Below are 60,948 nucleotides of genomic sequence, written 5' to 3'. Positions count from 1 at the left end.
ATTAATACACACATGCAGACACAGTTTTAAAAAGGGTTCAATAATTTCCTAAAATAGCTGGGCATTGTAGTTTTTATCACATGAGTTAGTAATTGTTGGGGACTATTTTCAGCAGCGGATTAATACACATTTGGTATTCTTGTGAGTATTTACAGCAGCAGGATGATGAAGCTCTATGGCACAAAGGATTAAGCTATTTCAGGGGTTTGGCTACATAGACAGTCCTTGTGTTAGTAGGATCAGTTTGGTCTTTTCATGGAACTTGATTGATTGATCTTTAATTTATTCACCTATAATTTTGCTGTTATAATTTAGGGAAAACACCAAGAAGAACACAATCACTTTTTCAGTTCTCCATCTTCCTCACATTCAATTAGTTTGTCATCACATAACTCACAGTTAAATGCTTTATACTGCAGATTTTTTAAACTCCTGAGGTCAAGAATGTGCTTTCAAATTTGAGATTTCTTTTTATTTAATTACTTTTTACATTAAAATGTCAAATATATACAAGTTATATTATACTGCACCAGATAACAAGGTCAAAAAGACAGTTTTCATTTTGTTCTGAATGACTTTACCTTGATTTTATTCAATGCTTGAGGTTCCTTATGGAAAATAGTTTTGTTATGTTAATTAATGAATATTGATAAATGAAGCTCTTGTTGTCTTCTCCACATGTCTGAGTGGGCACCATGAAACATCATGAAGGAACAGTTTGTGACTGATTCGACTCTCTCTGTTCCCTGACAGTGGTCCAGCCTGTGCCTCACCCCTTCTTGCTCCCGTGCTGCCTCCCTAAGCCCATCCCAACGCCCCGGGCTCTCCACGGCCCCTTCCCCTTCATCTCTGCCCCTGCACGTCCAGGGGCCAACCTGAGGGAGCTGAGAGAGTCGGGCCTCCCACCTCTCACCTCGGCCCTCCATGGCAGCGCTAACGGCTGGCCGCAAAAGAGCCCCGCAGGGTGGGATCTGAGCCACATCAGTCGAAGCCTGTTCGGTGGAGTGAAGCAGACTGAAATTCAAGGAGAGGCGAGGAGAACGGGGAGTGACGCACACATGGGGGAAAGAGAGTGAAGAAGAGGAACAAACTACAACAGATGGACTGCTTTCCCTCCTCAAATCTCTCAAATACACACTCTCTTTGTGTCTTTTTGAGCTCATTGTAGAGTAGTTCATTATTCACTGCTGTGTGATTTATAATACAGACTTTGTATTTATTGAGTTGGACAATGTTGTGTGTTTTTTTTAATAGACATGTTGAGAAACCCGGCTTTTCTTCTGTCAGTACTTCAAGCCTCAGTGGGGGAATTGCACTTGTAAACAATTAACATCATGGCACTTGTGTTTGAGTAAATAAAGAAGTGCACTCAAGTTACATTATTCAGCTGTTTGTCTTGCATTTCATGACTTCATGAAAATAATAAGAGCTGCATAAATGATGCATTCAAGCAGACACTGTGAAATTTTCATGAAGGGAGCCATCATAATCTTCTCTGCAGCATCAGGACCAGCCGTCGGCGTCTGCGGGTAGCACTCCGACACGGCAGGGGGCAGTAGCACCTTTGACATCCCACAAACTTTTCACGGCACCGCTTTTCCCGGGAGAGAAGGAGCGCTGAGATGTGCAAAAAAATAAAGAGGTGCCACTCTGACAAGTTTTTGGGTACCATCAGCCTCAGCTTACTTGGGAAGCTGTAAAAATGTGATTTACTAATACAAGTATTTACTTTTGAGGCATTTTCTTTCATAGCTATACACCATATTATCACACTTCACTTTCATTTTCTGTGTCCATAAGAATGATACAATACACAAACAATATAGTTTTGGCAATATTATTTTTCAGTATAATATAACAATAGCCTATATCAGATCACCTAGCATAATGTAAGGATAGTTTTTCTACGGGTTTTATGTGTTTTTATGGTTTTTCAGTTATTTGGATAATATGTTTGCCATTTTCACCATATTGCTTTGTATTCGTTTCTTATTATGTGCCAAGCCAGCTGTACTAGGATAGCCAAAACCTGTCCAAGAAAAAAATATGAGGGAATCCTAGTGGCTAAATTTGCAGGCCAAAAACGGAGCCCGATTTTAGCTCACGAGTGAACCTTCTTGTCCTTCGACAATCTTTGGCTGAGGTGTAATTTTGGCGCCGAATATTCCAACTATTTTGTCATTCTGCAGCGCGGGACTTTGAGTTATCGTTCGTGGATGTTGGACCTGTGCTATATATTAACCATTAGTCTTAATTCATTGTCAGGTGAAGGAAGAGTTTAAAGACAACATGCAGCGCAGCATCGCGTAAGTAAAGTAACGACAGCCGGTAACGGTTTCTGTTTATCTTACGAGAACGTAGCATTAGCTTTGTGACGTTTGGACTTGCATTAGCATTAACTGACTAAGTTCAGTATGCTAGGCGTCTTTAAAGCGCCTACAGAGGGTGTTAGCCTCTAAAGTGTCGCTGAGTTTTAGTGTTAGCTACATTACCTGTAAGTTAGCGTTAGCATACGTTGGTCTACAGCATCTGTTTTGGTGATAGGACTCAGTTTTTATCCAACAGTGCAGAGTGACCCAACTATTATCAAATTAAAGTCCAGGCGGAGAAAACCTTACTGTATCGGTTTACTGTGTCTGTGGGCGTAACCCTATTTGTTTTGGCACAAATGTAAAGGTTTCAGAATAACTTTGTGATCCTGTGATCATCTAGCATAACCCTCTGTAATGCGCATGAGGCTTGTTTTGTTACCAAACTATGATTCAAAGCTAGCTGCTCATTTTCAGTTACCACCACTGCTTTGAATTAGTTAAACACAGCTCGGCTGTGTTGTAATTTGCCAGCTGAGTCCAGTTTATTAAAGTGGAAATTCATTTTTTTGACTCTCAATCCTGCTAACACTCAGCTGTCTGTATCTGTTTGTCCTCTTCCATCAGCTCCTTCTTCCAGCCCAAGAGCAGAGACAAGGATATTCAGAAGAAAACTGCAGATGAACCAGTGATAAAGTAAGATCATCTTACTTTTTAATCACTCAGAATTTGAGGTTATTGCTGTATGAAAGGGTTTATTATACCAGTCGGAAGGAGAGATGCACAGAAATCCATCAACTCCAGAAAATCAGGTCCATTTATAGTGAAATTTGTCGCTCGTGTCACACACAAGTTAGAAAAACTCTGACACAGATGACTGAACTCACTGATTACAGGATATTACTGCTACTTATTACAGCTGTCAGATTAGTTAAAAATGAATGCATCATTGTCTATACAAATACTTAAAAATACCTGCATTTAATCCACAGACAGAAATATTATTTGAGATTGGCTGATATAGCTGGGGAGATACTGACTGTAAGCTCAGAAGTCAGTAAACATCATCAATGCATGAGCTAATTTTCAAACACATTTTTGCACTGAGACCTCACTGACAGTTTGAGTGTGTGCAATTATCTTTGAATCACTCTGAATCTGAGATATCTGTTGCTTAATAAAAGTTTTTTGTGTCCAGTAGTTATTATCAAAAGTGATGATGAAAAGGGATAACTTCAGTTTCTCATCTTGAAGCTGCTTTGATGATAACTTGCTCATTATCTCTCCTCTGTATCATCTTTAAAGTATGTCTTAAAACTCACTTTAATACACTTGTCTTTGTGTAATGATCTTTTCTTCATTGCTTTTTGGTCTCTCTTTTATGACTCCTCCCTTGATTTTATGTCACAGTTGTTTTTTTTATTGCTTTTTCTAAAGACTTTTATCCTTTTTTTGAATTCCATATTGTAGAACCTTGTGGTCGTGTATATGAGGCTTATGGCTCTATTTATTTGAATTGCATGATGTTTTAACAGAGTGTCTGTGTTCATCCCCAGACCTGTCAAGAGTCCTCTCAAGGTGCAGAATGGTGCCGTTGAAACTGATTCACCCATCAAGAAGGTTGCCAAGCGCAGCCGTCAAATCCTGGACAGCGACGACGACGAGGCACCAATAGTTAAAGAGCAAGTTGCCACCAAAGGACAAGGAGACAAAGAAACCTCCAGTAAAAAAGAAAAGGTAAAAAAAAAAAAGTTCATCAGTTTGGACTTGGTGCAAAAACAAATTGACATTTTGAAGGGATTTTGAGTCAAAGAAACAAAGCAGAAATTCTTAATATAACGAATGCCTGATGTTATAATTGTAAAAGATGAAATAACAGTAGACTTCCGTTTTTCTTGCACAATGTCAAAGTTATTCAAACAACAGGTAACCACTGCAACATGCACAAGCAGGATATAATAAGACTGTTAGAGCTCCTGTAGGCAGATCTGTGCATATTGTTTATTCAATGGAGGGTAAATACAGGTCATACAGAGGTACAGTAATTGTATGGTGACTCACAATGTTGAATGCATTCGTTAATAACCCACATAATGAAAAGACCTGATTATCAGCTTTGGCTGTCGCTGAGCCACCTGTTGTTGTTTGATAAACACTTCTCTTTACCGCCCTGATCATTTTGTTTTGTAATATGTCAGTCATGTTTCATTATTTGTTCATTGAGGGAAGAGATTGTTACAGATGCATGATGTTTGTCACCATGACCCAACCTCCAAAACAATGATTACAATGATTTGAGCCTTTTTCATGACTCCGGCCAAAGAGCAGCTCCACTGGAGATAAGTGCAGGGCAGGAACTAATGGTTATTTTCATCATTAATTGTTATTTTATTTTTTATTATTCATAAAATGTAAAACAACTGTGAAAAATGCCCACCAATAGTCAAGGCCTGGATGGGTTCAAACTTTTCCACATCTGGTCACAGTTATTACAAACTGAGGGAACTTGGAAGAGCTTAACACAAGTTTACAAACAGCAGCACAAGCCGCATTAGAGAACGCTTTTCTGATGCAAGTTCACTTACTTTGAGGGTGGTCAAAACAAAAATGGTCCCAACTACACTTAAAAAAAAAAAAAAAAAAAAAAATCAGATAAGCTCAAATACACCTTCATTGATGCCACCTGTCATGTTTCATATGCTGATCCATAAATAGCTTTAGATTTTTTTATTTCAGTATATTTCAGTTTTTCATTTATACAACTAGCGACTAAAGTGGCAGAAGCTGGACGTTTTATCTATGACTGTATCTAATGATTAATATTGGTTAATCTGCTGCTTATTTTTCAATTAAATGATTTTGTCGACAACATGATAGGAAATAGAGAAAAATGACATGAAATTATAATTTCCTACAGACCAAGGTTAGGGCTTCAAATGTCTTGTTTAATCCAACAGTCCAAAGATATTCAGTTTACTGCTAAAAGTGGCAAAGAAAAGCATCATATCCTCATACAAAGAATGACAAAACCATTGACTTTGATGTTTATCTTTCTAAGTAGTTTTCTCTCAGTGGCAACACATGATGTTAAGGTGTTAGAACTGGCTCAGGTTGGTGGGAGACATGTACGGCGCTGTACGCCTATTTTAATAATAATAATAATACATTTTATTTAAAGGCGCCTTTCTTGGCACTCAAGGACACCGTACACAGTTACACAAATTGAGATTAAAACACATTAAGAATTAATTAATTAATTAACAACAATAAAAATGAAATATAAAAATAAAAACAATACAAAAGTGACAGAGCAATTGGCATCAGATGGAAAAGGCAGTTTTAAACAGATGTGTTTTGAGTTGTGATTTGAAATGGGGGAATGAATCGATATTTCTGAGTTGGGGTGGTAGTAGGTTCCAGAGATGGGGAGCAGAGCGGCTGAATGCTCTACTCCCCATGGTGGTGAGACGGGCGGAGGGGACAGAAGGATTTTGATGAGTGCTGTTTCAGTGCTGTGGAGTGGACGGAAACCGGACTGGAACTGTTCATACTGGTTATTGTGGGATAGGTGAGAATGGAGTTGGGAAGCAACTGTTTTTTCGAGGATTTTGGAGTTGAAGGGTAGATTGGAGATAGGACGGAAGTTGTTGAAGTTGTTTTATTTTAGAGGGTAGTTTATTTGTTATTGAGACGATAAATATACTGAAGATGAGAATCAGCACAGAATCAACAGTTTGAATCAAATGTGTGCTTTATTTCCCTCCTAAACACAAAAGTGAGGATATATACTTTTACCAAATCTTCATTTTTATTTTGTTCAAATTATCTGAGCTACTAAGTCTTTGAACGTACCCAGTCTTTCCTCTACTCGATAATCAGTGCGATGAATAGCAGCTTTATTGTAAGACCAGTGTGTTTCTGTGTGTGTTCTTCATCTGGGGAGTTTTATCTCTTTGAGCACAGGCTACGTGACCAACGTTTTAACAGTTACTATTAATAGTTTATAAAAGGGATAATGGAGAAATAACAACTCTGCTACATGGTTTAATTGGTTTATTGGAGGATGGCGTATTGAGACATTTCATGTATAGGGTCTAATACTTGCTTTTAGAAATTGTTGCCAGCCTGCCTACAGTTCTCTCTAGCAGGCCTCACTAAACGATGCGCTTCATTGAGCAACAAACTTGTTTCCCCACTGATGGAGGTTTGTGTTGTTCAGGGTTTGCAGTGTCCAACGCTGTGTAAAATGCTGAGATATTTTGCCTCACAGACTTTGTTTACGTTCCTGCCTTTCTTTCATTTGCTTTCAGCTGTCCCATGTGGACAGCTCAGTGTTTGTCCATAAATGAATGAATTCTCCTTTTTTAAATATAATTTGCAACTAATTTAAAAGTGAATATTCTCACTTGCCTTGGCAGAAGATGCCACATTGAGGATATGAAATACAAACAGACCACAGTGGTCCAAATCACAGTGTTCTGGACAGCTGGACAACTTCTACTGTCATTTCCTGCATTTTCAATATCGGTTGTACATGCAAATAGATCACTTATACTTCTGCTTGTCTTTTTCAGAAGGATGATGTGTTTAAGGCAGTTCCCACCCCCATGTCTCCACCACCAGCTCCAGCCACCCCTGTAACACCGGCCACTCCAGCCACCCCGGCCTCCTCAGCCTCACCAGGGACTCCCAGCACCCCTAACTCCATCTCCCCGACTGGGGCCATTAAACGCAAGACTGGTCAGTATCTGATCAGATTTAATTTACTGTGTCTTTCTTGAATTTTTTTTTTTAACCAAAGACTTAAACCAGATTTGTGGTTCTTGACTTTTCCTCCAAAGTTCCAGTGTTTTTGAACTTTGACACTAGCTGAGGATTGATAGTTTTTGCGCCTGGAGCTATTTTACTTGATTACTTGTTAGCAGGAGCCTAATGGCTCCAAATACTCATTATTTCACAATGAGGGAAAACAAAACATTTATCACAAACTGAATGCGCGAGAAGTTTTTTCACCAGAAACAGCTAAGTACACTTTCCACCCCGTTGTTCGATTTTTCTTGTGATTCTCTGGAGGGGTCTCAACCTTTCAGATTGACAACCACTAGGCTAGATGGTGCTGCACTCTTTGTCATTTATCTCATCTACTGAACCACACAAGTACCCTCTCTCTCTCTCTCTCTCGAGCCCATATCATTATTTTCCTGAGTGTATTTGCATTGTGATAATAATATTACTGATACATTGTCTTGAGGTGTACTCCACTGACTGTTAATGGAACCAGCAGAGCAAGTCGTCTTATTATCGAGGCTGATAGTCAGTGTTTATTTGGCTCAGTTTTGGTTTACAGGCTTTGGTAACTAAAAATAAAGAAAGCTCGTACATATGTAGCCATTATTATTTTATAGCTGCAGCTTGTACATGACAGCTCGAACATTTCAGACATGCTGGATACCAGTGAAAGAGAGCTGCTGCTGCTGCTTGCTGCGGTTTTCCTGTCATACATGTTCATTATCTGTAAATTCTAAATGAGATCTATGAGTAACTATCTACAGTTAACATAAATAGAATGGCCAAGGGAATTTAAGTGAGGCTCTACTTCTTTCTTTTTTTAATGTCACAGCACAAATGTAGGATTTTGAATTGAGAATTTAAGCTACTTGGAGCTGCACAGTTTTCTAGAATTGCAGATTTGTTTTGATTTGGGAAGCACCTCCTTTCTCACTTTGTTTCCTTCATCCTACTTTTGCAGTAAGGAAAGCAGCTCATTCTCTTTTCATCATCCCGTTCTCTTTGTGTCTGATGAGAGCAGCGTTTGCTTTCAGCAGCGGTTGCGTTGCCACAATAAGAGCCCTGCCACCATCACCACTGAAGAAAACACCACATTAAAGTAACGCTCTAATTTGACCAGAAATTGCATTCCTAATGTCCTGGTTTAATGCTTTCATTATAATATCTAAAAAGAAAAATAGTAGTACTACCTGTGCTGGAACCTTAACAAGGACCAGCAAAGAAGCGGATGCTGAACCTAAACCAAAATTACCCTCGAGCACAACTGCTGCATAAAATTACGGAGGAAATTACACTGGAACCATAAGCTGCTGTGCTGCATAATATGTTTCAGGATGGAATTAGTGTTTTCATTAGCAAAGTACGTATCTATGATTCTCTTTTTTTTCTTCGTTGCCCTACATCTGCAGTAAGAGAGCAGACTCGTCCTGTTTTCATCTCCACATTCTTTCTGTTTGATCATGGCATGATTTCAGTTGGGATGCCTCTCACTTCTTTTTTTTCTTTTTTTCTCCCACCCTCCCTCCCTTCTTTTAATTTAATGCCTGTCCTGACGTATGCAGCGAGGAAGATGTTCCCCAAGAGGAAGCTTGATGAGAGCAGGAGCGGCAGTGAGAGTCAGAGAGAGGAGGCCGAGGCCAAAGAGGAGCAGGGTCAGCAAAATAAACGACCCCGTGTGGAGACCAGTGCCAGCAGTGCAGGTATGCCTTCATGTCTGGTATGAGTCAGATAACAGAGTACAGCTCCTACAGGGGTCTGGAAAGTCTTTGTGTGAAAGGAAAATTACCTGGAGCCTGTCAGGGTGTTGGGAAGTTCACTAACACCTTGGATACATGGTGAAAAGGGTTAAAAAAAAAAAAAACCCAAAACAAACAAACAACTTATCAAGTATTTTATTATTACTGGTTATTGTAGTCTTTATGATATTGGAAATATCTCCACATTACCATCTAGTATTTTATTATTTCCAAAATAAAATAAAAACAATAAAAATGTCAAATATCTGTAAAATTCTTGCCAGTATTAAAGCATTCTACAATATCACATCAACATGCCTCTTATAGTCCTGTAACACTGACACTCTCAAGTGTTAAATACTGATATTTGCTGTATGTCCAAGCTCTATGGTTATAGTGTTGTATGGTGGACAAAGATCCCTGGACTGTCTGTCAGCAGCACTAAAGTAAAGCTAGGAACAGTTGCAGTAAAATTAAGCAGTCATTAACATTTTGTTGGACACATAACGTTTCCTTTTAAATTCACATAGGACAGGATTGTATAACGCTCTGTTCATAATCAAAACCAACATCATATGCACTCTCTCCACAGATTGACATGTCCTGGCTCCTATAGCCTGACCTCTTTTGTACATATGATGCAGCAGTGTGTGCTATGGATATCAGATGATGCTAAAATAATTTGTGGATTAATTAAGAGAAAATTAGTCTAGAAGAATTCAAGAATCAAGTTTTAAAGTAAAAATGTCATATTCTTTTGTTCTAGCTTCTTATACATGAGGATTTGCTACTTTTCTCTCTGTTAGTTGCGAATTGATTTTTAGTGTTGGTTGGACGAAACAAGCAATTTGTCGTCACTGATAAATTGTATTTTTCTTTATTCTCAGGCATGTTTTGATGATGAAAAAAATAATGAGTAGATTCTAGGACTGAATGATGTGCAAAAAAATCATGTTCCAAAATTATTTTGGCAGATATTGCAATTTTCATGAGTTACAATTTCAATCTGAATGATTGTTTTTGCATTTCATTTTCACTGAAAAAAACAAACAAAAAATATTTCTTTCATTTTACCTTTATCAAAGGATCTGCAGTTCTTGTGATTTCTTTTTTTTTTTTTTGCAGCTCCAAAATATCATCTAAATTATAACACGGCCAGGTGCAATATCCAAATTGCAGGAGCTGAAATTTTTTTTGATAAAGGTCAAATGTGTCACAACATATTATAAATAAACATTGTGATGCTACAGAGATGCTCCGGCCTACAAATCATATTCTCCAGACGTAAGTGAACATCCTTGTTTGGTACAAACTCCAACAAAAATCGCATCATCATCATTTTTAGATTTTTTTCAGTGAAAATCAAATGTAAAAATTACCATTCCACCTGAAATCGTAACTTATGACGATGACAATATCTGCCACAATAATCGCAATATGACTTCTTTTTTTTCTTTCTTTTTTTTTTCTTCTTTTTTTTGTGTGTCGTTCAGCCCTCTTCTAGTTGAAGCCCTGACGTCAAATGCTGCGGTTGATGTGTGTTATCCAAAGCTACTTTGGCTTTGTCGGATTTGTTTGTTCAAGTTTTGACATGATGTCTTATTCGTGAAGAAATTATAGTAATGTGTGTACAAAAGCAGGCAGCACCATTTCTTTTCAGCAAACTTACTGAGTTTTCCCACAGTCAGCACCTTTTTAAACCTGGTGTTTGTCAAGCGGCAAGTGTATCCACAGTAGCGCCGCAGGCAGGGAAATGGCCCCTGTCTCTTTTCTAAAATTGTTTGGTAAAATGGCAAAAGTGACTGCTGGATTCACCAGTCCAATCCACTTGTCATTTTAACTTATGGATGAGAAAATTAAAGTTTCATGTCTGGCTCCTCACCCAGTCGGTATCATGACCCCTGTTCTGTCTGCAGGGACTCGGTGCTACAAGTTTGTCAATAGTAATTTCTCTCTTACCTGACTCTCTTGGGTGAAAGGGAAACCTCAAAAATATAACCTGCGGCATTTATTGAAGAAGGCTGTTATGTTCAAAAATCATCTTCAAACGTTGGCTCACAAAAAAAAAAACTGGGTCGCCCTCAGGAAACTTGCTGGCATTTATCTCTTCAATGACTCCACTCCCTTTCTGTCTCACCCTGTGTAGGGAACACCAGTGAACCCATGGAGGAGGGAGCAAAGGAAGAAGAAGTTGAAAAGGCAGTGACCGAGGCTAACAGCCCAGATGAGGAGGTGGAGAACAAGAAGAAAGAAGAAGGAGAGAAGGCCATGGAGGAGGAGCAGGTGGAGAATAAGAGCTCTGATGAGAAAGAAAAGAAAGCTGAGGGGGCGGAAAAGAAAAATGAAGCAAAGGAGAAGACAGATGATGAGAAAGGGCTTGCCGTTGCCAAGAAGGAGGTGGTTGAAAAGGACACGCGAGAGGGAGAAGAGAGCCCAAAAAGTCAAACAGCGAAAAAACAGAAAGAAGCAAAAGAGCAGAAAGATAAGGAGCCAGCCAAGAAATCCCCCATCAGCAGTTTCTTTGGTGAGGAAGAATTTGCATAGCTCTGTGCTTGCACAAAAAAAAGAAAACATGTCTGTAAATGTTTTATGCTTTTATCAGTTAGGAAAGATGGCAAAATATTGCTCTGCCCCAACCCCTGCTCCACCCTCACCTTTCTTTTTTTATTTTTATTTTTTTAACAGCTCCCAGGAAAGCTGCAGTGAAGACGGAGAAACCAGAGAAGAATGAAGGGGAGAAAAAGACAAGTGCGGAGAGGAAGAGTTCAGCGGAGGAGAGTAAAGACACAAAAGGGTAAGGAAAAACTACAACTGGGTCAGGGTTGGTCACAGACTCCTGATATTGTTTTCTGGTCTGGCTGAATCTGAATGTCCGAGCTTTACCGCACTCGCAGACCGGCAGACTTAACCAGCGTGTTCTCGGAAAGTCCGTGAGTGCTGAGGGTTGTCCAAATCCACAAAGGGCCTCAAGTGGACTCTCTGTGGAGAGGGTCTGCTGTGGTTGCAGGCTTCACAGTACTTTGCTCTGAAGTATATCGATATGGATCTCCAAGAAAAGTTGAATCGAGGGCAACTGGAGTTGGTTTTAGACACTTGAAGATGTTTCACCTCTCATCTGAGAGGCTTCCTCAGTTCTGACCACTCGGCCAGGAGACCCAGGTACAGTACTTGGCCTATGGAGGGTCGTTAGCAAGGCCATGTCAGTTGATTGGTTAGTGCTCCTGGTTGTTGTAACTGCAGTTATTAGAGTTGTTAGAGACGTTGATTCAGCTTTTCTTGGATAATCATGATCTGGTTAGTAGGGTTTCATATTCCATATACAGAATATGAATAATAATTAGGATTTGTTATAATCTGCAAAACTAGATGGGAGAAAGTTTGTTGTCTGTGCTGTGCACATCCTCAGTTTAGGGTTTCACGTTGATAGAAGTTGGTGCTTGTCAGCTCATGTAAAGGGAAAAGTTTACTGTGCAATGTGAAAGTAACTGTTATTGCTACTATGTAATAAATGCAGCCTTGCAAATATCATGCACAGGTTGCCAACACCAATACCTTCAGTTCGATACAATAAGATCTGTTACATGGTCAGAGATGGCAATTTATCTCCATGGAAACACACAAGGTCTTTAAGTCCTGTCTCATAGCACAGTCAACATGTCACTGTACGTATGACAAAAGTCTAAGACATTTGGATTCAGCCTTTGTGTTTTGTTTCTCGTCTATGTACCTGGTGGTTACATACGGTTGTTTAGCAGGTATGTTGTTCATTCTCAGTGGCAGCATCTGATACACTTAACTCATCCTCATAGTGCACTGTTCAGCTGACCTTGACCTCTGACCCCTCATGTTGTGTGCATGCACTGCTTGTCAGGAAGGAACATGAGAAGAAACGGATTTGAAACTGATATTGAAGTAGGGCTATCACTAATGATTATATCCATCATTATTCCCATGTTTTTACTTGGTCACATTGATTAATTACCTCCATCAAGGAAGCTATAGTTTTAGTCAAATTCTTTGTTAGTTATCAGGGTTTTTCAAAAGACTTTTGAGATGATCACAAGTGAATCACATGAGTCACAAATTCTTGTTGAGAGTTGGCTAAGAGACAATGCAGACCAATTAGCACTTTTTTAAATGTCTTGTGTGATGAACACACTGGATCGTTAAGTCGATAGCAGTGTTTCCTCTACATTCATTTAGCAGTGGGGGCCCGCCACTGCTAAATTATAGCCGCCACGCCTTCAAATTTCGTTCTTTTTTTTTTTTATTGTCGCAAATGCACCACCGCCACATCTCTCCACCTTCACAGCACAGCCTGTGTGATGATGAGCGCAACAGCGGGGGGAGGGGAGGAGAGGGGAGGGAGGGAGTGGGGTGGCTGGGGGATCCTATTGGAGTTAATTACTCGCGAGAGCGCGGCCTTGAAAGTGACGTCACGTCAGGCACCAGGTCAGAGTCAGAGAAGTGTAGTCGTGAGGAATAAGGCAGCGAACTACCGGAGAAAAGGTAGACTTATTAGCCAACTCAGTGACGCTAACTTGGGTAAACTAATTGATAGCATTAAGCTAATATCTACACGTCATTATGTATTAACTGCTGACTGCATTTTCAGATGAGCTTGTTCAGATACTTCTCTAAGAAGAGAAAGACAACAGATGAAGAAGACGCTAGTCAGGTAGCCTATCATAAGCCTTTTACTGACTCGTAAATGATGATGGTTAGGTAAAAAATAATATTTTAATGTTCACACTTGTAATCAGATGTGATGTGAGTGTAAACTATATAACGCTGAAAATCAAGTGCTCTGAGCCTGGGTGCAAACTTTGCCACTGACTCTACAGCCCCATCTAGCTGATCTTTATATGTTTATTTATTAATTTTATTTATTTAATGTTATTGTTTTTTTTATTTTTTACTTTTTACATTTTCAACTGGTTAGAGTTGAAGTAACATTTATTTTTCACAAACCAAAGGTATTTATTTTTCTTGACATTGTATATGGCTGAGATATATATTGTAAAAGTTCAATGGTAGCGATAAAAGCATTTTCAACTGGCCAGCCAATAAATAGGTTTTGAAAGTAAAATCTGCTGTCAACTGCTCATTTGGTCATTTGTGTATGCCCCCCACCCCCCACCACCCCCCGGAGAGCATGCCCCCCACTGCTGAAAAAATCCTAGAGGAAACACTGGATAGGGATGGACTTTACTGTTCTACTTGACAACAACAATGTATGTTTGCAGACATAACCAGCGTTTAATGAACAAAAGTCAACCTTGAACCATTCAACCTCACTCTGCGATGACCATAGGTGTGATTTTTTAACTTAGTTTACCGCTCCTGACCTGAGGATGATGGTTGTATTGATACAGATTCCTTAATGAAATAAACCACACTTCACCATGTTTACAGTTGCTCACAAAGGCCAATCTGTGCTCTTGTGGGCCAACATCACAAAACATGTTGTAATTGTCAAACTTGGCAAAAGGCAAGAATTCCAGTTTTTTTTTGTCAGGACCTTGTGAGGTGTCCCAGATGCTGCATCGGTTGTCTTCTCCTGTGACACACTACACGGAGTAAATCGAGCAACTGTTGTGCCAGATGCTCAATTTGGTTTCCAGTGCCCAATGCTGTCGGGTCGGGCCATTATTGGAGTAAATATCAAAGTTATCATAAAATAAGAAAAAAAAAATCTAGTTTGAATTCAGCATTAATAGAATTTCCTTAAATTTTGCGAGAGGTTAAGATTATGGGCCAAGGAAGAAGTGATCTTTTTCTGGTACAGATTGTACAATAGGATATTTTTAAACCCCTTTGTCTCATTTTAAATATTTTCACCTGATTTTTGCCACATAAAGTATATCCAGTGATTCCTTCAGGTTGAAAAATACTTTTGGTCGTGAGTGATGAGGGAAAGTGAAACCCAGGTTATTTTCTGTAGTTACAATTTGCAGGTGTCCCCTAAACGCCTCATATGCAGGACACATCGAAATTGCGTCCACATCAGTAGACACTTGTTAAGTAGCTGCACACAGAAGTGCCAGTACATCACATGATTGTGTGTATGTGGATGTAGATCAAAAGGTTTGTTATTAAAAAAGTGCAGTCTCTGCAGAGTCTCTCTGTATGTATTCTATAAGTGCTTTAAGGCAATCAATTTTTGTATGTATGAATCATTAGTATTACCATAATGCTTATGGTGTGCACAGTGCTTTCATTACACGTGAATAAACCAGCAGCAGCTGCAGTAGTATATTACTGCTTTGTCATTTTGAGGTCATGTTAACTATTCCATCCACAAGCTATTTTTAGCTCTAGAAGAGAGGAAATGCATTTTTCATCCTCCTAACTATTTATTTTTTTATCACTGCCTCGTGTGCGACAGTGTAGGAGTGATAGGCATCGCATGAAAAGGAAAGTTCACAGCTCCCTGTAATGAATTCAGGCAATGATATTTTGTTTGACTCTGGTTTTCTGCGCCCTGCATGAGGCAAAGAAACACTTAACATATTGTGCATGTTACATATATACTATACATATTACAAGAATAAATTACTTTATAACATTGGTCTTGTGGGAATTTCACCTCTATTAAATATGCTGAACTTTTCTTAATAAGAAGTGGTATTCCTCTTTTCAGACGAACTTTGCCGTAGTTCAACTACAACTTTTAAAATATCTTCAGAAACACTCATTACATTTCAGACTATCTCATTGTTATGATAATAGTGTGCACGACTTTCTGTCTACAAAGAATTCTGAGTCAGCTTCAGTGAGTGTAACAGCTGTCACCATTGTTCAGTTTGAGACTAATTTGCTCTCTTTCTCGGTGTGTTCTTCCTCAGCGAGCCAACTTCAGGACAAACAGACTACAATCCGTCCCGGCCAGGATATCATCCCGTGGACCACGCCTGCTGGAAGAAGGGCCAAAAGTAAGTCAAGCCTACTCTTTACGCGCCCTACTCACCACACAGAATATGTGGGGATGTCAGAAGGTGGTCACTTTAAAGAAATCTTTCAAATTAATTTCTTTTACTTATGAAAAAAATAAGTAAGGAAACACTTCTTGGATCTGACAACATTGTGACACAAAACAGGTGCTCTTGTTGCGCAGGAACTCAGTGTTCACAAAAGAGTCAAGGCACAGTCAAGATGCAGAATTTAAAAATCTTGTGGCTGCATGATTAAAAACAAGACTGACATATCTTGACCGCATACCTATCTTCCTCAGGGACATTTTTTAAAACTTACTTTACATGTCGCTACTGCTGTCAAAATGTCTCCAAAATAAAAGCTTTTCTTTTTACAAACATTAAAACAAAAAGCATGCAGATAACACCATCTACCACCAAATCCAACCTCTCGAACATGAGAGAATAACGAAAATGGAGAACTGGAGAAAGGAGAAACAGAAAAAAGAGGGGGGGAGAAAGTGTTTTATTTGCTCCAGAAGAGGCCAGAGTGTGTAAAATGTTTGTAGATAGCCCTTAGCATTGTATATAATAAGCTCAAGCTTGATGCAGGTCAGTGCTCCCTTGATCCAGCCTTCAAATTGAGGGGGTGAAAACATGTTTCTATCTCAGGGTGATAAGGTGTCGAGCCAGTAAAGTAGTGAAAGCCAAGACCTTTGTAATATGACAGAGAGGTCACTGTCATAGGAAACAAAATGGCTCTATATAGGGAGTGCTAAATTACCTTATTTATTGGCTTAAATGTAAGTCCTGTAGAGGAGAATAAGACCCTGAAGTAAATACATACATCACAGCTCGTCTGTGCGCCATAGACCTTTGTTTTGACAGAATGTCATCTGATTGATCATAATGGATTATGACAATTCCGGTAATTACAAAGCTAAAGATGCCGGTGTGGACAGGGACTATTGCGGTATGTAATTCCAGTCTTTCTTCTCTGCCAGTGTTTGTTTTCACCCCTTGTGTCTGACTGTCAAATAAAGATAAAAAGGCCCAAAGCTAATCTAGCCACCAAACAGCCAAGATTTGAGATGCAACAGTGGTGACAAGTCGCCATTGTATTAGTGGTGTTTTGTTTTTCCCACTGAGCCAAACTGATGTGAAAACCATCCTGATTTTTCTCTGAGCAGCCTTCTTGAGTTAAACATCAAGACACTCTGAAGAAATAAAAATTTCACCTCAGGGAAGTGCTCTGACTTAGAAATGGAAAGTCATGAAAAAATTGTGGAATTTTACATCAAGGCCATGGTGCAAATCATACTGCTTAAACCAGGCTTAGACTTGAGTCAGCTACTGTCCTGTGTACAGTTATGTGTGGTTTGTTTTTAACCTGCTTTGAATAGCAGATGAAGTTTACTGCATCTAAACAGTGTGACGACAACATGTCTGTCACAGAAAAGTCACTGAGTTGACTTTCAAATACTTTTTTTTTTAATAATTAAATAAATATTCTGGCTCCCAACTCTATACAAAACATCTGCTACTCCAAAGACAAATAAGAAACAAATGTTGATAGTTATTTAATATTTTATATAGACTTAAGTTTTCATAATATAAAAAAAAGCATTTAAATCTCATGGTTCATCTGAACAAAGCGCTGCAGTTCTCTTTTGGAGGCTTTTGTTCTAAAAAAAAAAAAAAGACAAACTCTCCACCATATGGAGCATAATAGATTTTTTTTTTTTTTTTACATATCAAAAGTCACTGTAAGGACACAGTTTTCCCACCGTGGCAGCTCTGACCTTTGTTCTCCTCGCTGGTGCTTTCATGGAGTTTTGATAACCCAGAATCAAAGCTCGCTCTACTTGCACTAATTGTTAGATGTTCTGAGTTCAGCTAAACGCAGTGAATGTAAAAATCTGTCAGTGTGGACGCTTCTCCTGCTAACTACATGCTCATCACTCTCCAGAGTGCCGTACTTGGCGGTGGCTCGCACCTTTGAGAAGATTGAAGAGGACTCTGGCAGGTAAGAGCTCCATATGGAGAGAAAAGGTGTTTAATCGCAGGCTGAGGTAAATGCCATTTGGGAGAAAGCGATCGCTAAATATGCAAAGGATATACATATACCAAAGCATTTTTTACAACGTTAGCACTCAGGCTTTCTGCTGGGAATATCTGGAGTGTAATTAGAGAAGTGTGTTCCAGCCAGGGAAACTAAGGTAATTGGATTAATTTTCTGGAGGGGGCAGGGAACAGGAAGAAATTTTTACAAATAGGTCAGTTTCTAGGAATGTTGAAGAATGTATTTTAACACATTTTTACACATTTTTGTTCTCTGCAATTGTTTTGGAAACCTGGATGATGAATTGTTTTACAACTTGAGCTAAACAAGAGGAGAAGCTAAAGAGGAATACAGATTTTGGTGAAGGAAACGTATCTGATTCTTAGCTTCAGGAATCTAGATACATACATTTTAAAGGATGATTTGATACTGAAAGCTCTTGCCAAGGAATTGAGAACACATTTTTCAGACAGTGTTTTTATCTTTTGAGGATATTAAATGACAAACGTCCTGGTAATGACTTGTATTTTTCCCACCCACTGCAATTGATGTATAGCGTTTCATAAATGAACTGCTCGTCTGCCTCCTGAACGTCCATTTCCGATTAAAACCTCCAGACAGATCTCATTTCCTGCCTCCCAGTATTTACAGAATGGCTTTAAAATTCGTTTAACTCGTCTTCCTTGTCTCAAAGCAATCCCAATGTCATTTCCTAGGCTGAGAAACATTGAGACGCTGTCGAACCTGCTTCGCTCTGTGCTGCTGCTCTCTCCAGGTAAATGGTGTTTTATCTCTCCCATAATGCATGCTGATGTAGCTACACAGGCATCTGGCTGCCAGCCACTCTATCAAGGAGATGATGATGAAGCCAGGTTGCACATAAAAGTGGGAGGATGAGTCAGTTCATTGATGTGTGTGTGTGTGTGTTTGTTGGTGGGTGTGCGTGCGTGCGTGTGTATGAGCATGTACCTGTGGGATTCCGATGATGTATTTGTGTTGATGTGTTGCTCTGTGTCTATGTGTGTGTCTTTTGTGTCTGTGTGTCTGAGCTTCTGTTTTTGTGTCTGTTGTTGTCTGAGTGTATGTGGCCATGTTTGTATCTATCCATTGTGTGTGTGTGGTGGTGTCTTGAGAGTGTGTTTCCTTCTCTGTGTGTGTGTGTGTGTGTGTGTGTGTGTGTGCGTGCGTGTGCGTGCGTGTGCATGTGCGTGCATGTGCGTGTGTGCATGTTTGGTTGTGTCTTGAGTGTTTGTCAGTATGTGTGTGTCACAACTGAAAGTGTGTTCTGTGTGGAGTCTGTTTTTATTTGCGTGTCTGTGCTTCTCTTTGTATTTGTGCATGCTTATGTATTTTGTGTAATAAAGTGTGTGTGTGTACCTTTTTATTTATGTTCTTTTTCCAGACGACCTGCTGTGCTGTGTGTACCTGTGTTTGAACCAGCTGGGTCCTGCGTACCTCGGGATGGAGCTTGGCGTTGGAGAAACGGTGCTGATGAAAGCTGTTGCTCAAGCAACTGGTAATAGGCGTGCGCACACATAAATAAACACATACACACAAGCATAACCACTCTGTTGCACCCAATCGCTTGCTTGTGCATTCCCAGCCTAACTGCTGGTGCCACCCTTCTGCTCATCAGCCAGCGAGCCGGCTGCTATTTACCGTCTCGCTCTTGTTTCCAGGGCGACAATTGGACAAAATCAAAGCAGAGGCTCAGGAGAAAGGAGATTTGGGCCTAGTGGCCGAGAGTTCCCGTAGCAACCAGCGCATGATGTTCCAACCGGCCAGTCTGACAGCAGGGGGCGTGTTCAGGAAATTGAAGGAAATTGCCAGCATGAGTGGAAACTCGGTGAGCCACGGAATAACATTTTCATTAGAGGAAAGCGAGCTTGAGAAAATATTGTTTTCACTCTATTTGCCTCTCAGTATTGGGGTCAAGGAGGGAAAAGAAAGGAAATGTTAATGTGATTGTGTATTGAACAAGGAATTATTAGTTTATTTGGGGACCTCAGAGGAAGGGGGGTAATTTCTCAGCTGTGAATAAGTCGTCACCTGGCTGGAATCTCTCGAGCAATTAGGTCCCTTTTCCTCCCCGTTGCTACTGGGTCTGTGTTTTTCTTTTTTTTTTTAATGCTCTGGATTGAACATGGAGTTTGTACTCGCTGGTGACCTCAGTCTTTTTGCATTCTGTCTCTTCTCGCTCTTCTTCTGTGAATCTCAATTTCCTCCCGCCTGCCTCAGGCCATGAATAAGAAAATCGACATCATCAAAGGCCTCTTTGTGGCATGCCGCTTTTCTGAGGCCCGCTACTTTTCCAGGTAAAATAACACTCTCACACACACACACACATGCACACATGCACACACAGGCTCCACTGTGTGTGCATGTGTGATCACAGGCACGCATCCACATCTGCATGTGTATAGACACGCGGATGTTGCAGTGCCTTCTTACCTCCATGTGTGAATGAGCAAGCATGTAGCTGCTGTCATGGGCAGCAGGTGTCAACACTGACTGCGGTTGGTCTTGTGGTTTTGATTGACAGGTCTCTTGCTGGGAAGCTGAGGATAGGCCTGGCCGAGCAGAGTGTCCTATCAGCACTCAGCCAGGCTGTGTGTTTGACCCCACCTGGACAAGGTAGCCCTGAATTTGAAAGGATATTCAAAAAAAACATTCATCTTGAAACAATAGTAAAGTGCCTGTATGTACGCTGAACCAGTTTTTGCTTGCTCCTCCTGTACTCCTACTGGACAATAAAAGACCCCTTCCTAAAGCAATTTAAATGTAAATGATTCAAAAATTGATCTGAATTTAATGTGAGATTTCAACAGTCTGAGTTACACAAGTGAGTAGCTTCCAAAGTTACAGTTTTTTTTTAGTACAGAATCCCTGTTTGTTATACAATGCCTCCACCACAGCTCAGCCAGGCAAACACAGACAGAATATTGTACTAAAAATACTTCAACTTTGGAAGATATCCACTTGATTTGTCTCAACGCAGACTGCCGAAGCCTCGCATTAGCTTCCGATAAACTTTCAAATATACTTTTGCCCAGATCGGGGACTGTGAATTTTGTTCCCCATCTGTGGAAAAACTGGCCTTTCACCCAGTTTCTGTATCTAAATTTAAGTTTGTAGACTTTTTTTTGATGCGCCTATTAATGAAATGCTTCTGTACTTGTGGTAGGATGCAGTTATCTCACACAATTTATTTAAGAACCCAACTGAGAACCCAACCGGGAGGTCTCACTAAAAGAGAGAAGGTGTTAAAATATTCTTTGCATTGATTAGAACTGTTATGGATGAAATTTGATTTATTAGATGTGTTGAACAAACCAACTTATGACCAAATGTGTCCTGCATAAATAAAAATGGAAAAAAGCATGACCAAAAGCGGCAGTTATGCAGTATGTAATACAGTGTTTGAAACTGGCACGTCCTCTCAATAAGTTGCAAGATTTAGTATACAATAATACGTTTTACAGCTCTCACTATCTACCTTCAGCTCTGATCTGACCCGTTCTCACACCACCAACGCCAAATTAAATAAATTCATCCCTGACTTATTAGTATTCGTGCCTTATTCTCCACTGGAGGTATGCTTTAATAAGAGTCAATTAGACCAGAGGCTCAGTGGGGAAATTTGCATTGATCTGTGGTCTGGTCTGGAAATGTTTTTCTTAGCAATTTTATTTATTTATTTAACCATTATTTTATCAGGCAGGTCAACTAAAAGCAAATTCCTTTGTAGGACTCAAGTGGATCGTTACAATTAATAATTCATTGTAATTTAAGCAAAATAATTAATTTGGCCTTCAAGCTTATATTATCTTAAACATTTCGACCACAGTGGGGCTCTTTAGGTTTTGTCTGTTGTAGAAAAACACTGAGGTGCAGGTATACACAAGTAATTGCACTGCTCCAGCCTTTGTATGTTTCCTTTTTTATTCCCATTTATTGCCTTTGAAGAGCCTGTGAACTTCCATCCAACAAATACTCGGTTGCACAAATGTTCTTACACTCACAGATCTGTTTGAAATGCATCTTTCCCTCCTTCCTTATAGGTTTCCCTCCTGCTGTGATCGACGCAGGGAAAGGGATGAGCGCTGAGAGCAGGCGGGCCTGGATCGAAGAGAAGAGTCTCATTCTCAAACAGACTTACTGGTAACTGAAACCTAAACAAACCCCCTCGTTTCACTTTGCAGTCTCTCCTCGGCGCCACTACAATGCCTCATTCCCCTTAAGCCCTGTCCCTCATTCTCCCTCACTCATACCGCTCACTTTCATTTTGGATGATATTGATTTTTTCTTTCTTTTTTTGTTTTTCTTCCCAAACACTTGGCTTTGTCTCCCACTCACTCCCCACGCTCTCCCATCCAGCGAGATGCCCAATTACGACGTCCTCATCCCTGTTCTGCTAAAAGAGGGCATAGACCAGCTACCCAATCACTGCAAGCTCACTCCAGGTAAGCGGCCAATCGGGAGGCAGAAAGGTTATTCAATCCAAAATGGTGACTGGTGTGTGTTTATTGATCGGTTCAGTGGAGGTGACTCAGTTATTTTAGTTGAGTCATTTATCACACAAAGATAAGATACCACTAAACTAAGGATTAGCTCCCAATTACACTGTTGTCAAGCTATTTGTGATAAGGAGCCTTGGCACCAAGGCAGGAAATTAATACCAGCCACCATCTGAACACTACTAAATTGGGAAACTAAATTGGCCGTTGTTGGTCAGTTAGACAAATCTAGCAGCTATTTTGGCAGGTAAATAATCGGTACTCAGAGGGCCCTTTTTTGTTCTGAAATGCATTATAGTTAAAGGAGCCGGTGAATTTTTTTTGGATCAAACCAGCTGGTTTGGACAAAACATTACTGTCCTGTCATATCTGGCTCGGTGCTCTGTAAGCTGCAATTAAAGGAATTTGTTTGGTATATTTCTTTATATCACTCCTCTGCTGCTTTTGAAGCTTAACTTAGCAGCGCAGCCCAAGGGTATGCGAGTCAGAGAACTTTCGTATTAGGGCCAAATGAAAATACAAACAAACTAATTTTTCAACTGTGGTTTTGTCACAAAAACAGTTGTGGGTGTGATGCTGATGTGTCATGCGGGGAATGTGTCATTGAAGCTAATTTCACAGCTCCTGGGTTTCTTGCAAACGGATGCGAGATCTGCCTCTTTGTCGTAACCTGGAGGCCTGTTAGCGCCACGCCGGCCCCTCCTCCTCTCCACATGCACCAGAAAAGTGGCAAATGAAGGAAACTTCTCCTGGGCTGACTCACAATTAGTTTTCTTAACTGTTTAGAATTCATGAATTCATAGCGGCGTTTTGTTTTGTTTTTTTATATTCGATTTTTCTTGTATTGGTTGCTCGATGTCTTGCTGTTTTCAGCTGTTCTTCCAATTCTCTCGCCACCTTTCCGCTCCCAGGTGTACCGCTGAGACCCATGTTGGCTCACCCCACAAAGGGTGTCGGCGAGGTGATGAAGAAGTTTGACGAGGCGGCGTTCACCTGCGAGTACAAGTACGACGGCGAGCGTGCACAGGTGTGTATTTGTCTATGTGCATGTAGGTGGTAATGTGACAGAATGGGACCGTTTGTTTTGCGTGCTTTTGGCAGCAAACATATGCCTGCTGAATTTTGTATGCATATACCTTTCGGCTATGTTCTTTGAGGTTGAGGTATTGCCATTCTGTGACTCTCGCTGTGTGTTCACTTACTGTGTGACTACATGCATGGCGTTTCTGCATGATGTGTGTGTGTGCGTGCGCCTATTCTTTTAAGATAAACAGTAGTGCTGCTTTTGCCCTGGGCCTGTAGGCAGAGCAAGCTACCTCTGTCATTGAGGAGGGGGAGGGGGGGGCTTGGTGATGGAGAGCAATGAGGAAAGCGGCTGGAGACAGTGAAGGCGAGACACATAAGAGGGAGAGGGAGATGAAAACGAAGACACGACGGGAGACAGTAGTGGGGATGAGGAAATTTCGAGAGAGACATAAAGGGACACAGCAAGTGAGAGACTGTAATGTAAACCCCTCCAGCTGTATTGTTAATTTTGGACAGTCATGCCAATAAAGTGCCTTTGAACTGAGTTGAATTGAGAAGAAGAGAGATGAGCAGGGAGGGAGAAACAGACACAGAGAGAGGATGGAGAGAGAGAGGGAGAGAGAGAGCAAACCCTATGACGTCCTCCTCTTCTTTCTCAGTTCTCTCTCTCTCTCTCGACTCACTGCAGTGGACTTTACCTCAAACAGCCAGCAGAGGGACTCACGGTACACCACTCACTTAAACACTGTCTGTGTGTGTGTACGTGTGTGTGTACATGTGTGTACAGTATATTGTGTATGAGTGTGGCTGTTCAGATTAGGGGACTAGCCACAAGAAAGTGTCTGTCAGTTGATGAATCAAAAGTAACTATGTATTCATGGAGTGTGTGTCCCATCCTATCGGTCAAGTAAATGATTGGGCGTGTATTTAATATGACTGTTTATCAGAAATGATGCCTATTGATTAGTAGAAAAAACCCTCTAAATGAGACAGTCATCTGTTGTCCTGGCCAAATGGCATCATAAAATACTGTAAGTAGTTAATGTGTACAAAGGGAAATAATAACAAATATGCAAAAGACAGCACAATATAGTATGGACAGTGCAGCTGTAAAGCACATGGTAGTGTGGGAGCATAAATAAAAAAACAATGAATGTTTAAGAAAATAAAAGTCACAGCAGAGGACTGATCAAGATGACAAAATCAAAGACAATCAATGGTTCACATGTTTGAAAGAACAATAAGAGCTGAGTTCTCTAATGCCAGGGTCATATTTTTCAGGTCAAGACTTTAATGTTGCTCAAAACTGCCTCAAAGGGCTTAACGACATATAACACCCCTCTCTCCTGGGACCTTTAGTTTAGATACTGAAAAACTCCCAAAAACCCTTAAATGGGGGAAAAAGAAAGAAACCACATTAAGAGCAACAAAGGAGGAATCCTTCCAGGACCAGACAGACTGCAATGGATACAAAAATGACACAAATAACAGTAGTGAAATTGGGCTACGGAGAAACAACATTGGGTAGATAGATCACAAACATATGAGTTAAGGCAAGCAGTTGAGCAGCCTCCAAGTACCACCAAGACAGGTAGGACTGGAGCTAGACGACCTCCTCACTACCACGAAGACCTGAAGAGAGGAAAAATTACACATGAACACAAGGGCCAAGAATAACATTCATACAGAGAGAGAGAGAGAGAGAGAGAGAGAGGGGAGATATCAGCTTGGTGGTGGCTTTACCTGACAGAGTTGCAGGTGTGACACTGCCTCTTGATGCCTTACAGTGTCCTGGCAACAAGACTAGGTGGTCAGATTTTTTTTTTTTTTCACCTTCTTTGACCTAGTTTGACTACTTCTGTGATGTGTTTTGTGATGTTGACTCAAAGAACAACTGTAAACATGGCGAAACAATTGTGGTGTTATTTAATTTCAATCAACCTGTAACTGTTTGACTGTCGCTATCTGGTCACATTCCCAAATTAATCACACTTGTGGGTGCAACGTCACCCTCTGTCCACATACATGTAGAATGGCAACGATCAGGCGATTCATTAATTAATTGACAGAAAAACCAGCAACTATTTTTGCCATTGAGTAATCATTTAAGTAATATTTCGAGCAAAATTACTAAAACATTTTGTGGTTTCAGCTTCTTCAATGTGAAACTAATCTGAATACCTTTTGGTTTTGACTGATGGTTGGACCAAACAAGCAATCTGAAGAAGTCACCTTGGGCAGTGGAAAATTACAACTATGAAATATTGTGATTGCTTTTTCCACTGCTTTTTGACCAAACGATTAATAGACTAATCAAAAATAATTGCCAGATTAATTATAATGAAAATATTCATTAGTTACAGGTGGAACAGTGACTTCGATAATCTTAACAATCACAGATGTACGGCACTGAAGTCGTAAAAGATGGCAAGATATGATTGGTCAGGGGCCAACTTGTATTGTGTCTCTCAGCCAAGTCACAGTAAGAATATATGACTCTGACAGGTTAATCTAACACAGTGAGCATCTATAAAAGACAAATGTTTTCACTAATTTGATCCCAGCATAACATATTTTTAAGATTGTCATAACTGACAATATATATGACTCCATCATCTCCTGATCTCAATCTGTGATCAATCAGGTTTCACTTGTAATACAAACAGGCTGCTTTAGTTTGTTTTTATTTATTTATTGTTCTTTATTTCTCCCCACAGATTCACATTTTGGAGAGCGGCGAGGTTCGAATATTCAGCCGCAACCAGGAAGACAACACCAGCAAATACCCCGATATCATCTCTCGCATTCCCAAGGTAAAACACTCGGAACACGCAGAGCACTGCAGCTCAGCCCCTGGGGGAGAGGCGAGTCGCTGTGAGCCGTGATTGGTAACCGACAGCTTTTATAGTGTGCAAATAACAACTGCAACACAGTCGTCTCGCTCAGTCTGTCTTTCATTTTGCCGCTTTTTCTCAACCTATCTATCATCTGTCTGGTTTTCATGTGCCTACTTCTGCTCTTTGTCTCTGTCTGTCTCAGTTTGAAACCCGCTCCTCAAAGCTTATTTGTTATCTTTGGTTATCTGTTGCCCTCCCTTGTCCTTTGGTCCCCCTTCAGTTGTCGAGAGCCACCGCTCGCCATTAAATTTCCTTTTTCTAAGGACAGAAATTTTAAACCAGCTTGTCATGAAACTTCATCTCTCTAATAGATGTGAAAAACACCAATCATTTAATTGAAAGTTGGAGCTGTGGGTAGGCTCGCCAAATTAGCGAGGATCTGCTTGCACGGGAAGAGAGCAGGCGATCACCGGTACCTGGTGCCTTGGCAGTTGGCCTGGGGTTATCTAAGCACACTCACTGCTCGGCACCTGCTGAGTGTTTTTCTGCTGTAGTGAGGAACTGCAAATAAAGCTGTATCAGTTGGCTTTCTCTACTCTCGCCTTCATCGGTCACAGTTGCTGTTTTCAAGACTTTGTTGAGTACACAAGCGTTATTAAAACATCAATAATAGGAATAAAAGATATTCCCATCTGGTCTGTATTAATCAGGGCAGGTTATTGAATCAGATAAACTCAACACAGTCAAGGAAGGTTATTAATGGGTCCCTTTGCTGGAATTTATTAAGACATAATTTATAGGTAATAAGAGGAAACAGGTGTACTTTGCCTGCACTGAATTTTCCGTTGATGCCTGCTTCAAAAAAAAAAAAGAACTAGACATTATTTGTTTCTGAAAACGAATGCAGGAAAAAGGCAGCACTGCAGAGCTTACAAGAAAGTGAAAGAATCACCTCCTGTCTTGATCATTTTGGTGAATTTTATTTTGAAGTAATATGCTGACAAAACTGCTGAGGTTTGCTTAGCAACATGTCTCACATAATGATTAGAAAGTTCAATTTTTCTACAATGCATGTAGTTTTTCAGGTCAAACCAATCCTTAGTGAATCACACTTATTACTACTTACTACTACTGCTACTTAAAAATTCTTCTGAGCTGAGAAACAAACCAAAGGGGAATACTGTTCCTGTTATAGGGAACAAAGCGCTGTTTTAATTCATCACAATCTTTCCATTTTTGCAGAAATGGTGCATCTCAGTACTGCATGTGAACGTTTGCTGGTCTACATCAGTTGGACTGCATCTCTATCTCAGAAATCAGCAGTCAGATTTTGAATGACTTTTTGGGGATGGTATTTTTTGCTGTCAAGGGTGTCATGAGTTTAATCCTAGAGAAAGATTAGATTTGGGGGAAAAAAAATTGGCAATGATCTAGCTGGTGACTCTGTTTAGTCCTTTTCAGAATTAGGTAGGAAGGAAATGATGATGGTGGGAGGCTACACCTGCAGCGAAGCGACCACTTTGTTACTGGTTGACATGGAGGGTCTAAGTAGTCTGTTTTTTTTTTTTTTTTGGTTTTGTTTTTTCACTATGGCCCATGTGGCCTCACAGCAGGGGATAAACACCTACCCACACTGTTGTGGTCCAGCTGGTTCTGTTTTTAAAAGTCGCTGTTTTCAACTCTCAGTGCTGTTGTGACTTGTAAGTTCATCTTAACTTCTATGTTCCTGGTCGTTCTTGCAGATATCAGGCTTGTCTAATTATTTCCCCATCGCTTGTACAGCTGTGTTAGAGCTGTATTAAGTTTTACTGTGACTGCAAACTGACATTTCCTGCTGCTTCACATTAAAAACTTTCCACTGATGGAGCTTTCTGGTGGCCTCGGTAATGAGCATGAACTGCAATGTCAAGTCCAATAAGGGACTTAAGTTGCGTATTTTCCATTTCCTGACGTTTACCTACTATTAACTCTACTCTACTAAAAGCATAAAAACACCCCAAAAATACTTTGAAAAACTCTTTCCGACAGCAAACCAGGCTTTTATTTTGAAGCAGCTATTGGAAATGCAGTGTATTTGTCATGATGTTATCTTTGTTAGTGGCACCAAAAGTAGGTTTACACAACGAGATATGGATTTATTTGGCACCATTCAAGTAGATTGGTTTTAGATGTTGCAGGGAGGAATGGTAAGAGAAGAAACAGACGGACAGTGAGATTTTAGCGATGTTGATCACTGTACAGTGTGTGTGTGTGTGTGTGTGTGTGCGTGTGTGTGTGTGACCCACCTCCCAACACGTCATCAAGGCAGAAAAACATCTTTTACTTCGCCTTGCTGGAAAACTAGAAACAGCGAGACTTGAATGGTTGTGGTTTTCTCGTGGCTCAGCTCAGTGTCATGACGGCAAATGAGCACAAAGTTTACTTTTCACCACCACCCTCCCCTCCTCTCATGTGTGTGTGCTCCGCTCTCTCTCTCTCTCTCTCTCTCTCTCTCTCACACCCTGTGTCTCATCATTTCACACGGCATCTGCCCTCTCACAAAGACTTTCATCTCTTCTTCTTTTTTTTCTTTTCATAACTTTAAAAGCGACACGGTTCTTTGTCTTTCGCTCTCACCTCATTGCTCCATCCGTCCACTTGTCTTTCTCATGTCGCTGTGTCTAATCATTCCTCTCCTTTCTTCGTCATTACTTCTTGATGATGCCTGTTCGTTTCCTCACTACTTGCTCTCTTTTCACCTTTACTTCTCCTCTCTTCTCACTCTTGTCTTATTCATTCTTGTCTCTCTCTTCCTCTCATCTTTTTTCAGCACTTTGATACAGCCTGTCTTCAGTTTCACCTTTCTGGTCTGTCTCTCTGCCTCTTATACCCTTCCCCTCTCACCACTCCTCTCTCTCTCCCTCTACACTCCTTACATATTCGCTGTTTTTCTTCGTTGTCTGTCGATGCTCCTGTCTGCTGTCTTCTCTCACCTTTTTTGTTTTTGCTTTCAGTTCCTCTAAATCCCCATCTCCCTTCTCACCATTTCTCTTTCACACTCTTTTTCCACACATCTCTCTCCCTCTTTAAAACCTTTTCTTTCACTTTTTTTTTGCTGTCTTTTCTCCCTTGCTGCTCTCCCTTCTCCTCATTCTCTCTATACCCGTTAACCTGTTTTTCTTGTCATCTTTCTTTTTCTTTTTTTGTACCTCTCTCCTTTGCTGTCTCTGTCTTTTCTTTTGTCATTTTCTCTGCCTAAACTGTAAGTGCTTAGACAGAAAAACAAATAAGCAGTGTGAAAAGTTTGGGTGTTTTTGCTTAATTTGATTGTTCCGAGAAAGATGTAGTATTTTTAAATTATGGCATTCATTTCATTTTATTTAATTTGTGCCTGAAATAATTTTCCTGTGTTTATGTAATTTATGACTCTTAATTTAATACTTTTAATTTACTGGTGTTGTGAAATCAGCCAATGTCAGTTGTTCAAATGAAGCTTTCATCTCACATATCGATTACTGACCATTAATGTGGCAGACAGTTGATAAAAGATGAAAATTTGCATCCCGTGCCTGACATTATGTTGTCAAGGCAGTGGCTGTGCACGTCACAAATTCATGTGAACACAATAAGTGAACAATGCCTGAGTGAAACTTCACACTAACACACACGCACGCTGCATAGAGGAGACGGTCTGATTAGATTTTACAGCACCTTGCTGCATTATTTTGCATATTAATGAGGGAAAACTAATTTTCCTGAAGCTACCATAGTGCCTTAATGCATTAAATTATGAATTAATAGTAATACATTATCGCATTAATATTAATTCAAATACGTTAATTCGTAATTAATGCATTACTTAGCCTAATGACCTTATGGGGATAACTGGTTATGTTTGATATATTAGACTGTTTCAAAACAACTTGTTACCTCTAATGTGTCTGCTACCCTGAACTCTGATTGGCTTCCTCTGATGACCTTTCTGATTTTGCTTCTCTGATCATCTCTGTCTGGTTCAGGTTGTAAATTCAAACGTTTAAAGAATCCTGGTGGCCCCGAATCGACCAGGAAGTAAGAGATTAAGCCTTACACACAGGATTTGGTGGCTTAGATAATTAGCAGCCGTTCAGTGTGATGTTGAGAATCAGGGGTGATGGTCAATGTAATCTGCCCCTGACCCAGACGGTTTATCCACAGTCTAAACCCTGTCAGTGTTTTTTACCTGCACAGGGAAACAACTGAAAGCTGCCAAAGCCTTTCACTGAGTGGAGAATTAAAAAACAAACAAGCTTTTGGCACAGTGTGGGCATCCGACCAAGCGAGGGGGTGTGTTGAACAGTTTGGTAACTGGTTGTGCATAAGAGACAACAGCAACAGCCATGGCTACTCAAGAGGAGCGATAAATGTAGCGGAGGAAAAAAAAGAATGTTAATGTGTTGACTTCCAAAGCATTTGGCAACAAATTGGGGGCAACCGCAGGTCCTGAAACAGCCTGAACACGTCTATATGCCTGTATTCATGTCTTTTTAAAAGCTCTGAGTTAAGTCTCATATCCAGTTTGAATCTAAGTTTGTTGGATTTACTTCAGTGAAACTTTCAGACAATCTCCTGTTTGCCACAGCAGATGTTGCTTATATGCAGATTGGCAAATAACATCATGTGGCTTTTTTAATCATGAAAACCCCTCTTCATCCCTCTCTGAGTATAATCTCTGTGGTTTTCGCTGTGTCTTCTTCATTTTTTCCACAGGTGAAGAAGGACTCAGTGGTATCCTGCGTCCTGGACACAGAGGCTGTCGCCTGGGATCGTGAGAAGAAACAGATCCAGCCCTTCCAGGTCCTCACCACTCGTAAGAGAAAGGTATGATGTGGAGAGGAGGTGTAAAAAGAATAAAATGTCAGCGAGGTGTTTTGATCAGAGTAATGGCCTTTTTCCACCACAGCAATCACATTAGGGTGGAACTGCTCCCTGTCTTACCCTGTCTTTTTGTATGCATGATGACATCCAAGTAAATTAGGAAAGGAGAAATGAGAGTGCAAATGTGGAGAACGTGATGATGAAAATGGATGAAAATGATTATCCTGATGATTTTTTTTGCTGGATACTGTTACGGCCACTACGAAATCATGATTAGTTGTAATGATGGTTTGATGCACAAACTGATTGTACTGCCCTTCTGGCATCTCGTAACAACATCTCCACTGTTTTCACTACCACAAGCATTCTTGCAGAAATGAAATATTTCAGATGAGGAGATGGAACCAGATATGGACTAATTAAACATCATTAATGAGCGGAGGGGAAAAGTAATGAGGAGAATGAAGGAGAACAGGGATAAATCAGGTGAAAAATCTTTCAGGTTTGAGAACTGCAGAGGTTTTATTTTAAACACTGGCTTGTCATGTCTGCCTGATCACATTCCTTTACCTATGGTCATAAAAGATTTGGAATATCATCAAACCAGCTCTTTGTGACATCAAACTGAGCCTAATATTAACTTAATAAAGTGTGTACTAAGTGGAGATGTACACATCACTTAATGAAAAAAGTTACACCACACAAGCTAGTTCTGTGTGTTTATCAGGAAGAATAAAAGACATCTCACACAATGTTTAATGAAATGAACTTTAATAATTGTGAATATGAAATGGAGAATATTATGTTATAACTCAAATTACCATATTTTATGCCGATAACGTTTTGTTAGATGACATAATAACATCAGCTAATATTAGGTTAGCACAAATAAATGTCAACTGTCTTGATACTACTAACTCTGAAACACACAGTGCTGTGCAAAAGTTTTGGGCATTAAAAATAAAGTGAGAATGCCTTCATGAATAGTTTTATTTATTATTTAACAGAAAAAAACTAAATCATATCAATATTTTCTGTAACCACCATTTGACTTTAAAACAGCAACAGTTCTCAGGTTGGATGTTCCAGCAGCTTGGAGAACTTCCCACAGTTCTTCTGTGTATTTAGGCTGTCTCAGTCTTCTGTCTCTTCATGTGATCCTATGGGAGCCAGACCATCTGCTGCAGGACTCCCTGTTCCTCTTGTCTCTGAAGATGGTTCTTCATGACTCTGGCAGTGTGTTTGGGCTGGTTGTCCTGCTGCAGAATCAATTTGGGTGCGATCAGACGCCTCTCTGATGGTTTTGTGTGATGGACATGAGTCTAAACATCTGAAGTGCCCAAAGCTTTTGCACATCACTGTATATACATATTCAAATAAAAGAAATGGCACCTACATTTATAAGCCATCGGAAGGAAAATTTAACACATAATTTGCTTTTAAATTGAAAGCTTTTGTTTCCTAGCAACTGATTTACACATTAAAGGTGCCCTGTGGAGTTTTCTTGTAAACAATGTGTCTGTTTACGTTCAGTGTTAATCACAAAACACAGAAACCAACCCCTGAACAAATTCTCTTTCTTTGTCACAAAACATTGACAAAAATGATTTTGAGAACTACATTGTTTACATCCATGTTTACATGCTAGCAGTCTTCTTCCTCTCTGCCTTTGTTGGTGCATTAACTCCTCCTGTAGGTCAGTGGGAGAGTGTAAAACCATTGGCAGGGCTGTGTCTCGCATCACTCACTAGAAAAAACATTGCTCCCTGGTGCTACTGATGGTCAGAGACTCCGCAGGATGCCTTTAAGCTGTAATGGAGCCACATAATTTAGTAAATCATTAGTTTGAAATTAGCTAGTAGCTAGGGAGGAAAGACTTCACACACAAACTCGCAGTGGGTTTACGAGCATCTCGATTCTAGGAATTCAATATCACCTCTGCGCAGTAACTGAAAAGTCATGAAATTTTACATCAGGGCCACGGTGGAAACCTGGTAATAAGGCAAACTAGAGTAGAGGCTGACAGGAGTAAACAAGAGTAGAATAAGCAGGAGAAGGTGTTGGAGAGGTGAGAGTAGGAGATGGAGGAGTAGAAGAGGTTAGTGAAGTGAGTCGAGGAGCAGGAAGTAATATGCTGGAAGAGTGGGATAAATACAGTGAGGAGGTGCAATGCTGTTAAAAAGAAGAGAGAAGACGGGAAGGCGGGGTGGTTAACTTTCAAGATGAACGGGAGGGAAATCAAAGAGCTCTTTGTAACAACTCCCAAGGTTGGATGTACCGATTTGTGAATAAGATGCGTCTATTTGCATATTTTTGTCAAGGCAAAAATATTAAAATGTATATATGTGTGTGTGTGTGTGTTGATGCTTCTCTGCAGGACGTGGATGCCACGGAGATCAAAGTGCAAGTGTGCGTGTACGCCTTTGACCTCCTCTATCTCAATGGCGAGGTAAGATGAGATGATGAGAAAAATATTACCTAGAGATCGTTCTCAACGCCCCTGTTGTCATTTAAAACCAGCGTGTGTGCGTGTGTTTATTGTTTGTGAGTGTGCTCGCATGCTCATCGCCCCGCTGAGATGCCAACAACGTCCCTGAATGCCAATGATGGTGCTACTGGAGGCCGTAACTAGATAATGATTGTAACGCTCATTGTAATTCCAGTGGAGTGTGTCTGAGTGTGTGTCTGTCTGAGACTGTCTCTGAGTATGGGTATGAGAGAGAGAGAGAGAGAGGGAATTTTCACATCGAAAATAATGCACATTTTTAAGCAAATGTATAAAAGTCAGCCAAAATGCAAATAACTGAATGTTTCCATCAGCTACTGCAAAGTGAATTTTTCCCAAGTGGACGACAACAAAAATACATAATTAAAAAAGCAACAGTGACTCTTTAGTTGTACCGTTTCATTGCTGTATCCCACCTAATATGGCATTTATGTAAATTTTATGAATTAATTTGTCTCTGAAAGCACATGCTTTATGTCCTTTTTTTATTATTTATTTATTTATATTTTTTTTAGAAAAATCAGCTCTTGCCCTTTATTTGTTTATTGTTTATTTCTCTTTCCTACAAATTGGGAATGTCCAATTCCCTGTGCACTGCAGTACTTGTCACTGCTAGCTCCCTGTGTCCTGAGACGGTTTGTTCATGCTGTCCCCGCCTGATACTTTCCTGCTTAGGACCAAACCAACCAGCAGGAGCTGCAGTAGCTACCACTCAGGGCATCAAGGTCATGTCCTTGGTGCTGTTTTTTGGAATTCAGCAGGTTTTATGACCTGAGAAGGACTTTATTACACATACGCAAAGAAATTATATTAAAGTAATGGGATTTTGTGGCAACATGACCATTGATGTATCTGTATGACATGTGTCAAAACACATGCAGCCAGTGTTTTTTTTTTATATAAGCCTGCACAGCGGTGGTGTCTTGATGCATGTCAGTGTGTCAGAATATGCCACTGTCCTATTTCCCAGCTCTGGCACTCATCAACTCTCCAGAACAGCACAGCTTTTATCAAATTCACTCCCTGGATCGGCCTCTCCTGGCTGCTGTATCTTGACTGTCTGTATAATGTATTTGATACGTGCTGTGGGCATCGATAGTAACACGTCAAATCACACTCTGCAACATTAACAGTGTGTGCTGCAGTCGAGACTGTCAAGCAGAGTTATAAAATATAATCAGAAAGTTAAATGACTTAATGCACAAAAAACATTGAATCAAATACTCACAAAACGTAAATCCTGTCACAAACTTTCTCAGTGGTTTGGGGTGGCACTGAGGGAAATTTGGACTCAAACAGAGATATGATCCCTCACTGACTTTCCACACTTGCATATGGTCAGTAGTGTGCGTTAGAAGCTGTTTTAATTCGTTGCTGTTTTTAGTACAGAAAACGCAGCAATGTGTCAGTGGAAAAATCTGCAGCTTTTGTCTTTTAGTGCATCACCCTGTCATCAATTCTCTGTGTAGATGCTTTTCTACTTTAGCCAAGTGTTGAAAGACTTGAGTTAGTTAATGGCCTTTTTTTTAATGGACAAATGCCCCAAAAACTCCAGTGGGTGTTTGGAAACATGCTCATAGTGATTGTCTTTTTGTGTGTGCGCTGCTGGTTTGAGACTGTATGTGCATGCATGCGCGTGGGGGTGTTTGTATGTGTGTCCAGAGCTGTCGTGACTGTATCTGTGAGTATACTCTGAAACTGTGTGTTTGTGTTTGTGTGGGTAGCTAGTTGAGATGGCATTTCATCCTTGTCATTGCAAGGTTCCAAGCTACGAAGAGGAAATGGTTGTAATGATGCACAGTTTTGCCATTTGTAATGATGCATGTGCCTTTTTTTTTTTTTTTTTTTTTTTCTGTATGTGTGTTTGTGTAGTCCCTGGTGCGACAGCCGTTGAGTCGGCGTCGGGCTCTGCTGAAAGAAAGCTTCTCAGAGGTGGAGGGAGAGTTTATGTTCGCCCGATCCATTGACTCTGACAACACAGACGCCATCGCTGAGTTCCTGGAGCAGTCTGTCCGAGGTGTGTGTTGGTGTGTGTGTGTGAGATGAAGACGGACTTACTTACTTGTTTTCCTTCTTCCTGTCTTTTTGTGTCTTGAACTTTGAGTGTGTACTAACTGTGTAGTTGTTTCCTCGCCTGCTGTCCCTGTGCATCTTGAACCTTTTATGTGTGTGGGTGTGTTGCGTGAGCCTCATTTCATTTGTGCCTTTGCCTGCTGCCTTCATGTGTAGATTGTGTGAGAGATGTGTGTAGTAGTTGTGTCCTTGTTCTGACTCTTTGTTTGGCCTGGATGTTGTTTGGATTATTGTGTGTTTGTGTGTGTGTACCACAGAGATGGAACCTGTGAGTTGTGTAATTGAGTTTTCCTGTGTTTCTGACTGTATAAATGAGAGAGAACATAGAAGTGTGTATCCCCATTGTGTATTATGTGTATATGAGTTATATAGCCTGTCCTTGTCTACTATCTGCCTTTGTGTCCTCGGGGCTCCAGACTGAGACATCTCAACGGTCACATGTGCAACCATTTTGAGAGCGTGCAAGTTAAAATTTCACGTGGTCACATGTTACATGATGATCACTAGGATGGTTTGGTGTCCCTCCAGCACGGGTACTGTGTTCGCCATTGTGGTTGAAAGAAGTACTTTTTCTTCTTCGCTTTTTCTTCTTCGCTGGCCAGNTCGCCATTGTGGTTGAAAGAAGTACTTTTTCTTCTTCGCTGGCCAGTTGCTCTTCCCCTGCCTGCACTTTTAGCATCAGTGACACTCAGGAAACAATCCATTTAGCTTTTACCATGTTCCAAAGATGAAGCGGCCTACAGCCGATTATTTTAAAGAACACAATGAGGAGAGGGAGGAAGAGGCTGGTCGAGAGGGGACAGTCAATGAGAGATCCCGACGAAGCGGCAACCTCTTGAGGCTGAAAAAATGAAGCCGACACTGAAGTACCAAAAACTGCACTTCTTTGAATGTTCCAACAGTGAGTCAATCCCCATAGACTCCCATGTTAAAACACCCAACTTTACAGCGGAAATAAACATGTTTACAGCTTGGTACAACACCAGTTTTGGTCTCTATAGCTAATTTCCTCCTTCATGACAACTGTACGGGAGGTGAATTTTTGGATAGCTCACTCATTCGGCATGCAGCGAAGTCTTGGCTTGACACGCGACTCTCCCCTAGCCAGGAGTTCGGCGAAGTCAGGTACTGGCAAGATGACGACGGTGGAACGGCCCACTCTGAGCTTCAAAACCGCTCTTCAGAAACCTATGGGTGACGTCACGGAGGCTACCTCCATCTTTATTTACAGTCTACGGTCCTGACTCAAGACACAGCTGATGAGAGCGCAGGTGCCGGCAGGGAGAGACTGACTGAGCCTGTGACGAAGAAAAAGTACTACTTTCAACCACAATGGCTGGCGCAGTACCTGTGGTGGGGATACATGGGGAATGCTGTGTGTGTGTTATGTGGCCTGTCCATTGTAGGCAACTCTAAACTTGTTACTGGGGTCAACACAGTTAAATCTTGGGATTTTCAAGTCACACAAAGACGGTAAGAAACACAAAACTTGGAGCGAGCGATGCATCACCCACAGCACTGAGCCCCTCCCTGCTTCGTCTCAGTGGTTAGATGAGAGTAATCTCTCAACAGTGGAGAATGACATGGTCATCAAGTTCAAGTCTGGAGCCCCGGTCTTGCACCTCTTTGTGTGTCTGTGTGTGTGTGTCACAGTGGGAGACAAAGACCGTCTGTGTATCTGAGAGATAATCTGTTAATTTCCTTTCTGCACAGGAAGAATCGTGATTTGGTATATTAATGTGTTTGTGTGTGTGTTTGTGTGTGTAGATTCCTGTGAGGGCCTGATGGTGAAGACTCTGGAGAAAGATGCCACCTATGAAATTGCCAAGCGCTCTCATAACTGGCTCAAGGTGTGTGTGGGTGTGGGTGTGGGGGTGGGGGTATGTGGGTGTGGGTGTTGATGGGGTTGGCCTTGTGAACAGTGTTAATTCGCCCAAACTTTACGCACTCTACTTGTAAATGCGGAGACACACTGACCCCAACATGTGTGTTACAGAATTCAAAACACTTTGTCTGTTTATGACACAGACACATACAAGTATAAAGTGACAGTCAAGACCATGGAGTTCGTTACTTCTCGGTATAACATGCAAACGCTGTTTTCTTGTTCTTTTAAATGTTCCAGTTTATTGCAAAATGCAAATAATAGAATATTTAAAATGCCAAAATAAAGCAGCTTATTGTAGCAGAGGGATTTGATTTACATAAAGCTGCTCTGAAGTGTAAAGAATGATGAGTCCTCATAAAGACACAACATTTTTCACATACCTCAATTGATTAGAGTCTCAGCTTTACAGCCAAACTGGCTTCAGATTTCTGGAGGACAATAACATTTTCAAGACTATTAGCTTGTCATCATTTCCAGGCAGCATTAGAGACCTCTGACAGTTCACATTATTAATAAATGGCGTTTAATTGTGCCCTCTGGCTTTAAATTTATGCAAAGAAAACCAGTACCTTTTTTAGGAGTTGTAACTGATGAGATTTTGTTGCATTTTTCAGCTCCAGTTATGTATAATACCCCTGATCATAACAGTACTAACTAACACAACGTTATTCTCCCCCCAGCTGAAGAAAGACTACCTGGAGGGGGTGGGTGACACAGTGGACCTGTGTGTGATTGGCGCCTACATGGGGAAAGGCAAGAGGACGGGCACCTATGGGGGCTTCCTGCTGGCGTGCTATGATGATGAGAACGAGGAGTTCCAGTCCATCTGCAAGGTGTGTGTCTGTACAGTGCATGTCTAAACGTGTCTAAACAAAAAACGTACGGATTCTGGTTTGTTTCACTGAGAAGAAATTGCAGCAGAAAATTCCTTTTTTTTTTATTCCTCCTGAAGCATGAAATGCGCAAATGAGGTTTTCAAGTTTAATCATTTCTTAGACTTTGGAGTAGTTTATCTTATCATTTTGATCACAAGATTCACATAATACAATCTGTGAAATAATAAGAGCAATCAACTTTTTTTTTTTTTTTTTTTTTTTTTTTTTTTTACACATGCTCCTCCACAATATGGAGAGATGTATTGAAGAATAAAAAATGATTCAGTGTCAATACCCTTAATTTCTTCATTGTTTGGAAACAGTCCAACATGTTTCAGTTTGTGGTTTTCATCAGGCTTCTCTGTGTGCTTCGCAAATCCCCTCTCTAGAAGAAATGGTAATTTATTGTATTTATATTTCATTTGAAGCATGATACTTTTACTGAAGCTTCTGGATGAAGGTGTGCTTTGATCTAGCTGCATATTGTTGTCCAACAAAAAAAGAAATATAAATGTTCACTCACACAATATGCTGTTTTTTTTTTACCTTATATTCACCCCATCTTACTAGCATAGCTGTAGTGCTCACAAACACATTTTAAATGTCCAGTGTCTCCAATGCATTTCTTGAGTTGGCCTAAACCACAGAACCCAGAGAAAATGATTTTATATTTCTGGACTGGACACGTATGTCAACATTTTCAGGCAGCAGTTGAATCCTACATGTCCAATTCAAAAATCGATGTAATTTAATTTTGCCCTTTTGGTATTTCATGTGTATAAACATGTAACCACTGGGAGGCAAGAGTGATAAAAAATAACTTCATAATACACCCAATTTTCTGCTCCAAGATTCAGTTCTAGTTACACCTGGCTAAAACTAATAGTAGTGACAGAACATAATAATAGAACAGTCCTGCAATAAATGACGGTTATAATGTTCATTCATGAGTAACACCTGTCTGCGACCAGAGAGGTGTTTCTGTTATTCATCTGACCCTCATTGATATAAACGAGTTCAACAAAAATAATACAAACATCTGACCATAAAACACAATACAGATCAACAGCACCACAAACTACATCCTCCAAAACGATCATAAACCTCTCTACGCAAACATTATAACTGTCATGACAGTAAGATTTATTCTAGGACCGCTCTATTAGACTATTGCTTTATGTAGGTGTACCTAATAAACGGCCAGATTATTGTATTTGATGTATTGTTACACCCCGAGCGACTTGTTTGTCAACTTGTTTGTTTCTCTTCTGTGCCATATGTATTTTAGATCTTTGTATTAAGGTGCTATAGAGTGTTAATGGAGTGTGAGAGTTTTCTGTTTATGGTTGTTTGTAGCTTGTGTATGTTTGTGTGTGTGTGTGTGTGTGTGTGTGTGTGCGTGCGCTGCAGGGTGTTTTTATGTTTGTGCTGAGTATATTTTGGATGTGTTTGTTGGTTTTTTTTTTTGGTGTGTGGTTGCTCTGTGTTTGTGTGTGCGCTGTTTGAACTGTCATTTTTTTCCCCCTCAAATTTGAGTTGGAGGTAAATGTTTAGTGTGTGTGTGTGTGTGTGTGTGTGTGTGTGTGTGGGGAGGCGTGACTGGGTGCATCTTAGAATAAGTGGTAAACATGTATTGGAGCATGCGTGACCACTTGAGTGTGTGTATTTGTGTGTGTGTACGTGTTTGAGATAATCAGAGCGTGAACATGTCAGAGTACGACTTCACCACAGAGCATAAATTCTGTCTTGTCTGTCCTGCAAAAAGCTTCCATCTGCATTTTTTTCCCCCTCTGTAACTTTTATGTCTTTATCCATGGAAAAGGGATTTAGTGAGCAGCGAGCACATACCTTTTTTTTTTCTTTTTTTTCTTTTTTTTTTTTTTCCCTTCCCAGAACAGCCCGCTTCACTTTCATATACTTACACACATTCACACCTGGGATCTGGCGGGTAGAACCGCAGCGCTCTGCTGTTGGCCGCTGAGCAGCTTCAGTGGAGCCGATGGAGGTTAAAGCACCCATTAGATTACCTTGTTAACTTTTCAGGCACTCTGGTGGTTTTCTCTTGTTCGCACTGCTTCTTCTATAAAGAAAATGTCAATGTAAAATGTTGTCACACTGTCCTGGAAAATGTGGCTAGTCTTGATGTGAGTTTAAATTACACAACAGAACACACATCGGATGAATAACTCCTGTCTTTTGTCTGTTATTGATTTTCATGTTAATCTGTTTCTCCGCTTGTATAGCTGCTAGCTCCAGTGTGTCCGAGTCCTTCAGGTTCCAGATATTTTATCAACACAAGAGTTTTATTTTATATTGTCAGCATTGTTTAAACTTTCAGGTCTCCAGCTCTAATCAAACGCAGACTGAACTGCAGAATGGCAGGATTCAAACGCAGCATGTGACGCGGTGCATCCAGTCACACCAAGTTTTATCAAATCTATTATTCACACTTTCGGTTCAGATCTTGGCCGCATTAAGATCAAGTCTCAAACTCTGAGGTGTCCTCGATGGCATCCGTTTTTGATCTCAGCTGTGTGTGGATATCTTGGCAGATACATCTTGTGCTTTCTTAAAGTTGAGTCGGTGCATCTCCTCCCCCATGCACAGCAACTTTAGCAATATTTTAGAAAGCACACTGGGGCTCACAGGCTTCAAAAACCAGAGCCAGAATCAGTTTATGTCATAATTAAGTAGCAGGCTGATTGATGTTTCGGTACTTGGCATACTTAATGGCATTCAGTGGGCTATGTTTTTCATATTGCTCAGCATGAAACATTGTGGATATTGCAGGCAATGTTGTTGTTTTTTTAGTGTGCCTTTATTGACAATCAAAAATGGTACAGGGGAAAGAAACCTTGAAGATTGCTGGACGATTGTATGTATTGAATATCTAGATAAATGCCGTAGTAGAATTTTTTTTAAGATGAGCATCACTCAAAACAAAATCAAAAATCTTCCCAGATAACAGGAATCAATTATCAATTACACCGTGTCTACACAGGAGGCGTCACATGAGCAGATAATCAAACTCAAAGTCCTCTAACATGGGATGTGTTCAGGAACAGTGTAGAGTGTAGGTCACCTGTGCTTTTGCCCAGTACACATGCACTGTAGTTACGTGTGTGTAAAATGGGTTTAAAATAGAAGCGTCGCTGTTCCGTCAGACGTGCGCGAGATGGACGACTTGAGAAATGCAGCTGAAACATCTCCTGTGTAGACGTGACGTTCATCTTTACTGTGGTGCATCATGGCAGTGCAGCAGTTAAAGGTGTGTGTCATATGACTGCGGCATTCACGTTTCCTGTGAGCTGCATGTCATCTTTCTATCTCTCCTTCAATCTTCAATGTCAGCCATGAAAAAAAGGCTGAAATCTATAAAAAAANGAAAAATAAAAAAAAAAAAAAAAAAAAAAAGAAAACAATCTTGTCCTTGACATGGTAAACTTAAAGAACCCTCGGTTTGAGAGGCTCTTCTGTAGCTGAAGGCAGAATTTGTAATTTCAACTCTCTGTCCTGCTTAAACGTCCTTGAGCGAGTTCTCAGCAGATCCAGGATCAGTGCTGCTGCTGCTGCTGTGAAGTCCACGCAGACTTCCCTCCCAGAAACAAAGGAGTACATCTGAAACAGAAAGGACAGTTACTGTAGGTTACAGTCACAGCAGCAATTTGTTGTTTGGAGTCACGACTTACTTTTTTACTTTTAAAGGAGAATATTGTATTCTGTTTATTTGGCTTTGCCATTTTACAGTGACGGAGTTGGAAAACTCCCATAGACCCACAAAAGACTAATTCATTGGACATCTGGTCATCATTGGCACTGGCACTGGCACGCCCTGATATGAAATCCCAGTCACTTCAGCACTTGTGCATCAAGGCAACTGCTTGTTCTATTTTATTTTCATGCTTAGTTTTTCTATCACGAGTACAGAGTATTATGTCAGCACCCATCTCGTTAAACGCTTGTTTTGGGTGAGCTCAGTGGGACGCCTTAGAACAGACTTAACAGCTTGGGCTCTTGGTAGATGAGTCTCCTTATGTACTTTGATGGGGTTTATTGAACATCTGTGGCTTGATATTATGGGAGGCAGGAATGACTCGGAGCAACGCGCTTCTATGAGTTTTTACTTCAGAGTAGAAAAATCAAGAAACTTATTCCAAAAAAAAAACAAAAAAAAAACACATGAATCCAAAGTGTGCAAAGGCATCAATTCAAACACAATAGAAACCAAATAACAAGAAGTTCTAAGAATATAAGTCAGTTTGATACAGGACTCGGCCTGGCGAGATAGATAAAGCTAAATGCATGAAGGTACCACAGTTGAATGCGGCCTTGAAACATAAAGATCTTGTGGACACCTGCAGAATACACCTTTTAGAACACATACTGTGAGCTGGAAAATTCTATATTTGCATGATCTGCCAGCCTTTTTTCTTTTCCTTTCAGTGCATGTCAGCCCATTAGGTGATTCCTGTGTCTCGGTGGGTTCAGGTCTTTTGAGAGGTGACACGACGCTTCAGGCAAAGCAGGCAGACGAGGCGCTCATGGCGTAGGGGTGGATTTGCTTGCTGTTCCGCGCTCTGCCTCTCGCTGCCAAATGTCTGCTGTCTCACCATGAGGGAATATGTGGACGTGTATGTCTTGAGTGTATGTCTTTCTTATCTCCTTTCGTCTCTTTCAGATCGGGACAGGCTTCAAGGATGAAGATCTGGAGCAGCATTACAAGTTCTTAAAGGTAAAATCATAGACTGGGCTTTTGAAATTCTGCAGCTACAGCTTGATTTTTTTTTTTTTTTTTAACACAGAATCAGATTCAGTTTTGTGGTTAAGAACCAGAATGAGTGTGAGGTCTTTGGGGCCCTTCATTCTACAAATAATCACTCGCTAATTCCCTCTTTTCACATATAATAGACATTTATAAACTGAAACAGGATGACCGGTGTGCAAAAATCCTCCAAAAATACAACTCAAATTATGCCGTTGTTTGTAAGCGATGCCTTAGGGAACTTTTAACTTGACAAAATGAGAGAAGTCATAGAAATAAACTCAGGTATGTTTTTCCCCCGCCTGAGGCTTGTCCACATATTGTCTGCTACTGGCAACGTGCTATATGCCACGGAAAAGAAATGACAGAAATACGACAGAGTATGCTTTGAAATAAATTTCTTGGCTTGCGAATGTGTGAATTTAGTCACTGCTTTGGAAACACTGGGCTGAGATCATAAACCACTTCTGTTTCACCAATAATAACAGGCTTTTGGAGTAACTGTACAGGCGTGCTCTGACATTAGGTAATGAATTGCTTTTTCAATTTACATCTGAAGAGGTTTGTTCCAGAGCAGCAGCATTTGAAGAAATTGATAACTGCTTTCTGAAAAATCCTAGCTGTTGTTGGAGCCAGGATTCATTTGAGTACACTTGACTTTATCTGCTCAACTTAGACCCACTTTTACCAAAATAAGAGCACAGGCTTTTAAAATCAGTTTATTAAAGTGTTAAGTAACACTACCTGTACATGTAGCACGCTGTGGTGTTTTGGGATGAAATAACATTAAAGAAGTATTTTAAAGGTGAAGGGTATACCCTCAGTTGTACAAACTGCTGCTCAGTACAGAATCACAGTGAAACAGTGATTGAAAAGGCGGCGTAACCTTTTTTTTTTTTTCTTTTTTCCTCCCCAGACCAATACAGCCTGTACTGTAGTGCTTTGTAATGAAGCCCTCCATCTGAAAGTGATGGATGGTGAATTAAGGCTTGCTGCTGGTGTGGCCGTGGTGCTTTAGTTGCAGCGGGGCTCCAGACAGGGAGACGATTGGCTCTGTTCACACTCCTCTGGGTGCTGAGGTGCTGTGCTTTTAACAAGGGACACACTGATCCCTTTTCTTTCTGTCCTGATGTTGATTCTGATACAGTAGCTGAACTCAGCCAGTACAGCTCTTAAACCAGAGCTCCTATTTTCTTTCACTGTTCAAAATCTAGCTCATTGTGTGGATGTCATGGGGATTATTCCTCTACTGTACGTGTTTGGTTACGACGGCTGGAACTACTCAACAGCTGAGGCGATTGATCAGTTAGGTGATTAACAGAAAATCTATTTCCCGACTAATACGTTTTTAAGTAAAATGTAAAAAAGTTCACTTCAATTTAGCTAGCTGTGCTTGTTTGTTTCTTTTCAGCCTAGTTGCCGGTTTCCCCATATCTCAGATATTAACTTGGACAATACAGTGCTACTGTAATTGATAAAAATGATCTCCAAAACTAGCATAAATTCTTAGGTGGTGGCCTTGATAAATTCAGTATTAGATTTACTCCTCAGCATTGAGGCTGGGCCAGAAATCTAGAAAAAAAAGCCCAGAATTTGAAAATACAGACTTCCCCTTTAGCTCCAATTAGCAGAAGGCTAAACCTTTAGCAACATTCAACATAGCCACTCATCACCTGCTTTCATGTGAAATCAACCTACGCATCCAGATATCACAGTTCTCTCCATCTGTGAGACGCTGGATAGCCCCCCCCCCCCTTCTCTCTTTGCTTTCATTTAGTCATTTCTGGAGTGCCATAATGCTTCTCTTACACCTGTACACTGACTCCAAACCATGGATTTATTGAACTAGAAAACATTTTGATCCCAGTCAGGTCTTTGTCTTTCGGTTCATGACAGAGTCATTGTGCAGGCTTTACTCTTTTCACCACTGCTGATTTCTAATAGCTTTTATGCATATAACTTTTCTCGGTCACATTTAAAAGCCAGCTCTCTGCTGTTATTTGTATGATATAAGCTTTTTGTGAAAAATTCTTTCATCATGATAAAATTCTTTTATCAAAGAATTTAAAGTAAGACCCAAGATGTACTAAACTAGAATTGGCCTTTAACTATCAGTTTCCTTTGAGCAAGAAGTTGAATTTATTTTTTGCTCACCATTATTGCTGCATAATCAAATGATCCATTTCATTTGAAATAAACCAAAAATATTCGACAGCTGGTACAAAAACAGTTGGTTTTCCCAGCAAAACCTGTACGTTGATTGTAATTACTCTACCAAGTCTCTTCATATTTGCCCTCAAGATGAATTCTTCACCCGGTGCTTGGAGATGTGACTCTATTCAAATTAACACAAATAGTTAACTGAAATGGCTCCTACACATTCACCTTTTTAGGTTTGTGTAAAGTCTAATTATTGTTTTTAAAGGAAACTGCTGTGATCATGGTGACAGTGATGGAGCGCTCATATGGCTCAAAAAGCTTGGGACAGAATCTTTCCTATAGAAATGTTGTTTAAATAACTGGCTTATAGTAATCAAGCAGTCCGCTTACACTGTTCATTATGGGTCTTTTTATACGAGACAACATATAGGGCAAAAAATTAAAAACTGTTACTGCAATCTTTCACATGCTTAGGCTCTCCTCTTAGTATTCACTCAAGCCATAGTGTGTAACAATTGTCCCAACACCAGTTCACTCGTGTGTGTGTGTGTGTGCGCGCGAGCGTGTGTGTGCGAGCGAGCAAGCCAGCATGTGTGCGAGAGAGTGTGTATGTGAGCGCGCACGCTGTGCACTACGTGATATCTTCACCACTGTGACTCAGTGAGTTATTTTGCCCTCCCCGTCCTGCTCTGCTCGCGTTTCGGGACTTTCACAGTGCGTAATTATCGTCCCCGCTCTCTCACAGCAGCAGGTACGTTACGTGAGTGGAGTGTAATTCATTCACCCTGACCGTTCGGACTGAGCATGAGCAGGAGGGTGCCACGGCGCAGTTTATTATTTTATCTTTATATCAGTCAAAGCTGCCCGTTTTATTACTTTACATTCATGTAATGAATATACAGATGTCAATTAGATGGTAATCTGCAAGAGAAATGGAGATAAAGTAAAATAATTTGGTTATAATAATCATCCACTTATAGCAGTCAATTTGACTTGACTGACGTGATCACTGTAAGTGGTTTCCACTGTATTTGAATAAGCGTTTGGTACATTTTATAACCATAAAGACAAATAAACAGCGTGGATCAGTTCCCTCTGATTGATACCTGACCTGTCTAATAAACTCTAAGTGTATCAGAGCATCACTTAGTGTAACTGAGTGGCCACAAGTTTGAGCTCTGACAGAACTCTTGCATGTATCAGCAGCAGTGTTTTATAAGACTCTACACGCCTACCCGCTCGCTCATTGTTATTCTCTCTGTATAAGAGTGTCACTTTAATGCCTACAGAATAAATACTGTTTGAAAACCAGCAGCACCACTACTGCTGGAGCCCTCTTTCCCCAGCATTACTTAACTATGACCCAGTTCTGTGGCCACTGCAGCAGTGTAGTTAACATTACACTGTTTCAGAGCCTCATTCGCTCAAATGGTGGTTTTACGCCAAAATGGGATGGGTATTATTTTGTGAAAAGTGTGACACCTACGCTGACAGAATGATTGGTCGTGTCAAAGTAAAAAAGGCTCGATTAGATACTGTAGAAGTTGACAGTTTGCTTAGAGGAGAGTTTGGTGGAGTCCTGAGCTCAGCTGCAAGGTTTAGTTTTGATTTTTTTTTTTTATTTATTTATTTTTTTTTATTATTTTTTATCCTAAGAGTTGAAAATCGGGGCAACAAAAACATGATATCAATGTGTTTCTGAATGAAACCTTTCATGTTGGTGTGTGATAATGTGGTTTGGAAATCACCCTCTCATGTTGCCCCTCAGGCAAGAAGGTGTCATTTGAATATGAGAGTGTTCGAACTCTGTGCTGTCTCTTGGGACGTGATTGTAAGGCGGCAGCAGGCTCCAGCAGGGCATCCACAGCCACTCTGTCACTGTCTGTTTATTCAGGTTCTCTGTGAATACGTTGCCCTATTTTTTCTTTGTTTTTTTTTTTTTACCTAGCGTATGTCTGTATGTATCTACAGCAGTGTTTCCCCCTACCGTTGCCCAGGGAAAACTTTGCAACGGGATCCCCAAGAAACCAAAGGAGGGGAAAAAAAACGTACAAAATAAAAAAAAAAAAAAAACACATACAAAATCTTTCATGTTATTTACTTAATTTATGTGAACTTGTTACATTTCAGCTTAGTGTGAGAGTCTTTACTGCGTTTTACCGTCAGTTACAGTCGTGTTCTCTCCTCCTCTGCTTTCTGTTTCACTGTGTGTGTGTGTGTGTGGAGAGACTAAGACACACACATGGAGGAGAGCAGAGACAGGTTGACAACTCGTTACGTTAAGTGCAATAAAAGCCTTCCAACGAGCATTATAAATCCCTCTGAAACCAAAGATGGACAGATGTCAACCTCAAGCATCTGAACATCATGACAAAATATCAGCAGTTTTTTTTTTTTTTTTTAAATGCACACAATCTGGCGACAGTGATGAGGATGGCAGCGGCTCTGCTGCTGATGGCAGGCAAACTTCATCCTGAGAGCATGGAAGGACAGGCTTTCAACCATCATGGCCGTACAAGACCAATCTTGTAGCATTCAAACTGTGATCAAACTCAAGGCAATGGCTACAGAGAACTGATCAAATATAGTGTAGTGTCATGGGAAATAAATGACTCCCTTTATTTGTCATTATTTATTTTCTCCAGGACCACATTCTGCCGAAGCCCCGTGCCTACTACCGCGTCGACCAATCAGCAGAGCCCGACATGTGGCTCGACGCCGTGCAGGTTTGGGAAGTGAAGTGTGCCGACCTTTCGCTGTCACCCATCTACAAGGCTGCCATGGGAATGGTCAGTTCACTCACCCCCCCCATGTGTTTCCACTGAAATTCAGCCTGTTACGGTCTGTTGCCTATGAAGAGAAGTCACAATTAGTGGCTCTTCATTGAGTTATTAAAAATGTTGTAAAAGATGCCGTATTTAATGGAACAGATAGTTGTTTATTGGCTGCATGTTGGACACAGAGTCCCACAGTGCACATAAAAGTGTTTGCCATAACATCAAGAGTATACGACTCTCATTTTAATCACTTCGGAGGGAAAATGGCTCTGAGATGGACAAGTTATGTCTGTCTAAAAAAAAATGTAATAGAAGGAAATGCTTAGGTTTTTAAATGTTTTGACCATTTTAGGTTAGAAAAATCTGAATGTAAAGTTAGCAGTTGTTGCATTTCAGTGTCAGCTATCCTTAAATCGTATTTTTAAGCACATGAGATGCACTTTTCCAAGTTTTGCCTTTGTTTTTAATTGGTTATGAGGCTCTTATAAGCCCATAATTGTTGACCAGTAACCTCAGATTTCACTGAGATGGATTACATTTATGTAGTGAGCTATTATATTTGATCCTACATATCATATAATCCATCAAAAATCTTGCATACAGTTATTCACATACAGTTATTCCTTTTTAAACCAGCCCAGGTATTCAGGAGGAAAAAGTGCAATAAGAGACTATGAGAGGCAGATACATTGAAGTAGGAAAAACGTACAGTTTTTTGTAACAGGAAGCTGAGAGGGATTGATGTTTTATAACCTTGAACTAAAGGGATTTTAACAGCTTTCAAAGCCTGATAGTGAAAAAAATTAATTCAACACACCTCTACCATTTTCAGGACAAATGTTCACATATACCGATCGCAGTTCTCTGTTTACTGATTCTGATTCTGTCTACATGCCTGCCTTCAGGTGGATCCAGAGAAGGGCATTTCTCTGAGGTTCCCCCGCTTCCTTCGGATCAGAGACGACAAAAAACCCGAGGACGCTACGACCGGAGCTCAGGTACGTCAGATTGGCTGCACTGGGAGAAGCCTACTGAAAAATATAGCAGGGGTGTGAAGTGATCAGCACAGTAAAGTACAGAATATTGTCAGATACACTTTTTAATTATAGAATATTATCTCTAGAGTGTGCGTGAGGTCAAACACATGGGCTTTTTGTTTGTTGGGCCATGTCTCAGTGTCATGTAGAGATGATGCATCATCATCATCTTCACGGTCACTTCACAATAGCTGTCCTGTAAAATTTCAAGGGTGAGTAGCTCTGCAAGGACGGTCTTTTTTTCTTTTCTTTTTTTTTATCCTAGCTTTGGTTTATGTAGAGTCCTCCCACTGCACGTCGAACACAGCTGTACAGCAGACAGGTACAGCAGCACCTCCGAGTTTAGTGATGGAGTCTGGGAAAAATAATGTCATGCAGCGAGCAGGGAGTTGTATTGTACAGTAGAGATGGGCAGGTCAGCTATGCCTTGACCTGAATACACACACATTCAACTACCCAACGCCAATCACCAGCCAGCCTGTGTTCATACTAAATATAAACGCGTAAATCTAATCAATGGGTTTCTATTCGATCACTGTATGAATGGACGACACCACACTTGCCTTGATGACAGCAACATTTACCAAGTACATAAATTGAATTTCAGCAATTTGTTTAGGCGTTTTTATTTATTCTAAAACGACGTTCACTTGCTTGTCTCTGACCCGCACGCTGACCCACCAGCACATCATTCTTTTATAACTGACTGCATTACGAGTCGACGCACACACCATTGTACCATTGCACTGTGTGTGATTATGGAGTAGCTTATACAAACTAGCTGGTCTTACTGCTCCCGGAGAGGCTGAGGTGAACCACCTCTTCTAGTTCTCTTTGAATAGAAAGACTGAATTCGCCCTGCTCTCCACTTTTTTCTTTGTACATATTAATAGTGCTGAAAAAAATAGGACTGCAGCAAACAATTATTTTCATTTTCTAGTAATGTTCCAAATATTTTCTTGATTTATCAGTTAAGCATTTGGTCTGTAAAACGGCAAAGGATTGTAAAGAATGTATGAAAAATGATAAATTATTAAAATGGTTGCTGGTTTGTTTTCTGTGAATCGATTAATCAGCTAATCATTCCACCTCTGAAAATGATCCACAGTTATATTTTGATTTATGAAGTAAAACATTTTTGCTGGTTCAAGCAGCATCAATAAAAATTAATTATTTTAGCATTTAGATTTTTTTCTTTTGGCAAAGGCTAATATCACCTTGGGCTCTGGAAGGTTGTGATGAGAATTTGTCCTTGTATTTTATTTTATGTTGTTTTGATAGTTGATCGAGTAAATGATCAATCAAAGAGTAAAAACGGTAGATTAATTAAAAGAAAGTTCAAACTTGTTCAACACACAGTTACTTCTTGTACGGCTGCACAATTTATTTTTCCTGAACTTACAATCAGGAAGCCACTGTGATGACCTGTGGCCACATTATTATTATTATTATTATTATTATTATTATTATTATTATTATTATTATTATTATCTTTATTTAATCAGGGAGTCTCATTAAGATGTCTTTTAAGAGAGATCTGAGAGCAAGAAACATCACAACTGCACAATTCAAGAAACAAGGAGTCAAGAAAAACAGTTAAAACGGTCATAACATACTACAAATAATAAAGCTTTAAAATCTCAAGAGGAAATGTTAGACTGTAGTTTGAGAGCAGTTTCTCATTCCACTGAAATGGTAAATAGTACCTGAGACCAGTTCTGCCAACGTTAGTGCGAACATGAGAGATAGCAAAGGTTAAGTAGTTACTGTGGATACTGGATTTAAATGAGAGAAGAGATGTGAAGGTAGAGGCTATATGGTATGGCTATTTCTTCTTGACTGTATGGAGGCCCAACCCACCATGTGATGCAGAGAACAGTATTTGTAGCTACTGATGAAGCCGAGTGCTCTATGATACACAGGGCTGAACTGCTGTAGTGTTGCTGGGGCAGCATGACAATACAGAATATCTCCATAGTCAAGAATAGACATGAAGGCTGACTGCACAATAGTTTTACAGCTGGAGGAAGACGGACGTCCTTTAATTCTACACAAGACGCCTAGTTTGATTTTTCATTTCTGAATCAAATGTTGAATATGAATCTTGAATGACAGCCTACCGTCAAGTATTTGTATGAATCAGCATCAGTAATGTTTTCCATTTAAAGTTTTACTTGCTGGATGGTTAGAGTCACAGGTGGAGGTGGAGAAAAACATGTACATGGGCTTTTCAGCATTTTAAAATTTGTCTTCCCTTAATCTGATATAGAGCTTCTTATAATTGATTTATCTGCCAATTTATTTTCTCATTGAATGGAGTCATTGTTTGGTCTGTTTTGTGACTTAACTGAGATTTATTCAAATTAAAATCTCTGGTGATGGATAATGACTGAAGTGGCAATCTCAAACGACTTAACACAATGGTGATTGAGCCTTTGGCCCACTGATGAAAGTATTGCAGTATTTATTTTTTTGCCATATTTATATATTTGTAGTATTACAAACTCAGTCTGGTGACATTCCCCCCCCCAAAAAAATACTCTATTAAATTGATGCTAATGCAAACCAAGCGTTTCCTACTGCTGCAGCTTCACATTAAAGACATTTAACTGGCAAAACATGAGTTGACTTTTATTATGAAGTAGGCACAGGAAAAGCCATGTGTTTGTCAGTCAACCTAGCACTTAACGCGTCTCCGAAGGGCATTCTCTGCATTTTTTTGGACAGCGGATCAGGTTGAAATATTGCAAGAGTAACAGAGTAAGAGTGAGCTGCAGCACACCTCTAACTTCTCAGCGATGTAACAAATTCCTGCTGTTCGCAGACTCGTGCCGTGTGCAGCATCAAACTCGGTCACGGAAAAAGACCAATTATTGTCTGACTTCTTTATTAAAACAGCAGTTTGTTGAACCGCCCCCACAATTCTCTGTCCTGGAGTATAAAACCGCATTAACCATTTACTACAGATGTCGCCAAATCACCCAGGACTGAAATCTTCCATATTGCCACATAAAACATAAATGCATATCACAGCAAGTCCAAGGTGACGCCGTCAGATTGCCTTTTTAGTCCGACCAACAGTCCAGGACCCTGAGGTATTCAGTCTATCTCAGCAAAGCAGCCCACTCTCACAACTCAAAAGCTGTCACTTAACTATGTTTGGCATGTTGGCTTAATAAATAACATTAGTGAATCCACAAATAGTTTCAGCTTGAATCTGACATTCTCAGTCATTAATACTGAGAAATCACTTTCCTTCACTTGTAGAGAAGTCTATAGTGGCAATCAGTATTACAGCATGCTTTCGTCCACGTTCACTAAATATCTGAGGATGATTTTGTGTCTGGCTGTGAATCAAAAATAAAAATCAATCCATCAGCGAGCCACCACCTCCAGCCAGACAAATGCTGGCAATGTTTGGCTGTGCTTTGTAAACATGTGCACTCTCTAGAGCTTTGTCAGACAACAGGCTACCATTTTGAATAACCATTTTGATTCTCTACACAAAAAAAAAAAACAACATAATATGCGCTCATCGGCATCAAGAAGTTGTCCTGGAGCTTCTGACTGATTGACATCCAACACCTTCCTCTAAAATCAAAGCCAGGTATCACACTTGCATCGCTCTCGCATGGATTTTGAATTTTAATGAAGCCCCAAAAAAGCCCAAATTATTGTCGCCTTCATTAGATGTGACTCGTTCTATAATGTGGATTTTCACTGACATGAATCAACAGCCACCTGCTAACTGCAGAGTCGGGATTTGTGGTTGTTAGAGTTGAGAGTCACTTTAGGATATCGGCTGCATTTAAATGATACTTCTGTCGGGTAGGTTATTACCTGTGAGGATGCACACGCACACTTGTTAGAATAACACATCGTTTGACATTGTGTGATTTAGCAGAGAATTTAAATGAAACTTGACCTCATTCACGTCGGATGGAATTATGAACACGTGGAGCCTGAACATTTTGGACCCAGGCATCTGAGAATCAAAGCTTTACCTGGATCTTGTGTAGGAGAAATGATGTGATGTTTCATTGTTTCCATCATCACTGTGCCACCCTGCTGCACTGGTACTGATACTGCTGATTCCTGTTATGCCTGCTGTTCACACATTATTCATTGTCCCGCCTTCCATCTCCTCGCCCCCAAACCCTGGTGAGCTCGAGTGAACACAACCTCCGTCTCCCAGTCAGCAGCTGGGAGTCACCGACTTCAAAGGCCGGGATATGAATAATCAAACTGTTATTTTTAGCTTTTCCTCCTCATGTTACTGACCTGACTTCATGATCTCCTTCCCTCCTCCCCTACATCCATCCATCCATCCACCCATCCTGCATTCTCTCTTTCATGCATGCTCTCCCTCTCTCCTCCCTCTTTCTCTCTCAATATCTCTTCTCTGCTCAATCTCTGTCCATCTCATGTGCTCTCTGCAGATTGCGGATTTGTACAAGAAGCAGCAGCAGATTCAGAATCAGGGGGAGAAAGCTGACCCAGAGGACTACTACTGATCATCTGTAGTCATCGGCAGGGGAATAATAAATAATGGCAATTTCAATGTAATTGTAAATAGCTTCTTTCTTTTTGTAATGTTGAATGAAAATAAAGGCTGTTGCGAATTTTAAGCATCCTATCATTTGTTGTATTGATTCATTGAAGTTGCTCCTTTACTGACTACGATTTTCATTTCAGAGCCAAAATTGCGTAAATATCTCGCTGCATACGATGCACATAAATTCCAAAAAACCCAGATCGACTCAGCAGTTACAGCAAACCTGCTGGTAATAGATCTCTATCAAATATTCACTTTGCAAAACCACCCAGCAAAACATGAAATGTATGCACAGCATACCAATACTTCCAGCTTGCCCTGATTTCTGCCCGGCCACTCAAAAGGTGGCAGCAGAGTGTATTCATCGTGTGTGGTAATAAGAGGACAAGCCAAGGAGATTGCTGGCTGCCTGAAACATAAATAGAAAAAGACGCAGGAACTGACAGTTGCTCAAACAGCAGGACAAAAGAGAAGCACTCACAGCTTGCATTAGATGATGGAAATCCACTAACTGTCCTGCCTGAATCTATCAGAGACTGCTGGAGATGTGGAGGGGGGGGGGTCAATTTAAGAGCCAAGGACGGGTGGTTATTACACGAAGAAGTAAAGAGGATTGTGAGTTCCCTCTACAGTGATGCCATGTGAGGATGCGAGTCTGCTTGCAACATAGATTGAAGCGCTTTGTGTTTGCGACACGAGCCGTAAGCAACTCACAAAGCGCATTAGATGCCAAGCATCTTTTGTTGACATTGACAGACACTGACTCACGGAGAGTTTTTCTCTTGCACACAGGTACACATCATACAAGAGCAACAGATCTGCATTAAACACACAAAGAACTGTTGGACTGGAAACTGCTCTTATCTCTGCAAATAAACTCCCATAAACTGTATCTTTCAGCACGGTAGTGGTGGTGTTTACTTATTCTGAGCTACACTATCGGCTCGAGGAAGTCAGTCATCAATCATTTCGGTCAAGACTGTTAATCTCTATTACTCGATTGCCATGAAATTTAGTTCAGATATTTGTGCTCCCCAGAGGAGGAATCCCAGTGGCTTTGGTGATCCCCTGACCTTTCCTGTAGCGCCACCAGGAAGGTCACACTTGTGGTTTTAAGAGAATTCTCTCAACGACTATTGGATGTATCATGAACGTGGTTAAACATACCTGCTAAATATCAGCATATCAGCTTTCTGACATTAGCATTTCGCTCAAAGCAAGGCTGTGTACAGCCTCACAGCTGTTAGCACGGCTCTGATCTCTCAGCCTTGTTTTGATCTCTTGGGGGGTGTGCACCAGGTGATCAGTAATGCATTGCTCCAGTGAAGCAGCAGGAAGTTGTGCTGAAACACAATGAGATCCAGGAAATAAATCGTACGAATTGGTAGGCTGGCATTCCTGCGGTTGCAAGGGGGCACATATCAATTCTGCAGGTTTAAAGCGCTGGCTTGGCTGCAGGATATTTACATGTAAAATGTTGCCAGTTCTGTGGTGACTCACACAGCATGTGGCACACCATTGTCACTGTTTTCACATGCAGAGAGGTTTGTATTTCCTATACTCCAGAGCTTGTGAGATCACTATTTGTTATGCCATCTCTGTATGCAAGTATGCATACTGCAGGGTTGGTGGTTTGCCTATTATTTGTGTGTGTGGGCTGTGTCCTGTAACTGCTGAAGGGGAGTTTGAGAAGGACACCATTGTGGTAGAATAATCATGGAAATTCCAAATCCAAATTTGCCTGCCCTTCTTGTCTACCAGTGTTTTTCTGTACCGTACTTATTTTTTCATCAGTCTTTTTCCACTTCCTTCCCCCTCGTGAAGATTTAATTTTTTTTTTCCTCTCGTTTGCCTTTTTAAATACGTCAGTTGCACACTTCTTTACATCTGTTACATCTGACATTCATCTTGAATATCATCATCATATCTTGTCTATTTTTTTTTGAATAGAAGCAAGGGACTTCCTGGTATTACTAAATCTGAATTTCAAATAGCATTTGTCAGCTGCACTGTTGTTTTAGAAGTTGGCTTGAAACGGCAAGTGTGAGGGATGGAAAAGGCCCTAATGGAAATCAAACAAGCAACAGAGCATGAAATATTGAAAATGCAAATATGTAATGAATTCTATTCCATATTTTGTGTGCTGTATGATCCAGGCTTTTGTTGTGAATTACTCTGAAGGTTGACTGCGGCAAACGTCTCTGCTTAATTTGTATACGTGTGATTGTGTAAGTGGAGCGGAAGCGTGAAAGTCTCTGAATCTTTGTGTACCTTTGTGTTGGGTGAAGTGCCTGCATGCTGAGACGTTTCTTTATTTGCTTCCTCTTTTGTACATGTGTAAATAGGGTTGTTTTTCTTTGTTTTGTTTTTTTTTTACTGTCTCCATGCGAAACTGCGTGTGCCTGGTTAACTGTCCGTGTGTGTGTATATATGTGTCACTGATGTTTACCGAAGGGAGCAGCTGGCGCACATCACGCGCCTGCGGGGCATTGCAGCACAGCGGCCTCCATCTCCACCAAGGTCCTAGCCCGTGTTCAAACAGCTGTGCTGTTAGTTCACATCAAGTCACCCATTCAGACCGGGGTCCCGCAGGGGGAAGTTGCAGTTGCAAACCTACCTGCTCACCACCTCTGAACTCTGCTTAGCTACATGTTAGAAAGTGGCCGGGGGCTTTGGAGTGTGGGGCATGATTTAAAAAGAAAAATGCCCCAGAACTGATCTGTGGGGTTGTGACAGATGAGAGGCAAGATGACTATGGCTCCTTGGTGCTAAAACTGTCCCAACTGTGTTTCCCTTTAAAGTTTTAGGAGGTGTCCCCTAAAGCAGGGTTATGGGTTACCTTCAACTGCAAAGAAAAAAGTGGGGCATCTATATAAAAAAAAAAAATAAAAAAAAATGCCAGGTTTCACCTTTCTCTGTCCTTTTGTGTCCCTCTCCCCACCCCACCCCATTCTCCCACATAAGCTATCTGTCTTGTTCACAATACCCCTTTCTCCACCCTGAGAACAATGCGTTTGTTCTCCTCCACCTCCTCCTCCCCATCCCTCCATCCCTTTCTATCCTTCCATCCATTTGTTTGGTGCTCTCTGTGACATCTCTGCCATGCCAGGCCATGAGGGAGAGAGGGAGGGACAGGCCCTGCATTGTCCCCGGCCGAACCCACGGAATATCAATAGTGTTTTTCTTGAGCAGGAGCGCCGAGCGTTGGCCAGTAACCTTTCAGATTTGATGATGTCAGGCCCCCTCTTTTTCGGGCCCTTTATATGATTTCCCTCGTCCTTCAGCAACCACTCCAACAGGGTGTTAGGTCCTCAACACAAGAGACAGTACAGAATTGTATGCACTGTGCGACTCATCGGAGCACTTCATCAGCTCAGTTAAACTAGTACAAGTTGCATTGTGTTGCATGTGCCAACAAATCCTCCGAATTACATGACAACATACTTTGTAACTGCCTTCCAGAGCGACACATAGAAGCGTTTCTTGGTTGGTTTGTTGGTTTCTGTGGTTAAGGTTTGGTTAAGCCAGCCACACAGACCGAACGGTAATGGTCTTAGTTAAAAGAACCCAACGTTGACAGGAAACGAACAGTACAACTTCATGTCAAAGTTGGACGTTGCTTTGATGACCCCTCCTTTCTCTGGTGACTTTACGGCTCTATAACAACATCCCACACGTTCCTTTGCTTCCAATAGACAAGAGTCATAATTTCTGTTGCTGTTGGAGATCTTTGTCACTTGAACTTAAATGTCTCATTTTTGGAGTTTGTGAAACGACATTTTTCACAGGATGCCAAAGAGGAGTGATTACTTGTTGAATATTACCATGTTCATAAACAGCCATGTTTTCCACCTCTTTGTTCTCAGTTGTAAGCCCCCTTGAGCCCCGTCAGGGGAGCTCAAGTACCCCTTAAGTGACACCACCATTTATTTCAACCATTTATCCATTAACTTTAGCTATTTGAAGTGTTGATCCATTACTTTCAAGTTCTCTGCTCGCTTGCTAACTAGTGGGTTCAGGTGTTATAGCTGACTGAATATTGTTTTGGTTTTTTTTTTAATTAAAATTTTTACTTCTGTCTTTTCAAATTACTTGAGCTACTCCACAATCTTTCCAAGTACCTCTTTCAAGTATTCCTGGTTGGGAATCACTGTTCTAAATGCTGAAAAGATATTAACTGGATACAGATGCTCTGCAGTCATATTTTTTTGTGGCAGTTTCCTACTCGAGTTGTGTTGTTTTCTTTAGTCTGTGCTAACCTGTGTCCTATTAGGAACCCTAACTGGTATAACACTGCTGTATTTATATTTAATCCTGCCCTCTAGCATTTAACTTTGGACAGTTTTCTGGCCAATTTCTTGCCATGGTTCATTTGCCTTGTTTGGTTATGGAAATTTTTTCGCTTGATTATTCAACCCCTGCAGCAAAACTGTGAGCCGATCTAGTCGTTTATGAGACTACTTTATGATTGGTTTGTGATGGCGGTGGTCGTTGTTCCCCACTTCTAAGTGCTTCACTTGGGCCCACACTGAGAGGCTTGTGCTTAAGGGGGGCAAGATTGCTGTGCACTCCATTGGGTCATTGTTGACGGTCATTAGTCTTATGACCTTTGTGTGAACCAGCCTCTGTGGTGTGTATCTCTTCTGTTTCTCTTCGTCTCTTCCCGTCTTGACCGACGAGGATCCCTCCAGCAGTCCCATCTCAAAGGCGCTCTCCATTCACAGAAGCCCTCCACATTTTGAGAAAGCCATTCCCCTTCTGCACATCTGCCAGCCTGCCTTGTGATCAGGGCTGCACTCAACTGTGACAAACATACTCAACATTGCAGAAAAATTAGACATGGATAGAGTTGACAAGAGCCCCTAACATCTACAGTTCGGGATGCTTTCCCAGACTGTGATTATCCCACGGTCTTTTGACTGTATGCTTGATATGTTTTTTTTCACCCCATTGGAAATAATTCTACGTCAAAGAAAATTACAATATCACAAGAAAATATGCTCTGTTAATTTCTACGGGTGTCTAATGACATGCCCCCACCAAATGCAACTGAGGCCACTGTCTCAACGCGTGAAAACAAGCTTGATGAGTTATACAGGCAGACATTTGAGATGGTTTCATTCACACAGTGTCTGAAGCCTGAGGTACTTTGCGTATTCAGTCATCTCTAATAACACCAATTGATATGAAGCCTTGTCCACCACAATATCGCTAAAGTACAGCTGAGGACTCATGTATAATTTCGCAAAAATCTCTAAATGGCTCTACACATGGAGTTTTCTCTGTCTGTTTCTCTCTGGTACCTTTCTCCCCTCTCCTCTAACTCTCCTCTCTGTATAATTTAGCAGCAGATAAGCGCTCCCTCTCCTACATTAGTGTGCTATATCACTGCCAGCTAAAGGAATGGAGGCCTTCGCTTTATATGTGATACAGTTTCTGCCTGCCAAGCTCAGCCACTGCTGCCGCCACTGTCACTCGGTGCTGACGAGTTTGGGCGCTTGCCACATTCTGCACCTGCCAGGCTCATAAAGAATCCCCCTGTTTCTCTGGGGCCTGAAGGCAGGATCTGCCATAATTGTTGAGGATGTCGCGATTTAGACGTTCAAGCCAAAGCTTAGACAGTTGATGGCGCCAACAAGTTGGCAGATGGTCCATTTTGTTCAGCTGATCCGTCAGCGGGGTATTTGAGGTGTTAAGAAGAATGAGCAGTTGTGATTCGTCACAAGTGGCAAGAATTTATGCCGCGGTCTCAAATGTAAGCAAAAGTCGATCTATCGCTAAATGCTTCGCCGCTGTCTTGGCCAAGAGCCCCATTGCACAGGAGATCCTTGATTTGTAGCACAGGAAACCTGGATAAGTAGGCTCAATAAAATAACAACGTGAAGTGGATGAAGTGGGCATCCTTGTCGAGTACCTCCTCTTCTTCTCACTCTCATCATATATATATATATATATATAAATTGCCTGGGGGGTAGGTGGAGTCACTTCATGATTGATATGGTTCACACTTCATCGTTGAGTATAAGTGAATCCAGCCTGTGTGTTTGCTGAAGCTGGAGGAGTACCGCAGACCATTAATTTGTGCATGTATTCACTATTACAATGCCGGCGGCTAAATGAATGCATATTTATGACGTGTGACAAAATGATGGAATGAGGCCTGCAGAAATGAGGCTTTTGCAGAAATTCCACTCCGGCGTGTCCGCTCATTCACACTGCTGCCTCTCTTGCTCGTTTTCTTTCCCCCCCTGCATCTGCCTCTGTATCTGCTGCTGTCTTGCTCTCACGTCTGTGCGTCTTGTCTTGCCCTGTCCTCATATCAACCCATCTATATATAGCAGGTCTCTCCCCACACTCTCGCTGTCTCTGTTACTGGAAAGGCGAGGAGTGGGCGCTGCACTTTGAATACACAGCTTTGTCCAAGGCAGGAGGAGAAAAGAAAGGGAGAGGCCGGAGAGGAAGAAAGCGCCATTGACAGACGGGCAAACACCAGTCAGCCCCTGTCCCCCCCTCTCTCCATTGTCTCTAAGTGCTAGACGTCAGCAAATGACAGGAATCTGAAGAGAGGGAGGACAGAGAGAGAGAGAGAGTGTGAAGAGTCGCGGCTTTGTTCGGGGCGGCTGGCCTCAGACCCGTTGAAAGTGCAGGCAGAGGAGAAAGAGGGGTCAGGGATGGGGATGGTGGAGAGAGCACTGGACTGACCTCGCTGCAGGATCCCCTACGTCCCCCCCCCACCCCCCTCACTGTAAACAGACACAGGCCGAGATGGCTTCCCACCATTCCCCATGTAATATTTACATATGAGCAGTCATCACGTAGGGAGCGACTGCAGATGGTCATGAGTCCCTGTCACACAGCCCTCGCTCGTGCCTACATGCTAAGTGCTGATTAGCACTCCCTCTCAACTCAATCACATCATGGTGAGGGTGTAATCCAACACATTACATTCATCATGGCATAATGCTGCTCAGAGTTTGCAAATTCGCCCCAAGTTGCCCATTGTTTACCCAATTAATTCACCAGCTACTGTACAGCGCAGGTGCCTCTTGCCTGCGTTTTTCCTCCACTTCAAAAGATAATGTGTGTAATTTGTTTCAATGAGGGATGAAATGGCAGGAAGGGTGGAGGTGGGGATGGAGAGGGGTGAGAGGGAGGGGGGTATGTGTGGAGAGGAGGAATGGGCCGGGCCGGGCCTTGGCGAGGGGTGTGGTTGGGTATAAACCAGGGGACAGTAGGTTTTCTGTTGTTGTCTTGTTTTGAAGCCCTCTGCCCTGGCATCCTGCACCCCTC

At 41.0% G+C, this 60,948-nt stretch overlaps 2 protein-coding genes across 2 annotated transcripts in view; both read left to right on the top strand.

Moving 5' to 3' along the window:
• Nucleotides 1-2,198: 2,198 nt before the first annotated feature.
• On the top strand, nucleotides 2,199-53,714 carry lig1 (DNA ligase 1). Its single transcript, XM_022769257.1, has 27 exons — nucleotides 2,199-2,306; nucleotides 2,937-3,005; nucleotides 3,866-4,046; nucleotides 6,884-7,049; nucleotides 8,660-8,797; nucleotides 10,980-11,357; nucleotides 11,519-11,627; nucleotides 15,682-15,768; nucleotides 17,717-17,773; nucleotides 18,526-18,584; nucleotides 19,212-19,325; nucleotides 19,489-19,655; nucleotides 20,048-20,124; nucleotides 20,352-20,443; nucleotides 21,871-21,970; nucleotides 22,187-22,272; nucleotides 23,238-23,353; nucleotides 26,070-26,165; nucleotides 30,918-31,028; nucleotides 33,403-33,474; nucleotides 35,404-35,548; nucleotides 37,372-37,454; nucleotides 38,173-38,325; nucleotides 43,046-43,099; nucleotides 47,935-48,078; nucleotides 48,972-49,064; nucleotides 53,543-53,714. The coding sequence occupies exons 1-27, from the start codon at nucleotides 2,290-2,292 to the stop codon at nucleotides 53,615-53,617; spliced, it is 3,039 nt and encodes a 1,012-aa protein (XP_022624978.1). The 5' UTR covers nucleotides 2,199-2,289; the 3' UTR covers nucleotides 53,618-53,714.
• A 7,208-nt stretch (nucleotides 53,715-60,922) lies between these two features.
• The window catches only part of mpz (myelin protein zero), a 12,530-nt gene continuing 12,504 nt past the window's right edge, over nucleotides 60,923-60,948 (top strand). Inside the window, exon 1 of the mRNA XM_022769252.1 lies at nucleotides 60,923-60,948. This exon is cut by the window's right edge and continues 179 nt beyond it. The gene's annotated coding sequence lies outside the window, so the exon portion shown is untranslated.

The sequence above is a fragment of the Seriola dumerili genome, unplaced genomic scaffold (genome assembly GCF_002260705.1).
Source record: "Seriola dumerili isolate Sdu_G_001 unplaced genomic scaffold, Sdu_1.0 BDQW01002429.1, whole genome shotgun sequence".
Lineage (NCBI taxonomy): Eukaryota > Metazoa > Chordata > Actinopteri > Carangiformes > Carangidae > Seriola > Seriola dumerili.
This window is presented reverse-complemented; position numbering and strand designations above follow the sequence as displayed.

Excerpts from the sequence above, each read along its gene's own strand:
- lig1 (XM_022769257.1), top strand. Across the intron at positions 19,326-19,488 it reads AGCTGTTGCTCAAGCAACTG|GGCGACAATTGGACAAAATC; the intron begins GTAATAGGCGTG and ends TCTTGTTTCCAG. Across the intron at positions 19,656-20,047 it reads CCAGCATGAGTGGAAACTCG|GCCATGAATAAGAAAATCGA; the intron begins GTGAGCCACGGA and ends CGCCTGCCTCAG.